Raw genomic sequence first — 69,219 nt, 5'->3', positions numbered from 1 at the left:
GGATGAGTGTTTCTGTTTACGTTTTCTTCATTTACTTGCATGGTAAGTATATTTTGTGTGTGCAAGATTTGATGCCCAGTTTAACTTTGAAATGTAGTTAATTGAGGATTAGTGGACTAGAATTACTGACTCCAGTGATAATGACACTCATTCATGGTTTGAGGTCTAATTAGCTTTTGTTTCATACATACGTTAACAACAAGCAGCCACTGCTCGAGAATGGGCTAGAAGGTCCAGTGGTATCGACAATAAATCCACCGATGCATTACGTGCTCCCCTTTTCACGCAGCTCACATGGCAGACCGTCCACCGTGAAAATCAAACATGGCACTCAATCCCATCATTATCATGCCACGCTACGCTCCCCTCTAACTGCTTTGAAAAAACAACAACCCAAAAAAACCCCATCTGCCCAGGTAGTAGGTAAAAGGAATAGCAAAAGCGCAGCGGTAGATTTTTTAAAAGGCGAGTGAGAGGCACAACATGATAATCCTGTGCTCCTAATGCACCCCGGTGGTCTTGCTGCGGTTGATCCCGTGCGATTGGACTACACGCTGCTTCACTCAAATCGACCTCAAGTGACAGAACCGTGCCCCCTTCCAAACGGTCTTATTTTGTCCGGTAATAAGGAAAGCAGAGCACATCAGGCCTGTCAGGTCGCTTTGACCCGACCAAGGCGGCTGTCAATCACACTGTGAGCCAATCAGTCTTGGAATTGGAGCACGTCAGGGAGAAAAAAAGTGCGACCTGTCTCCGACCGAGCTGATGTGATGACTGCCTGTCGGAAAAAAGAAAATAATAAACTACCGCTATCATCGGACCTTTGTTCACTGTCGTACAAGTGTAAACATACATCGACCCCTTTTAAAATTATGCTGTGAAAAAAAGCTACATTTGGTATTCTTAATGACGATGCTGTGATACAATTTGTGAAACTGTAGTCTTCGCTTTGATAAGTGACAATGAAATGCTAGCTAGCGTCACAATGTCCGACTGTTCTATATTTGTAGTACCTCCATCAAGGAAATGTAGTTTAAATGTTTTAGTCTCGAGAATTGGAGCACAATTAAAATCCACTTGTCATATTCTGGTGCAAATCACATCGGGCGATTATGTCTCTCTGTTAACAAGCGGCAGCTGCTGATTAGTGACTCTTTGGGTTTTCATCCATATTTATTTGCCTTGATAAATGAAAATCCTGTTATAGTCTAAAGAAACTAAAAATGATTTTAAGAATTGATGAAGCTCTAGATTGTTTTGATTAATCAATTCATCAGATTTAAAAATATATATATATTAATGTAATTGTAAATTTTTATCTCTATTAAAAAACGGAATTATTTGAAATTGACAGTGCAGAAAACGTACAAACAACTTAAATATGATTCAGTTACTGGTTTGGTCTGCAAAAGAGGCAGACATTTTGCTCACTGTTTTGATCAAGTAAAAGCAGATTTTTGCAAATGCTGTATTTTATCAAACACAAAAGAGTCAATCTGCTGACCTGGCAGACTTCATGTATAGGCGAATATTTACAGGGGAGAGAGTAAAATTCTGAAGATTTAGGCAATTTTGAATTAAACAAGGTGTCTAAATGATTAATTGATTATCAAAAATAATTATTGATTAATTCGCTATCAATTAATCGTAGCACCTCGATTATATTCCCTGTAGCTCAACATGTGAGAAATTGGGCTTTGAAGTGTATTTTATGGAGTATGGCTGCTTCAACAAATAAAGCTGCTGCTTGAGAGTGGACTGGAGTGACTTTTTTACTATTTTCACTGATATTTAGGTTAGATGTCCAGAATATAATTGTGTGTGAATTAAATGTGCATGCCGCAGTTGAGGGGGCAAGTCATTACAAAACAGAACATCCCCCCAAAACCATCTGATTTCAACAGTGCTGTAATAAGTGTGTTGTAATTTTATGACCCTGGCCATATTTTGACACCAAGCATTCTTTTTTAAAATGCAGAGTGGAACCACACCCTGCAGTAGATGGTGTGCAGTGACACATTAGAGACAGGGCAGCCCCTCAAAACCGTTTGAATTTCAGATGGTTATAAAAACTGTACAACAATTCTTGATCCTTATACCTTATTTTGACCATAGATTTGTTTAAAATGTATTTTTCATTATTAATTATTTTACTTTTTTTTTTTTTTTTTTTTTTTAATACATATATTTATTTAAAGATGCTGGGGAACTGTGTCCTGATTTTTAAGGTGGGGACACTGCAGGTGGTGGCTGTCCAGGGTCACCAAACCGATTTTGACGTGGGTCCGTCCGTCCTGAGCTAGCCATAAAACTTTAATGCTCGTGTGTTGCCCTGGGCTGCCATGTATAATTAAGGCGCTCATGTGGACTCCTCCCCCGGCGCACATGCCGAGAATTAGGTGGGAAAATTACGAGAAGACCAAATGTATGTGCTTATTCCTGCCACAAATGTGACGGGACGTGTTGTTTCATGAAATTTGACCTGAGGTTAGCGGAGAATATTTTCGTATGCGCTAACTCATGGAAGTCTGTCCCAGCGTCGACCTTGACCCCGTAATGACGTTGCCATGCCGGCGCATCAATTATGAGGGTGTTTGTTGGGGTAATGTGCTGCACGCGAAGGCGAAAAGTGTGTGTGAGTGGAGTGAGGGGGGGTTTCAGGGACGGGACCTGCTGCACTATTCATGCCACCATCTGCTCCCTTTCACTCACATTTTCAGACCGGCTTTGGCACTGTGTGAGTATGTGCGGTTCAAACATACCTGAGATGTGGGCAGAAATGAGAGGGAGCAAACAGTGGCCGCAATAAGGGAGGGATCAATAAAAACAGCCGCAAAAGGGGAGGGGTCGGTTTGAAAGGGGTCATCTCATACAGCACCTCGGCCCATGAAATATAAATGTGGCTCAAATAGACGAGATTGCTCCGTTTCTACAGCCCCCAAATGTAAAAGACAATCACATTTGTATGGCCCTGGACTAATTGCAAGAATTCATCTGTGTCAAACTCATGACCCGCGGGCCAGATTCAGCCATTTGGAAATCATGCTGCATTTTTTTTAGCAACTTCTGTTGAAAACTCGACCACAATAATTATAATAATCAAATACAGGGACAATTATGTAACGTAATGGGGACAATTATTCGGGTTCTCGCACGGAACATTTTCGATAAGAGACAAGAAGTGCAGTTGCCACACGCTGTAGTCATGCACCTAGTCTGTAAACAACCACAGTGCAGCTCAGATTCTGGCTAGCAATATGTTCTTCGTAAGTGTAAGTAATTCTCTTCTTAGATGAAAATTAAACATTTAACTGTGCCCATTGGATATCTTTTTCTCACAAAAACAGCAGCATTTACTGAGGCACATAAACAGTCTCACCGATTTTTATGCTCAAAAAAACACCTGCTTGGAACATTCCACAGGTGAACAAGTTCATTGGAAATAGGTAAGTGTCATGGTTGATTATACAGTAAAATGAGCATCCCAAAAAGCTTAATAGTTCCAAGCAAGGAAGGGACAACTTTCAACAAATTTTGAATAACTTCATGACCAAATAGTCCAGCAGTTTAAGATCAATAATTTTCAACGTACACTTGCATTCAGGGATTTCATCACCTACGATCCACAATATCATCCAATGATTCCGAAAATCTGGAGAAATCTCTGCACGCAAGCGGCAAGTCTGAAAACCAATATCAAATACCCATGAACTTTGATCCTTCTCGCGGCACTGCATTAAAAATCGGCATCATTGTGGAAAGGAAATTGTCACATGTGGGCGCAGGAGAACTTCAGCAAACCACTGTCAGTTAGCAGTTTCTCACTACAGCTACAAATGCAAATGAAAGCTTCACCCAGAATCACTTCCGGCTTCTCTGAACCCGAGCTCATCTGAGATGGAATTACACAAAGTTGAAAAGTGTTCTGTGGTCTGATGAGTCCACATTCCAAATCGTTTTTGGGAATCATGGACAATGTGTTCTCTGGGCCACAGAGGAAAAGGACCATCGATACTATGAGAGCAAAGTTCGAAAGCCAACATCTGTGACGATATGGTGATGTGATTGTGCCTATGACATGGGTATCTAGCACATCTGTGAAGGCACCATTCACATTGGAAGGTATATACGAGTTTTGGAACATCATATGCTGCCATCAAAGCAATGCCTTGTTAGCAATGTCCCTGCTTATGTCAGCATGGCAATGCCAAGCAACATTCTGCACATGTTACAACAGGATGGCTTCTTAGTAAAAGAGTTTGAGTACTAGACTGGCATGCCAGCAGTCCAGAGCTGCCTGTGTGTGACGCATTATGAAGCCCAAAATATGACAACGGAGACTGCAAACTGTTGAGCAAGAATGGGAAAGGATTCCACCAACAAAGCTTTAAGAAAATAGTGTCCTAAAAGGAAAACTCATGTAACACAGCGGTGCCTCTGTCCCAGCGTTTTTGGTTTGTAGTGCAGGCATCAAATGCAAAGGGAGTTAATATGTCATGATTTGTTTTGTTTTTGCCCCCTTCTCCTGCCGGAGTGGTGGGCGTGTCCTTGGCGGCACACCTGTGCTGCATTTTCAATCAGTGAACTATTTAAGGACTGCCAGGCATACAGCACTGTTGGATTTTTTTGCCTTGCTCATGACTCAGTTGCCAAGTGATTTTTTCTAGATGTTATATGGTTTTGCCCGTTTGCTCTTGCCTTGTTTTTGCCTAGTCTCGTCTAAGTAATATTTTTGTTCCTTAGATTTACTTTCAGTTGTATTATACGTGTTTTGGGTTGTCTTGTTCTTTAGCAACAAGCCATTTCTGTTCATCTCCTATCTTGCCTTTTGAAGGTGATTTTTGTTTCTCACGTTTTTCCTGGTTGATTGAAACCAGCGTCTTAATTTGTACTTTGTCGGTCCTGCGTTATTTTTTCTGTAAATAAAACAGTTTTCTCAAATTCTTATCCTGGTCTGCGTTTGAAGAATCCACCTCTTTCCATATTATCCTTACAGAATATTTGCAAAAAAAAAAAAAGTATCAGTTTCAACGTGAAATATCTTGTCTTTGTAGTGTATTCAATTGAATATACGTTTAAATTGATTTGCAAATACTTGTTTTTAATTTACATTTTATACAATGTCCCAACTTCATTGGAATTGGGTTTTTTATGATTATTTTTTATGATTTTTTGGCTACCTCTTACACCCCTAGTAGATGACGGGCTGTTTGACGACATCATTTTATCATGAGACAAATTCCCTTTCCTCGTTGTGTCAAATGAGGTGTGACTGACTTTGAAAGATGCTCCAATGTGCATGTATGCGACTATCATCTGTACTTAGAATGCAGTGACACACACCTAGGGGACTCCACGGTGTTTTCTCAGCGGGATGCGGACTATTAAAGAGGACTTAGCTGTGCAGGGATATCATTAAAGAATAAATACATGAGGACAGGCTTCATGTTGCTCCGTGTGCTGCTCTGTTATCTGTCAGTGGGGGGAGCGAGTGAAGAAGTAGCCCACCACAAGGACAGCAAAGGTGTCGCCAGTGTTTAACGTGCTGTTCTCTATATTTACTTGGATGGGACATGAAAATAGGATTCTTTTGTTTTTCAATGTCTCTTGCCATCACATGGAACTTCGTAAGCTTCACGCGCACAAGGGCTGGATCAATGATTGAAACGTTTAGACAGGTTTCATTTAACTATATTTTAGTTAGTGTTGGTGTTGAGCTTTTAGAATTGTTTTCTTTTATGATATATATTTATGGAATAGAATTTAAATTTGCATTATTTTTTGCATTTTCTATTCCTCTTTGTTGTATTTATCTTTTCAAGAATGTGTTCTGTTCTCATTTAAAATAATTTAATATTTGTCCGCTTTCATAGTTATTTTATTGTATTTATTCTAAATTAACATTATAGTCATTACAATTCACGCTTTGTCATTTAAAAGCATTTTTGTCTTATTGCATTGATTGTATTACTTATTTACCTGTATTTTTACACTTCTCCTTTTATTTTATTTGTTCCAAAAAAGTCAAATATGTAGTCACTTTATTTAATAAAAAAAAAAACAATTTTATTTTTTTAATTCTATTTTTAAATGTATTTCATTGTGTTATATTATTTTCTGCACTGCATTTTTCTAACTGATCTTTTTAACAAAATAAATGTATAGTCTATTTTATTAAATTTGTCATTGTAAAGTGCTTTGTTACAGCCCTAGCTGTTATGAAATGCGCTATATAAATACTCAATATCTGTCAGATTTTTTTCATCCACTGAAATGATGTATGTAATTTTATTTGCAAACTATTGCATTTCCTTTCTTTTTGCTTTAACCCTTTCATGCAAAGTGGTCACTACAGTGGACAGCTATTTGAAAGTTGCTTTCGCATATATTAATCTAAAACATATATTTATATTTTAAATAACATTAAATCATAATTAATGCATGAAAGGGTTAAATGTATTTTTAAAAATTTAGATTGATTAATATAGGCGAAAGCAACTTTTAAATAGCTGTCCACTGTAGTGACCACTGCATGAAAGGGATATAGATGAAGCTGATTGTGCTTGTCTATGTGTGTAAATGTGTTGTCGCAGTGAACATGCTTTTGTGGTAAGCTGAGCGAAACAAAAGCCTGACAAACCACATCCTACATCATAATGGGACTTTGTTTTTTATTATATATTTTGTGTAAACTTTTAGGCCTTACTTCAATAAGGGACAAACAGCGGTGTTCTGTTTTTTTTCTTCTTTTTCTTCTTGCAGATACAAGCCAGTGGTCAAAAATCAGATGTAACTCTTGAATTTATTTTTTCATAGCAGATGAATCTTTTCTGACATTCAAATGCTGATGGAAAGAATTTACAGAGAAACTACTGTACGTGACAGTCCCTGGTACAACACTGCCCCCCTGTGACTGGTTGAGTAACTTCTTTGAGGGCAGCACGGTAACGCTGTCAGCTTCCCAACGGTGTGTGTGTATTAGTAGTGGTGTGGACTGTGTGTAAAGATAAGCCCGAAAGAGTTTGGTCTGAAAGGCAAAACAATTTTGAGAAACTAGAAGAGAGATTGCGTCTCTGTCTTACTTTCTGTATTTTTTTTGTTTGCCACAAGTCTGAATTACTGTGTACGGTTTTATAATGAGTCATCAAAGTTCACCACCCACATGCAGTTAAGACAACTAAAAACTTAATTTAGTATCATCTATCTGTTATATGTGGTTCACATTTAGTAGCAATCTCACAATATGTTAGACAAGCTGGTCTTTGAAGGACCCTTGGAAATTGTCACGGTATCAAAGTATCTTCTTGTAGGGGCAGATCCGGCCCATATGTCAAGTGTATTTGTATAACACTTAATCACTAAAGAGTCTCAAAATGCTTCACAAAGCCAAGGAAAAACTGAAGACTCCATTTGGGGGGAAAAAAAGAAGAAACCAACACACGAAGGGATCCTCCAACCAGGGTTGAACATTCTACAATGGCAACACATACTCTGATGCTATATAAAGTTAATCAAAACAGCATGAGAATCCGCTTAACAAGATGAAGCGCCGCATGTAGACTCCTTCCAGGAAGTGGTTCTGTTGTTCATTGTCCGTTCAAGTTAAATTGGAGTTTTCAAGGATTTAAGGAATTCTCCTTTCCTACGATACAATCCCTGAAATCCCAGGTTAGCCCAGTAAATTGCAAGATTTGTCAAAATAGCATAATATAAAAATTAATATGATAAAAGGGAATGCTTATTCAAGGCTTCATTGTGTGCCAAGATGCAAGTCGTCAAAGGTGTGGCTGTAGCAGAATGAAAATACAAGAGGCTTGAATTTCATATATTTACAAGGTAATTTGAATGTGACAAAAAGAACAGAGTGCTCAAGAATAAAGTGTTCAACATGCAGGGATGAATCGGCATGAGGCTATGATGATAGTTTTGAGTACTTCAGTTTTGAGTCTTGAATAACTACAGTTTTGAAAGCAATTAATCGTTAAAATAATTGTGATTCAAATATCAATAAAAATAAAAGTGATTATTCTTGTTCTGATAATCGTTCAGCCCTACTCTGAATACCTAGTATGTATAATGTATATACTGTACATATACAGTATAGGCCAAAAGTTTGGACACACCTTCTCATTCAATGCGTTTTCTTTAGATTCTCACTGAAGGCATCAAAAATATGAATGAACACATGTGGAGTTATGTACTTAACAAAAATGGTGAAATAACTGAAAACATGTTTTGAATCCAATCAAGATGCTTTGGGGTGAGCTGGACCGCAGAGTGAAGGCAAAGGTGCCAACAAGTGCTAAACACCTCTGGGAACTCCTTCAAGACTGTTGGAAAACCATTTCAGGGGACTACCTCTTGAAGCTGAATGAATCGAGAGAATGGCAAGAGTGTGCAAAGCAGTAATCAGAGCTAAGGGCGGCTATTTTGAGGAAACTAGAATATAAAGCAAGTTTCCAGTTAGTTCACCTTTTTTTTTGTTAAGTACATAACTCCACGTGTTCAATTCATAGTTGTGATGCCTTCAGTGAGAATCTCAATCTACAATGTAAATAGTCATGAAAATAATGAAAATGTATTGAATGAGAAATGTGTCTAATATATTTAAATACACACACACATTTTGCCAATCAACACAAAATTGGATGGCCATGTCTGTCATAATGGGACGTATAAAAAAAGTCTCAAGGGCCCATGCCTGGGGTTAGCCAGGAAACAGGCCATTTTGGCTTGAGGCATTAAAACAAACAATATCAGATCTGTTATGCCTTATAGGTGCAAAACTGAGGTAAAGGCAAATGAAGCATTAATTCATATGAAAGACAGTTTATCTACTACAATTAGAGGTATATAGTTGCTAAATATTTTGATATGCAGTTTGGTAAGCGTTCACCACGACAACATAATTCTGCCACACAGGTGTGGTGTAAACATAAGTATATACTATACTGATACTATACTGTACTGTAAAGGCACAAACTCAAGTGCAGATTATAACCAACATGTAAACAAATAAGTAGCTTTGCCACTTCCTACATATCACTTTGTACATAAAACATGATGGCAATGTCGTGAGCTGCATTTCTTAATCACTCACTCAACTTAACAGATAAACGGATAAATAAATAAAACATACATGTATAAAATGAAAGCTCACCCGATCTAGTTAGTAACATCGTACACGCCACCCGGTAGGACAAGTAAGATAATGCCTACTTATGACACCAATGCAAAAAGAGTCAAGGACCCAGGAGAAGAGTTGTCAAGAAGCAGAGCTGGGCATTCCATTTTGGGCCCATTTTGTGGATGGACGAACGGAGGATGAACCCAGTTTCCACACAAAATTGGGTGAACAAGTCTATTATTACAGGGCACATCAAGGACCCATGCCATAAATTGAACAGAAAGTCCTCCATTTTGGTTGGAAGCAGAATTTTGGAGGGAGCAAATTCCAGGGCTCGTACGCTGACAAAGTCCAAATGCATAGTGTCAAAGTTTGAGGATCATTTTAAGATTCGCCATAAAAAGGGGGATCGTTTTTTTATAGTTTCACTTAGCAACATGGAATTGGGTTGACCTGACTGCCATAACGGAATGGCCGAAAAAAAAAATATATACATCTCAAGGACTCAAGCCCAGAATTGAACAGGAAGTTGGGTATTTTGGCTGAAGCAGCAATTTTGGGGCGAACTCCACAGCTCTTATGTACTTTGACAAATTCCCACAATGGAATTCTCATACACAAGCAGCAGTCAGAAGGAGCTATCCCATGCACTTTACTTATCATTTTTTTAATCCAGCCCCTGAACCCAGTTTCACTCAACATGAAATTGGGTGGACATGTCAATCATTACATATTGCACACACACACACAAAAACAAAAATCTCAAGGACCCATACCTGAAACAAACCAGCCACGTTAGGGGCTGATTTAAGGGCTCATTATTTGACAAACATCTACTGCACGACATTAAAATTTGGTGAATAATGAAATGCAAAGGCCTATTCATCACTGCGTGTGGCACTAATTACGGTGTCTTTATCATCATTATGATTGACCCACTAAACTGAAGGGTGAAACAAGGGAGGAACATTTTCCAATATTCTTTCCCCTGATAAGTTTTTCCAATACCAGTGTTTACTATGAAGACTATTTGTCATAGGCAAGTCATATGTTCAACACTAAAAAATCATATACCCCACAAAAGAAGCTGCACTTACAGGAATAGGTGGTAATCTAACATGAAACATAATTCTGAGTTAACGAGCCGGAACAAAGTGTGTTCTTTTTTTTTTTTTTTTTTGGGTCCCTTTCCCGTATTTCATAACAGCTTCGTTCAAACGGGTGAGAAAGTTAACAGCTGCTAAACCGGCCTGACGCTTTATTTGCCAGTCTTCCCATTGGTTGCCCCGAGGGGAAGGGAAGTTCACAAATACGGGCGCATCAGCTGCGCTTGTGGGTTTTTGAAAGGTTTCCTCCAAAAAGTATGAAGTGGTGCATCGCTTGGACACTGCTCTGGGGGCTCGCCACTGCCCAGCACCATCCTCAGCTCCGGCACGGCAGGACGGCCATCGTGCATCTCTTTGAGTGGCGTTGGGCGGACATCGCGGCGGAGTGCGAGCGCTTCCTGGGGCCCAACGGTTTTGGGGGAGTTCAGGTACCCCACGCCGATTTTTGCTAGTGTGGAAATTATTTGGTTTGGTGCAGGAATATCTTTGCTGTGTTACTGCAATTTTCCTATCTATGGATAATTTCTTTATTTCTATTGTGCAATGTGGTGTTTATCATGAGTAACTGGTGAGTGGGGGCATACAACAGCGGTACCATACATTGCATGTACCATGGATTTTTTTTTTTCTCAATCTGAGGATAATTTCTAGCCATTCTGTTTATTTCTATTGGGCAAGGGTAATGGCTGCGATTATTATGAACTGGCGAGAGCAGCGTTCACATTAATCATGAAAGGTAAAATGAGCATGTGTATGTGCCTTTTCCGTGTTTATTTGTTTATTATTTGGTTTATTTCTAGTTCTCTGTATACTGTGGTGCTTTGAGATACGAGAGGCTTGACTTTAATCCATTAAAATAAGAGCAGTCGCTAAATTTGCAAAATATTGAGATATGTTACAGTTAGATGGTAGTGTGGGTGAATAGCCACCATCAGTTCACATTGGTTTCCTAGCAGTGAAAGGACATCAGTTGGTTCACCATTAAGATGGTTTGCCAACTGCCAATAGACTCCACAGAGGAAGAACAAGGAAGGACATTAGGTAAAGTCTTGTTTTGTGCTGAGGTTTTGTAGAGAGCAAATACGGCATTTTTATAAAGCACAACATTGCTCAGTACATTTTTGTTGTAAAGAAACACTGAAAAAAGAATTTGGGGATTTTCGAGGGGGGGTGCTGGAATGGAATACAGTTATATTCCATTTGTATTCATTTCAACTGGGAAAGATAATGTCAGATACATGTGTGATTGTGCAAATTAAAACAAATTAAACTTCTCAAGGCACCACTCTATTTCTATTGTGCAAGTTGTTAGTTTTAAATAACTGGCAAGAGAAGCAATGACGTTAATCGTGACAGATACAGTCACGTCCATCGATATTGGGGTATTTACACAATTCTCATCTTTTTGGCTCTAAACACCACAAAATGGTTTGGAAAGAAATCAACAAAATGTGCTTTAATTGGAGACATTCAGCTTTAATTTGAGGATATATATATCCAGATCAGGTGAACGGTGAAGGAATTCAAACAGTTTGTATATATATATATCCCTCCAACATTCTAAGGGACCAAAAGTAAATGAGACAATTTAACAACCAGAGCTGGGCATTCTACTAAAAATTTGCGGTCCGTTTATCCCTTTCCGCTTATAGCCAGGGTACCCTTCCGCCATCCGTTTAGCCGCCATTTTGTCCAGCCATAAAAAGAGAGTACCTGCCTATGATTTTAAACGGGCTTCCATTAACGTTTCCGACTACAAACTGCGACCAACAGCTCCCCCCCGCCCTCCGCTGAGCAAAGTCTCACCGTGAGCAAGCCTTACAAGCCTCACCGCAGCCGTCGTGACATAGAAGCCTCACCACGGAGGCTACGTTGACTCTTTCGATTCGAATAGAGCTCAGCGGGGGGATGTGAGCGGAAAAAGAAGCCTCCCCGATTTAAACATGCCGCTGGCCGTTGAGGCTGAAATGAGACGCCGGCACTTGAGTCTGCCATGTCACAGTGAGCCTTTCGTTTTGTATCGACCAGCAGGGGGTGCGCACGAAAGACGGAAAAAAATGGGCTTCCGACTATGCTTAGTCCGACTTTTACGTTTCCTGTTTATCGTTTATCACCTACAAAATTGGTATCCGTCATAGGCGGCTTGGCGGACCAGTCCGTCACATAGGCGATATACCCAGCTCTGAAAACAACCATAAATCAAACTTCCAATTTTGAATACTCGCCAGTCCTTTGCAATCAATTACAACCTCAAGTCTTGAACGCAAAGCCATAAACAGATGCTGGATTTCACCCTTGGTTATGCTCTGCCAGGCCTCTACTGCATTTTCTTCAAATGCTTGTGTCTGGGGCATTATCCTTCCAGTGTTGTTTTCAGCAAGTGAAATACATGTTCAATTGCAGGGGTCCCCAACGAGGGTTGCTTTGGACCGGGCTGCGGCAACACCCCCCCGAGGCCAAGTTGTCTCTGTCATGTAACGCTAATATTAAATGCACAAGCTAGCAAATAAGTAAAACAAATAGATGGGCACCACTTGCACCCCCCGCTGATGGAGAATAGTTACACGGCCGGGCCGTGAACGGTATAGACTTGTATGAACGTTGGTGACCACTGCTCAATAGGATTCAGGTCGGGTTATTGATTTGGCCATTGCATAACATTCCACTTCTTTGCCTTCAAAAACTCTTTGGTTGCTTTGACGGTATGCTTCGGGTGATTGTCCACCTGCACTGTGAGGCGTTATTCTATAAATTCTGAAGCATTGGCTGAATGTGAGCAGATATATTTCCTGAAACACTTCAGAATTCAACCTGCTGCTTTTGTCAGCAGTCACATCAATAAATACAAAGGAACTAGTTCCATTGGCAGCGCATAAATACCCACCTGACCATAGAACAGCTGAGCAGCCTATTGTTCCGTTACTCTTGGGAAAAGTGTGAGGCACCTGTACAACGCATTTGTGTGCCCACTATGCATGGGCCGCAAGTGCACAGCAAATAATTGACACCATCTACGCATTCTATACCTGATTGGTTGTTATTCCTCAATTGCTCAATGGTTTGTTAAAAATCATATTAGAGGCACAACATGGAGCCAGGGAGGGCAGATTTTTTTTCACAGATCATTTCACTAATGTACAACTGTCAAGTCATTGCGACGGTTTTAACAAATACGACAACATTTATTACTTTTCTGTCCTGTTCTCTGAACAAAAGGCCTATTAAGCATTAACAGAAAACTTTACAGCACATTTTGTGTCTGCAGGGACTTTTCGTACAGTCATCTTCACGTGTGTTTGCCTAGATCTCGCCTCCCAACGAGCACATTGTACTGAACAATCCCTGGAGGCCGTGGTGGCAGAGGTACCAGCCAGTGGGATACAACCTGTGTTCGAGGTCTGGCGATGAGCAGGAGCTACGAGACATGGTGGCGCGGTGCAACAACGTCGGGGTCAACATTTACGTGGATGCCGTCATCAACCATATGTGCGGGTCGGCCGGCGGTGAGGGCAATCACTCGTCATGCGGGACCTGGTTCAGCGCTAGCACCAAGAACTTCCCCGACGTTCCCTACAGCAGCTGGGACTTCAACGACCACAAATGCAGGACGGGCAGCGGCGAAATCGAGAACTATCGGGATGCAAATCAGGTTACTATAGTAACTCATTATTTGCAGTTCGGCATTTGCCTATTCAAATTCTATCTTGAACCTATCCCACATTATTGGATGAAAATGTATACATTTAGCTATTTTTACAGAATATATTCATTTATGCAACAGTGGTTTATGATTGTGGACATGCTAGTTGCATGGTGTTGATGCTTTGCTGATCATTCTTTGTCCGTGTTTTTACAGACCACGGAAAAGAAATCAATCCGAACGGAATAACAGTTTCCGTTTCATAGACAAATGGAAACAACTTTTGTGGAGGGTCAGTCATTTGAGTATTTTTCGCCGTTCATAACAAGACTTAGTCCCTAACCCCCGTGAACATAGGGGGCTCACTGTGTACGTAGTTGAAGAACACAAACAAAATCAAAACTTCAATTGCTAAACATATTTTAGTGCTAAAAAAACAGATGTTAAAAAAAAAAATGAAATAACATTGTCTGTCTACAAGTCCAACTAAAATTAACTGTAATAATAGCAAAAATATCCTTTGTTTTTGACTTTCGGTTCATTTCATACATACGCTTTTTCAGTTTTGGGGTTGAGTTTTACAAAAACCCGTACAGTACCTCAAGGGCCAAACGATCGATTTGTAAATCGTTGTTCATCTATCCTATCCGAACGCATTTTTTCATGGCATCTTTTGTCAATAAAGATAAAAGGAGGCATTTTGCACAGTGTTTGGCAGCAAACTCGTCGAGTGGTTAATTACTAAGACGTCTGCCTCACAGTTTTGAGGTTTGGGGTTTCTCCTGTGTGGAGTTTGCATGTTTCCCTGTGCTTGTGTGGGTTTCCTCTGTGTAGTCAGTCTGGGTTACACCCACATTTTAAAAACATGATGTCACAGTTAACTGAAGACTCTGAATTGTACTAAGGTGTGCATGCGAGTGTGAATTATTGTCTCTGCGGCCCACGTTTATCTACCTGAACACCGATGGTCAAAAGCACGTCCATAACGACTAGACTGAGATCATTTAAAAAGGATCCGTTTCTTTTCGATGGTCATTTCCCATTCAGGTGCGCGACTGTCGCCTGGTAGGCCTCCTGGACCTCGCCCTTGAGAAGAACTACGTGCGGGACAAGGTGGCCGAGTTTATGAATGGGCTGATCGACATGGGCGTAGCCGGATTCCGGGTGGATGCCTGCAAACACATGTGGCCAGGCGACCTGGCCGCTGTCTTCAGCCGTCTGCACAATCTCAGCACCGAGTGGTTCGCAGAAGGCTCCAGACCCTTCATTTTCCAGGAGGTACTCAAGACTCCACCTCAATGGCTTAATTTTAATTCATGGACTGGATTAGTGATAATTAAAATGTTTGCTCTCAAGTGGCACAAGTGGGGTACGCCTCATGGCATCCTTAATGGCGGGAAAAAGAATCCATGGAATCAGATGTCTATAGATTAGAATTAGGCCTCTTCCAAATGTAGAAAAAGTAGCAGAGGCGGTCAGTAAGTTCCCATCTGTATTTCTGGCCAACCCACTTGGTCCCAGTCCGTCCCTCGTAAGAACATAATTTTCACGTTACACGCAGGCGCCACACAAGCAGACACACAAAGTTGAGCCACATACTGTCTTTGCTATATTTATCATTGTTTACGTCCAAGTTGTCACTGCTCGGTGTTGACGCTTGTGTAGTTATTCACTGTACCTGACATCAGGGTTTCGGCACATTTCGTGTGTTCTCTCTATGTTGACACAGTCTTAACAGATATGCATCACTTGCAATTTATTTACATGGAAGCTATGATGTGTAAATCCAGTTTTAGGTCAAACAAGTAGTGAACAAACACACTGCAGAGTGTAGAACTAGAATTAATTTAGACACAACTGCGCAAACTCCCAACTGTAGAAGCAAACGCATGCTATGAGACACTTTTATGGGGTTAAAAACCTAAAGGAAAAGCTGTGGGAATGTAAGATGTGTTGATACAAACTATTTGTTCTCCGGCCCTTCAGGTTATCGACCTCGGAGGTGAGCCTATCTCATCTCGCGAGTACTCCCACCTGGGACGAGTGACCGAGTTCAAATACAGTGCAAAACTGGGAACCGTCTTCCGAAAATGGCACGGCGAGAAGTTGTGCTACACCAGGTACACCGCAGTCAGGCAGCTTGGGAATTACACTTTGTTTGAACAGTACCGGGTGGTCCATGGTTTACTATGGTACTGACATAAAATATTTTGATCTTAAGAATGGTGTAACAATTGTGACTTTTCTACTGCATTGGCATAGGTTAGTGCAGTGCTTCCCAACGTTCATTGAGCCATTGCACCTATTTTACATGAGAAAAATTTCAAGTTACACCACTGAACAAAAAATCATTCATTCATTATCCATACCGCTTATCGGGGGGCGTGCTGGAGCCTATCCCAGCTGTCTACGGGCAGTAGGCGGGGGACACCCTGAATTGGTTGCCAGCCAATCGCAGGGCACATAGAGACAAACATCCGCACTCACAATCACACCTAGGGGCAATTTAGAGAGTCCAATCAACTTACCATGCATGTTTTTGGAATGTGGGAGGAAACCGGAGTACCCGGAGGAAACCCACGCAGGCACGGGGAGAACATGCAAACTCCACACAGGGAGGCCGGAGCCGAGATCGAACCCACGACCTCTGAACTGTGAGGTGGACGTGCTAACCAGTCGACCATCACGCCCTTATGGCATAGATTGATGATCAAATACACATTATTTGTGGTGAATAAAAGAGTTTGGGACCAATTAAGTGAAATTAGATAATTTCCCATGGCACACTTGATGACCTCTCACAGAAGATAAGATAAGATAAGATAAGATAAGAATGCTTTATTGATCCCACAGTGGGGAAATTTTCATTGTTACAGCAGCAAAGATATAGGTCACACAGGGACGGCGGCATAATGTAGCCATTAATGTATAACATTGACGGCAAACATTCAGGATCAAACCTATGTAAATATACGCAGTAACATGTGCATATACACATGTATATACACAGCAACATACAGTAATGTGCCGCGGCACACTGGTTGGGAATCACTGGGTTGGTTATAGACTAGGCTTAGTAGTTAGTTCAGTTCAAGTCCAGGCTCTAGCATGTAGTATGTGTTATTGTGAGTGTGAATACAGGCAATCCTCTGTACTGCCATGCATGATTTTGAATATACGAACGCCGCGCAATGAACTAGTTTGTACAGAGGCGTAAGAATATGTCAGTAGACTCAGTTACTGCTGCAATTACTGATTTTCATTGGACTGTTTTCTATTTATGGCCTAGAAGTGTTTTTCATACAAATATTTAATGGATGACATGCTATCAAAATCATTGACATTTTTTCATGTGCAGAAACTGGGGAGAAGGGTGGGGATTCATGCCCAATGACAGTGCCGTCGTATTCATCGACAACCACGACAACCAGCGAGGCCACGGTGCAGGCGGTGCGTCCATCATCACCTTCTGGGATCCAAGGCTCTACAAGATGGCCATGGGGTACATGCTGGCCCACCCTTACGGAGTAACTAGGGTCATGTCGAGCTTCCGCTGGAACCGCCATATCGTCAATGGAAAGGTTCTCGCTCATCAACTCACTTCTCAATCAGTTTACCGGCTCACTCTTCATCCATCCACCGATGGATTCATGTTGTTCCCTGGTCATCTTGTCAGGATCAGAACGACTGGATGGGACCGCCGAGTCATAGCAACGGAAGCACCAAATCTGTTCCCATCAACCCCGATCAGACCTGCGGAGATGGATGGGTGTGTGAGCACAGATGGCGACAGATCAAGTGAGGAAATCCTGGATTTTGAGCTTCTGTTGTGTTGATTTTCCAAGATGACAGATTTTTTTTTTGTCTGTTTTTGCTGTCGATAAGCAAAACACATGGGCTCTGATGGCTTTCTCTGTCATATCCCTTCAGAAACATGGTCATTTTCCGCAACGTGGTCAACGGACAGCCTCATACCAACTGGTGGGACAACCAGAGTAACCAGGTCGCATTTGGGCGCGGTAATCGTGGTTTCATCGTCTTTAACAATGACAACTGGTGAGCATGAACGCAACTCAAATGAGTGATTTATTTGACTTAATATCCATTAGTGCATAACCCACTTGTCCACTTGTCCATCTGGTCTTCAGCAAGGGTACCTCGCATTTATTTCAGAGGCATACATCCATTATCTATACCGCTTATCCCCACAAGGGCCGCGGGGCGTGCTGGAGGCTATCCCAGCCGTCTTCGGGCATGTCATGGGGAACTTAAAACCACCAATCCCTAACACTTGAAACAGCAGCTTTTGTTTTTAACCTTTAGGGACCTGGATATAATCCTGAACACTGGCATGCCCGGCGGCACGTACTGCGACATCATCTCTGGCCAAAAGGAGGGAGACAGATGCACAGGAAAGCAGATCCACGTCAGTGATGATGGTCGCGCCCAATTCCGGATCAGCACCCGAGACGAGGACCCCTTTGTGGCAATTCATGCCGAATCCAAACTGTAATCACGAAGTTGAACAAAATGATCATGAGCTATGAACAAAAGTGCTATTAAAGGGGCTTCTTGCTGCAAGGCTCCCTTCTGCTGTCTTTTCTTATTCTGTTCTGGTGCCTACAACATTATTTCATGTTAGCAGAGGCGCTTAATGTGGTCACCGGATGGGATAGTGGGGGTCAACAAGCTGGTCGAGTGCTTTCTGTGTTGTGTTGCTGTTCTTATGTGTGTCCTCTCCGGGTATTACGGTTTCCACCCGCAGGCCTGAAATCATGTATTGACGGATATATGGCAGAGTGATTTGAAGCTTGCTATCTTCGATTTGGCAAATAGACGGCTATGGAGAGGCTTGACTGGTGAGGGCGCCAACTTTCATTTTGACCAGTCAGTGCAAAATCATCATACATACAAGCCTGGGTGAACTGTAGTGCATCTGATCAAATTGAATAAAAAATGTCTTTTATGTTGTATCCCACGGATATGGACATCAGGTCCAAGAACACTACGGCGCTGATGTTAATCTTCATCGGAAGGCAACTTTGTTACCACGGGGCACTGGAGAACGAAAGGTGTGTGATTGGATATGTTCACATACTGCATAGAGAAAATATGTCTGGTGGTGGTAGGATATCGAATCCAAATCCATAGGGAGGAGAGAACAGTTATAATTTGCCTTTCTTCTACTGTCAGATATTTCCTCGATCAGGTGAATGTCCGGGGTGAAGCCACGGCGGCCCGTCAGCGTCTTCCCTGCACTTCCCTCGACCACTGAGGACTTCCTGTCATCAATGTGTCACCGCCGAGAGCTCAGCACTGGTACCGGGGAAGCAAACGGGGCACCCCAGAGACCCCGCTGCCAGCGACCACTTTCTCTTCCCTTCTCAGTCTCTCCTTATCTTTTGCCTACAACAGTCCACATTCATTGTGCTTTGAAGTGGCAGCGTCCACAGTTCAGACAGTGAAAGAGGTGATGCTTTACCATAAGATTCATTTCATCTCAGTCGTTATGGCAACGTGATCCGAGAGCAGGAGCAAGAAATAGTTTAATTTAATTCCATTGCCTTCTGGAAATATGGATGTTGAATGTAGCTTTTTGAGGGGAAATAATCATATACTGTTGATGCTGGGTAAAGAGATACCTGGATCTTACTGGTCAGAGATGGATGTGCTGCATTTGAATGGGGTGGGTGCCATGCTAAAAAAAAAGGCTTGTTTGAATAAAGCTCATTCTGTCTCTTATTCATAATTGAAATCGTTGGTTCTTTTATCTCATATTGGACTGGGAAAAGGCCACAGTCATCTGCACCGAAGACAACAAATACCAGCACTGGATCAGGGAGGCCATCGAGACCGAGGACCATCAACGGGGACGAGGGAGCATACATGCTCTCTACCACCGGGAGCAGCATCCTGGAGGGAGCGAACTGACAGCAAAGGGCGTGACCCACCTGTCAAAAATTGACAGGGGGTTCACGCCTTCATTGAACATCAGCTGATGGAGACGAGTCACATGCCATCATGTGACACTCTGAAGAAGGTGAAAGACCGCCGCCGAAATATGTCAAATAAATGACATCCTACGAACCTGTCTGAGGTAACAGAACCAATTATTTCAATTGAAAAGAGCTTATCATTGGTTAGAAGAAGCAAATCCACGTTGAGCAAGATTCCTGAAGCCTGAACTAGATGACCAAAACAACACATGTAGAGTTCTGCCCACTGACAATAAAGAACGTGGTCCTCTCCACAAACCAGAAGTCTTGCGCGATTATTTTCAAATCTGTCATTCCTTTTTTTCTTTTTTTTTTTAATTGACCAATTTCTGAAGACATTGGGGTGAAAAACCATTGATTTTTTGCTCCTTTCTGGATGTGCCAGGCTTTAAATGGGGGTACAAAGGAGTCTAGAAATTCTTTGTAATTTCTTAAGCCAAATACATTTCTAAAGCTTTCCCATACTCAAAAACTTACCAAATATTGCAGGCATGTTCATGCTGGTGAAAGTGTACATCTGGTAGTGTCTTTGAGCACCACTGTACAAATATTGTCTCATTGGGCCCCTAAAAAAGTGAATTGAAATAAAAATTCGGTCCCCAAAGCCAATTGCATGGAATTTGGTAGACAGGTCTATCATGAGTAGACCCACACAAAAAAAGAAACACAAGAACCCATGACTGAAAAGGCAAATGATCTCTGTAATCGTAGTCTGTCGTCGCCTTGAAGCTAATATTTTAGGGCCATTTTCAGGGCTCCCTCAAAATTGTATGACATTGTATATGAAAATGTAAAAAAATGTGCACACAAGCACTTGTATCTTGGTTAATATGTATGTATTTAAGGTGTTAACAACCCACCTGCCCCCAAAAGTCATTCATTTGCGGCTCCTGGAAAGTTCCAAAATATTTGCCCCATTTTATGTTTTATCTATTGACACAAAATGGGGTGAACATCTCTATCAGAACTCCATGTATGAAAAAAAAATCCTAAATACCCATGTCCCATATTGAACAGAAAGTCAGCCATTTTCAATGAAGTAGCCAGATAAACCCTGCTTCCGACCCCAACGTTTAAATTATAATGACTGCTTATAATTTTGTTTATAATTTGTATTTTCTAGTTATAACAATATAAACCATATCTACACAAGTAGCAGTTTAATGAATAAGACAATTCAATGCTTCTTCGTAATGTTTTAAAGATAACACAGTTCAGGTTAGCATGTTGGCTTGGCCCGCAATAAGCATTTCAGTTTCTGATGTGGCCCCTTTGAAAAATCATTTAGCCACCCCTGGTTTACATGATCTAAAAAGTGCAAAGAAAGGACAACAGGACAACCAAAAATGCTAGATAATCCTGGTCTTCTAAATGATTGACCCCACCTGCCACCCGTGGTTCACCAGCACTATCTCCACGTCATGGTCCAGCAACTGTACCTCCTGATTAGCCGCAGAGATGTCAAGCATTGCTGGGTGAGCTCTTTGGCGCTGTCATCCATCGCTGATGCTTGGTGACACAGCCATCAGGCGCGTCTCCCTTTTCCTGTTTCATATTTCATACTGCGCACCACAGCTGCCCATCACCTCACTGCTGTTGTGTGTGAGTGCGTGTAGGTGCATGTGTGTTGCGGTGCGCACACATGCGTGAGTGTGTGGTTGTCTTTGTGCAGGTTTGGAGATACGATTGGTGCGGGGACCAGGTGCGAGCAATCATCATCAGCGGCATATATAGAGTTGGTGCATGCAGCCGCTATCCTGAGCATTCTCAATTAATTCCAGATTTTTGACCCTGCTTTGTTTATGAATTTTCAGATTACCTTGCACCCTGCCTGCCAACCCTGCGCTGTGAACTCTTCCTGCTACCAGACAACCCCTGGATTCACTCTCCGTATTGCACCTGGACAACTCAACCTTGCTCAACTGAACATCCAACTATGTTTGACTCAAACTCACCATCGTATTTCCCAAATTGTCTCCAGTCTTTGTAATTGGGCCCTCCACATGCCCAGATCCCTGACACTATGTCCTGTCACCCTCAGGGCTTAAAGATAGACTTAGCAGCCACTACCAATTGAGATGATGGTTGAATCAATATTGTTTCCTGAACATTGATCAAATTAAAAATCAATCGGCATTGATATTGTGTGGTTTATGGTTGAAAAGCAAACATTGACTCAACATTTGATCAAACCTGCACTTTCTGTATAATTTCTACTTTAGGTCTCAACGTAGATTCAATACTTAAACTGGACCATAATTCAACGTTGATTCACCTCTATTTTATTATCCAGCTTTTCCAGTGATTTCAGTGTATTTTGTAACATGGAGCTTGGCCAAGGCTCGCGTACTCCTGCAGCTGTTTTTATTGGACAACATCCCATATTGATTTTAGTCAATGAGTAAATGTATCATTTGTCATGTGATGATACCACCCACAGTTGTGAAACCTGCATTTGACTCTGCAGTTGTCAGTTTTGCTTTGAAGGTAACTTTTCTTTGTTTGTCATTTTCAGAGGTGGGAAGGAACTGTCTGTCCCGGACGGACGGCCTTTTTGTGGATGGTCTGACGGAGGATGAGAGCTCTTTTAAAAAGGACGGACTAAGCAAGGACGTAGGTAGGTTTTCGTCTGTCCCTCTAATCGCCCCTAACCGAGTCAAATACTGGCTGAGGTGTTGTGTTGGTTTCTTTTAGAAAGCAAGACTGCCTTCGAAGTCTGCATAACACTGGAGTGCTCTCTTCCATGTCCCTGCAGTATTATTCTCACAGGCGTAGTCTGCCCTCTAGTGGACGCTTATTTCACTGACGAGGAAAAAAAAAACATTGAAAGCTACTCTACTAGGTGGAATATGTTCGTTCTCCTCCTAAAATAACATTGCCTTATTTTGCAATCATTATTTTTATTGTGAAATAACGTCATAAAAAGTGAAAACACGCAACAAAACCCCAAAGTATTGTGTTATTACGCAATCTTAAATATTCTCGTGATGTCCCCTAGCTTGCTCCAGTCTGCATCATCACCATCATCATCATCTTCATCATCACATCACGACGGTGGCTTCTGGCAGCTTTCAAAACACTTGTAAACAATTCAATCCACTCATGATACACCAAGCCGGTAAGTAGATGTGCATATGAAATTATCCAGCTAATGAGCGTGAAATAATGTCATGCACAGACACTTTCTTTGGTGGGGGGCGAGGGGGGGGGGCGAAGGCCGGACCTACGGAATGTAAGGACAGAAGCGCTTTAAAAGGACGTGGACGGACGGGGTCAGAGGTCGATAATTTTTATGAATAAGGACAGATTGACGAGGACGGAAGGGCCCAGGTCGCGGACGGGGGCCGGCCTGGCCAAAAACGGCAAAGTGCCCAGCTCTGGTCATTATTATTATTATTATTATTATTATTATTATTATTATTATTATTATTATGGTTGAATAACTGCTCTCCGACAGCCTGAGAGATGTTTCTATTATTTTGGTGAATGTGTTTAGAAACATGAATTACTACTCTTCAAAGCGTTCCGGTCGAACATAAGCAAAAGTCATAGCTGAAGTCGGAGTCTATGCTTATTCTTTAGAAATGAATAGAGCTTTCCTCTGAAACCAAATTTTCTTTTATTTTTCCATATTTCATCATGAAACACTATATTTTTAAAATGGCAGTGGAATACTTTTCCTTAAATGCTCTATTATGAATATTTTGACAGGAAAACACTACAGTGGATTCTTCGCGAGGCTAGGGACAGAATAGAGAAAAACTATGAGCAATTGCCCCACCGCCCACCTCATAATAATGTTGTGAATTGGCTGTTTAACCTATAGACTGTGACTGTGGTGTGACTGTGGACTTCCTTCCATTCCTCATTATGTTCCTCACAGTGGAAACTGACCGCTCAAATTCATTTATTTATCCTTTTGTTTTTTGTTACTATTTTCTTCATTTTTTATTGACATTTTTACTCAACATGAATTGAAGTTTGGTGATTATTTTAGTTGATTTACTTTGTTTCTACATTTAATTGTTGTTTTATTTATGTATTATAATTTAAATGTAACATTTTATTTATTATTTAAAATGTAATTTAAAATGTTTGTCCTTTGGTTAATTGTCTTCCATTTAATTCTTATTTTTCTCCATTTGTTCATAAATATTTACATTTTCTAGAATTATATTTTCCCATAAAATCTGAATTGTTTCCATGCAAATCCTATTGAAAGATTTTTTTAATCTATTTTTTTTCTCCATTTAATTTACTTGTTTTTCCATTCAATTCTCTTTGTCTGTTTTTCCTCTTCTTTAAAGTCTGCTCCATGTTATTTTCAACTATGACATTTCCCTTCTGATGCAACCCTTTTCCCACTTGCTCCCACTTTCTCACACAAGCCTTTTGGAACACCGGTCAGTCCAAGGACAAAAGCTTCCTTTCAGGACTGCAGCTGTGGCGTCCAGGTAAAAAAAAAAAAAAAAAGAGGAAAAAAAAAGTAACTGAGCTGGCAGAGAGCAAGGGAATAACGGGAGGAGGAGAAAAGGGAAGAATCAGTAGGTCATTGAGTGGCTCCATCAAGAACCTTTCTCCCAGTTGTTTGGGCTTTCTGTTGAGCGAAGGAGGAAAGACATCCCACTGAGTGAAAATCTACTCAGTATCATCCAATGGAAAGTTTTCATCATGTTGTACAGATGTCAATTTCAATTGTGCTGCTAAGAAGGCAAAGTAGAATTTGAAGAATAACAGCAGCATCATGAGTGTAAGTTCCTGAGGGGACACACACGCACACACACGCCCCCACACACACTCTGAAAATGCTGTTCTTTGACTTGAATATGCTATGTTTTGTTTCAGTCAACAACATTATATTTGGACAAAACTAAAAGCTGATTGAAACATATTAGGAAGGAATGTAAGAGAGCACTGAGGAAAGGTTGATACAAGTGGATTGTGCGGTTTAATTCCATTCCATTCACACTGCCGGTGGCTGGAAAAGTTGTCGGTGAAAAAATCAAGTCAGCTGGAGTCAATTTTCTGACCGTCGTTCACATGAGTCAGCAGGAAATGGGAACGGCACTCTTTCGCTTTCATGCTCGTCACAACACTTCTTACGTTCCTCACTATACTGCACCTTAATCACTATATGGTCATCAAAATTTTTATTTCATGTGTGTTTGAATTTTTCTCAATTGTATTTCTACTAGGTAGTTCCAACACTGCACTTTGGCATACAATTCTTTTCATGCAATATATATATATATATATATATAGTTACCCCCAAGCTGGATGGATGGCTTCAGCAGGAACAACATCTGACATCGCCGTAGTGGGAACAGCTAAGATCCTGCGCAGAACCCTCAAGATCTCAGGACTCTGGTCCAGGACCCGAGCTTGAATGAGATACCACCCTGGTGGGCAAGGTAATGCCATCCATCCATTATCTATACCGCTTATCCTCACAAGGGTCGCGGGGCGTGCTGGAGCCTATCCCAGCTGTCTTTGAGCAGTAGGCGGGGGACACCCTGAATTGGTTGCCAGCCAATTGCAGGGCGGGCAAGGCAATGATTTTTTAAAAATAATTCGATTGATTTGTTTTCTTTATATATATATATATATATATATATATATATATATATGGTTCATATGGTTGATTCCCGTCGGCTATTTATTTATTACTTTTATAAATATTTATTAAGATGTATTATTTTTTATTTATTTATTTTTCTTTAATATGGTTTTATGATATTGTTTATTTTATTTACTTAAACTTTACTTAAATGATCAATTAAAATTGTATTCACATATATATATATATATATATATATATATATATATATATATATATATATAGATAGATAGATAGATAGATAGATAGATAGATAGATAGATAGATACCCAGTCTTTTGCAGTTCTTCAGGGTGCACGGTGCACTTGTCAGCTTTCCTCACTAGAGGGCGTTCTAAGGTTTGGCTTAGAAGATGTTCTGTCCATTCCTCCATGGTAACTTCTGAAGGTTTCTCTTCTGTAATCTGATTTATTTAGTATATTTTCATATTTTGTGTAATGTCATTCATTTACAATTGTATCTTGTTATATTTTGTGATACATTATTGGTGCGACTGGATCAAATATTAGATATTGTCACTTTGTGACAATTTTGACTGTCCTATCCTGTTTAAATACAGTACTTTCCCCAGTTCCATTGATATTATGATGTCTTGTATAATGGATTCCTTCTAATATGACGAGTATACAAACTGTTATCTTATCACCCTCCCAAAATGTATTTTGAGATGCTATGTTGCCATGAAAATGTCTTTTTGAAAAATTTAACATTCTAAATTTTGTCATGACAACTCTGTATTTTATATATGAATGCTATATTTTAATATTAAAACACTATACTTCAACATGAAATGCTCAATCCCTCATGATGAGACTGTATTTGGCATGAAAATGCTCTAATTCAACAAAATAACTAAACCATGCCACCCATCCATCGTGGGCTCTAGAATTTCACAGATTTTTCTTTGTACAGTTCATATAAATATTTTGTTCTGTTTGATTTGGTTGTAATTCCACTGTTGACCATTAGATGGTGGCATACTTTTTAGTTTGATACGAATGAAGACGGTTGAAACCAGGAGATACTGTAAATGTGTGTTTACAAACGTTTTTTTTTAAATTAGTGCCGTTAATGCTACAAAAACATGCCTAGGGAGTATTTAAATAGGGTGCTTTCACGTGTTGCGGGGGGTAGTCTGAAATGGTAACACCCACGATGGAGGGTGAATTAGTGTAATGCAATATTTTACCATAAAAATGCTATAGTTTTTCAACATGAAATGCGATGTTTCTAATATGACATTAGAGTATTTTGCCATTACAAATATATTTATTGATATAATGTTTATTGCAGTATTGTGGTATTCTTGTAAATACATCACAATAATATTGTGAGTTACTGGCAGGAAAAAAGGTAGATACAAGTCAATAAGTAAGAAGGGTTAGGCAAAATACCGATGCAGAAATTGTAATCACTTACAATTCAGTTTTGATGCACCGGGATTAAATGCTGATATTGTTGTTGGCCGAAGTCACCATTTTTGGACACTTGAGTTTTCTTTTCCTTACATCAATAATGTGACATATCGTATCACGGTGTTCTTTCTACACATCACATTATCGTGATAATGCGAGCATCATCAGTAAAATATTACAATCACATTGTGTAGTGAGTTTCTATTAAAAAAAAAAGCAAGATGCGTATCTGTTGGTACTGGGGTCTGGGCAATGTACATGTATTATGGTTTTCTTCTGATTGTATCAGGGGTATCATGACACTAGTATTGTAAAAAATGTATTACTTATGTGCCTCATTTGCAGACTTAGTATTGAACATCTGTAGTCAGTGAGTGACAGGACGTTGCCATCGCAGGACAATGAGTCCGCATTTGTCAGCCACTAACTCCTAAACAGGAACGTTCAAAGTATAGCTTAGCCTGGTAGCGTGCATGTGTGTGTGTTTGCGTCTCAATTGGTGAGCGTCGCATGGGCGTATGTGATTTTCTTCCTTCTATTTGCACCAAGGTATCAATTTGGTGAGCCGTGCACCAGTAATAAACTTCTATTCCCGTGCTGCCGGCGCTCTGGGCCTCCTCCACCGCAGGCTGTGGCGTGGACACCGGCCTGAGCTGCCCTGAGAAAAAAAAGTGTGAGCGCCCCCGAGGTTTACTACACTGCTCTGGCGCTGAGGAGCTTTCTTCTGGAGAGTTGTCACCAATAATTCAAAATAAGAATGGCTTTTTATTTTTAATCTCCTTCAAGGACAAAATGCTATAAATAATGCCCTTCAAGAGTGTATTTTGAGATTAAATCTATATTCGACCATAAAAATACTGTGTTTAGCCACAGAACACAAATTTTGGACAAAAAAATTGCTAAATTCTGACATAACTCTAAAAACAGTTGGGTTAAAAATAACACAATTTTGGGTAAAAAATGGACCAATTCACTAATTAACCCACCTTGTGTTGTTTTGTACAAAACAGTCCAACTTTTTTTTTTTTTTTTTTTTGAGAGGGGGGCGGTTTAGTACAAAACTACCCATTTTGGTGGTTGTTTTCTGCAAAAACAACCCAGAAAAATGGGTCAAATTGACCCAAGGAGTGGATCGGTACATTTTTTTACCCAAAACTGTTATTTTGAACCCAACTGTTTTAGAGTGTAATGTTCCACTTTATTTTTGATACAAAAACACTATATTTTGACAATAAATCCCCCAAATTGTCATATTTTTAATGAATACTTTAAAATAGTTTGATATTAAATGCTATAGTTTTGTATTAAAATGCTATATTTTGCTATGGGAAAAATGGTCATTAAAATGCTTTTAGCCATGAACATGTTATACTGTACATTGCGGTAATTAAGATAATGATAATGTAGTATTTTTTCCATGAAAATGCTGTATTTCAAAATTATAATGCAATATTTTTAATGCAATAAAGCCCAGTATTGTAAAATGTTTGAAGGATTTAGTGTGTTGGTATTTATATTTATATTTTGTAGCTGTATTTCAATGTTTTTTTAATTTTCATTTTAATTTTTTTTTTACATCATGGCTAGCTAGCTAGGGGACTACAGATGAAAAATTGCCTTTTGGCTAATTCTGGCTTTTTTTTTAACCATGTTTTTTCATGTGTTATGTGGAATTGCACTGTCCCCTTTCAAATAAACCTATCTATCTATCTATCTATCTATCTATCTATCTATCTATCTATCTATCTATCTATCTATCTATCTATCTATCTATCTATCTATCTATCTATCTATCTATCTATCTATCTATCTATCTATCTATCTATCTATCTATCTATCAGTAGCAAAATGTTAATACACAATGTAAAATGCCCTAGACAGGCTATAACAAAACCAGCATTGATGTTGCAGGAGTTCTATATGCTACCGTTGAACACTAGCGGTAGCAACAATGCATGTAGCAGCAGAAGAGAATGTCATCTTCTGTTTTTCAACATCAGATTTATATCATGTCTGTATGTGTTATAATACTACCTTCCTGTGGTAAAGGTGCACACGCCAGAATGAGCAGCACATGGGTCATTGAATCATCATGATCCATTATATACAAGTCTTTATCTTTTATTAAATTACATAATTACTATATGTTTGTACAATATTGAAGAGTGCTTGTGTTAGTGTTTCTGTTGTTAAAAAAACACATTACATGTTTTGGGTTTTTTAAGGCTCCTTCCATTCATTTCAATGGGAAAAGAGGATTTGAGTGTTTTGAGTTACGAATGTGGTCCCAGAAAGAATTCAATTTGTAAGTCAAGACACCACTGCCACATAGAGCAATGAACAAGAACAATGAATGTCTGTTGCCTCGCTTTTGCTGTTCTTCCAGGAAGATGTACATAGTGTGTGTCAGTGGGCGGTGAAATATATATGAAACATGGCACCTGAATCACAGAGAGCAAGAGAGGAAAAAATGGCAAGTCCTATTTGGACAGAAAATAATTCCATATGTGGGAATGCCTTCTTATTTTTCCCCCAATGAGTTTTAAATGCTTCCAGACACTCTTGCTATCGCCTTTGCGTTGCAATGTAGGTGGCTATAGGCTCAGCAGCGCAGATGCGTGGCCCTGATGCACATGCCCTGCCTCTCACACACACACACGCACACACACGCACACACACACACACGCACCCCCACACACACACACCCACACACACACACACACACTCAACTAAAGTCCCTGTAAAGTGAAATTAGTGTCTTCTAAATTTGAAACACCACACAGATGAGTGGCGTTGGCAAAAACCCTGCCAAAATGTGAATGATGAAAAATCAGCAATTATATAAGGAAGTCAACCCAAACATACTTTTTCAAGAATATGTTCAATGCAGGCCCACTAGTTGAAACACAGCATTCTATTGTGTATAGGAATAGGAGTTAAGCAGCAAAATCCACTCGTTTTTAGCCATTTCAGGGGGCGGCCATTTTGTCACTACTGTCGACTGAAAATGAAATCACAGATCCTCAGGGCTCAGATGATGACATCACAGACCCTCAGCGCTCAGATGACGACCATTCACGGCTCACCTGTTTTGTGAACCTGAGTTATGATTCGTATATATACAGGCAGTCCGCGAATTACGACGTATGTTTCGACTTTACGACACTCTCCTCCATTTTGTCCCCAGCACCATAGTGACTACGTTTACATGCAGTCAATATTCAGGTTAAGGTCAAAATTCTGATTTCGAAAACATTCTGAATATTCCGTTTACAGGAATGATAGGACAGAGTTGCTCCGGCATCTGAATAACCCACTGTGTACGGCGACACACATCGTCATGACTCAAATGGACGTAATTTCCGGTTCTTACTTTCAACTGTCAATAAAACACTTGATATTCATGTCACTCACCACATGAATGAAGCAGCCGGTTTCTTTTGCGCTACAAAAGTGTGCTTTTGTGCTGCATCTCTGAGCTTGTTTACCTCTGCTTGTGTATTTGCAGTGGTTCCGCGCTTCCGCATACAAGCACTACAAAGACCAGTCTTCCTTGCGGTTGTGCATGCATCTCCAGCCACCTCTCGACAGTAATGCTAAGTATAGAAACTTATTTTTATTTTTATTAAAACGTGTTTTTATTTTAATGTATTTTCGTTTTTTTATACCAAGAATTTTGATGTAAATTTCGACTTTAACGGTGAAATCCGACATACGCGGAAATTCAGGTTACACCGCCATTGTAGGAATGGAACTCGTTCATAAATTGAGGACTTCCTGTATATATATATATATATATATATATATATATATATATATATATATGAATTACTGTACTGTGTGTGTGCCTCTTTAGCTGCTGCGGTTCTGGTTAACAAAATAATTACAATTCAATAGCGTTAGCCAGCGGCTGATCTGCTGTGTTTGTTTACGTGGTAGGTGAATGGCTTGAGCCCGAGGCAGTTACACATTTTCTCCGTTAAGGTGTTTCATGAGAGAACTTGTTATACCTTCATACTGAAAATTCTGAATATGGATAGATTAGAACCTAGTCTTAACATGATGATATTGTCTATTTGCGGCACATCAGCTTGAAACATGTTAAGGCAACACAAAAATCAAGTCTTTTTCCACTATTTTGAAGGGATGCTCCGTACAGCTCTCAGGCCAAATTGCGTCACATTTTTTCGAATGCCAAACCACACTTCTTTCCCAACTTTGACCGAGTGTCTTTTATATTTATATTGTCATTGTTCCTGTGGTCGTGATGCGCCATTCATCGGTTTCAAACCATCACCCAATGCCGCAGCCCCCCCTCATCATCGCCGCAGCGCTTAATTGCATCTTTCGCAATGTTGCCTTTTTGTGTCATTTTTAGATGTCAACTCTTTTAGCGGAGATAACCCTTTCGTGGAGAGGAGCTGGGGAGTACGGTGTGGAAACAATGCTGCATCCAGCTGGCAACTGCAGTGCAAACTGCTGCGGCGGACCTTCCCCCATGCACACACTGGGGGAGGTGTTGATCACGGAAAAATAATGTACTACTGCCCCCGCGGCAGAGTAGTGGCTACTGCTCGACCTCATACCTTTTTCACTTGAATAACATATGTAAACTTGTAGTGGGCTCAAAGCTGAAATTCCTAACCACACTGTCCGCAGTCCACGGACCATTGTGAAAAAGTGTGTCACGGACATAATTGGTACAAGAGCATCAAATGTCATTATAATTGGTAAAAACAGTATTTATCAAACACATTTTATACCAGCTAGACTAAAATGGAAAAACTATGCTCAAAAGGACCAGTGACAAAAAACAAGAAACTGTTGAAAAGGCCATTATGACCCCTTATTCAACTAATGGTTTTGCTGTTACTGTCTTTCCATTGTTGATTTCTTAAATTTGTCCAACAGATGGCATGAGTTTTCCCTATTCAAAGCATGCAGCAATTTCACACATTTCACTGTTTTCAACAAACTGAAATGATGCAACCCAGTAGTTTCTTTGCAACTCAGTTGCTTCTTTATGCTCTTAACTGTGCTTGATGTATCACAGTTTGTGTTATCTGTTTTATATGCATCTGAAAATCCTTCCAAGCTATTTTGGTTTGCTCGCTGGGTGTGACATTAAGCCTTTTTACACAGTGACGTATTGAGCCAAGTTGTGGTGGCCCTGCCAGAATTAGACTGGCCCTGATTTAAAACAGTTATTAGAAAAAGCAAGAATATGTTGATTTCATCACATTTACTTAACTCACAAGAACTTCTCTGTAAAACTGTCTCTTTATTCAAAGCTACTTCATTACTAGCGCATAATTCGTTCTTGACCTACAGGCAGCCTAACGCATGGTTCTCTCTTTGGTGCATACCCCAAGCTCCTGAACATATTCAATCAATGCGGTCTACTCCAGGAAGCATGTCTTCAAAACAACACATGCGAAACAGGCGGGTCACGTTGCCGTCTCTCGTCAGCAAAACGGACGTTCGTTAATGATGGACTGTGAGGTCCGTCGGGACCTGACCTGGTTAGTGATAGACGGATGAAAATCAACTTTCATCTGTGCTTAGTCCGCCTTTTTTGTTTTTTACGTTTCCCGTCTATCATTTAACATCAGCAAAACGGGCGTCCATCAGTCACGGACAATGGCCCGGTCCGTCATGCAGACAGAATGCCCACCTCTGGCATCTGTACTGATGGGCCAGAATCGGTGTACTTCGGGTGGCCCAACACTTTCATGTGGTGGCCCCAGACCAGAGGGCCACTGTTAATGTCAGAACCTGGCTCATTTTGCATGAACATAGGCTGAATTTGTTAGAGGATATATGGTTTAAACATCTTTTACATTTGTAATTTCTTGTTCCTTAAACTAGACTAAATTAACATAGCTACACGCCCAAAAAATGCAGTTCACGATCAGTCATGTACTGACTGTGTTGGAGATTAGTAACATGTTTCCTATTAAGGGCTTGACAGTATCAATAGTCTCAAATCAAAGGAATCTTGGCCTTGATTCCACACATTTAGTCATTCTTGCCATCACATTCGATAGCCTTTGTTACGCTGTTTGACAAAACCCATCCGAGGAAATGTAAACTTTCCGAATCGGAAGAAGTGGTTAGCCTCAAGCAAAAATCCGATATTATATATTCCTGGTTCAGCAACATTTTCCATGCATTGATATGGTTGAAAAGCCAGTCAAAATAGGGAGGGAAAAAAACACTGGAAAACACAGAGCATTGTCTTACCAGTTTATTATGTACTTGTGCAAAAGGGACATACAGGAATCGATGCAGTATACTAGGTCCCCCTGATAAACACTAGGCAACATCATGACCACAAACGTGATTGTTTATGGTTACCTGGAACAGAACATTCCAAAATAACCTCGGATAATGAGCCAAATGCTGCTTCCCCAAAGTCTGGTCGCATGCAATGGCCTGTTCTAGTCGCAAAGACGTCTGAATCTCTTAGCATGTGTTAGGAGCGGTAATAACGAGGATGTGGACCTACAATTACAAACTGTATATTTACCTTCAAACCATCACAAGCTCTGAGACAAATTTGAAATTTACAGTCTTTGGTTAAAGAAACAGTCCCATTGGCCAGCGCTTCTGATTGTGAAGGCCCTTGGGCAGACTAGATGGACATGGCATAAGATGAAATCTGATTGGACAAAAAAAAAAAAAATCCAACATCCGCATGTACTGTAAGCAGTGCAGCCAAATGGAAAGCGACTAAATGAAGATAAAAGAGTTTGGGAATAAATTAATAAAATGTCACTGAACAAGTAAGAGTTGAGTTTGTAAAAGTAGGTCAGTGCTTTTGATACAGTTTGCTCACACACTCTTAAAACTGCTGGATCAAAAGTAACCCAAACTGGATAAAATAGGTAACCCAGTGCTGGGTTATTTATACCCAGCACATTGGGTTGAGGATTTGACCTTGCACATTGGGTCAAGATTTTGATCCAACAAGTGTTAAAAAACTATCCGTACTGATGAGTTAACACTACCATCAATTGGGTTACCAGTTTATTAATAATGTTTCTAAGAAAAACAAGCAACTTGCCCTTGTTAAGGGTCAGCACATGATATAACCTACAAAGTCGAAAGTTAGCGTTACCCATTGATCCATCTATGAATATTTTCTTCAATTTAGTTCAACTTCAGCCCACCCAAATCCAATCTTCAACCCAATTTGCTGGGTCAAAATGATTAACCAGGGGGACCAAAATGCATGGCGAGGCTGCATTCAGCCATTTTGGTCCTCACCTTTGGAATAGCCTGCCAGAGGATGTCAGGTCTGCAGAGACTGTTGATATTTTTAAGAGGAAGCTCAAGACACACCTTTTTAGTTTGGCTTTCAACAACTTTTAAATAATTTATCTTTTCTTTTGATTGAAGATAATTCTATGTTTTGCTTTGAATGTTTTAAAGCACTTTGAGTTGCATTTTTATGTATGAAAAGTGCTATATAAATAAAATGTGATTGATTGATTGATTGAACCCAGCCTTGGGTAAAAGTAACCCAGTATGCTCAAAATGCAGAGCTACTCAGCCAGTGAGTTGGGAAAACATCTCAGGATATTTGTGTTCATCTCACTGGATTAATTCAAACAAAAGGTGCTACCTTTTAAATTGTGTATTCAACTCAGATGCCAATACCTGGAAATAAAATCAGCCTTTTGTTTTGTCTAATGGTCATCTCTTTATGTGAAGGTTTTTAGCACAGCACCTGGAACTCATGTAGTTTGAGTCCGGTTGAACTATAATAAACATTGGCTTTGAACTGGGTTAGAATATTGCCGAGCACTAGGTGCGCTGCCGCTGTTGTCGTGAGCACATTCGGCGACGACGACCGCTCCTTCCACCGCCATCTTTTTGGCCGCCGTTGATTCAAGTCTTCAATTCGAGACCACATGAAACCCGAGATACTCAAGCTTTACATTATCAAAGACTTCGCCACTTAGCCCAATGTCAGGCGGAGCCTTTCATTACAGTCGGAACAAGTGAAACGACCGCCCACTTCATCTCTTAAAATGTCACTCGTGATAGCCGAGGTTGTATTTCTTTTTTTTTTATGCCTCTTTACTGACAGATGCCTCAACATTATATGGGACATTTATGACCCCTTAAAAGACATTATTGATCCCCTGGAGGATTTTTTATGTTCCCTGTACATACGAAAACAGAAGTGTATTCATATTGGGAAAACTCATTTAGGAACATTCTGTATGGTACATATTGTAGGTGTGCAGTTCCGACACGGAACATGTTGGGTAAGTGCCGGGAAGTCTAACTACCTGAATTTCTAGCCACACGCTACTCTGAAAACAAATTCTGTACTGCTCAGCTTCTGGCTAGAAGATGTTGTGGCTAGTGATATGCTTTTGTCGGATCGTGAAACTTAACTTGTTTGAAACGGTATCACGCCAACTTGAAACTTAAAAGTCATTTAAAATGCCATTTTGACATACATTCATTTTTTGGACTTCAGAGGGTCGCGACATGCAGCATTTCGGTATCAGCATACGTTGTCACTCACATACCAATAGAAAGCATGCTTCAATGACCACCATACTCAGCGTTTTTTAAATTGGTTGTTTTAAAATACATCACCAAGCAGTTTTTTCCCCCATGCCCTACTAATATTTACCATAATTTTGACTTCACTGTGTTACAGTAGTTAAAGAGAAAGTTAAGTCAAAATCTTTCATTAAATAATATGTGCTATGCTCGCCCTCTTGTCCTAACACGGCATTCTGATTAGTATTGGGATTGTGGACTATGAATTAATCAGGATTTTGCTGCTTAATCCATATTCCACAAAGACAATACTATGCCTCTTTTAGGCATAATATGCCTTGAATACAAATTTCGGTTCTCTTCGGAAACGCTCTGGAGTCATCCGGGCATATCCTGAAGTGTCTGTTCTTCTCCGTTTTTGTGAGATCATGTGTGATCACGAGAGATTACTGTCTTGGAGAACTTAATTTTGAGACTGATGCTGGGACAGAGTCTTATGTGAATGTGTGTGCTGCCGTCTGTTGGGATTATCAGAGAACATCACACACAACACGACCAAAACTGTTTAATGCCTGATTTTCTGTTTTCATTGTGTGTCTGTCATAAAATTGCTATAGATTTTTTTCTAAAAGTCCTTCTGTGGGCCTAAGCCATTTTTCTGTCTTGCATGGATATTGAATTTGACAAAGGATGACTTTACTGTATAAAACCATAGACGAGGTAGGTCCACCGCGTGCGGGTATAACAAGCAAGCCCAGACATATGTCCACTCCACCCAGTCGTTCGGAGTCCCTCTCTTTAGTCGGAGTATTCAACGCATCATCAAAATTTGACTCGACTGGAACTCTAAGCCCTTTCTGAACTTCCGTGCGCTTCAGGGCAAAGTCGTAAAATAGCATGGCGAGGAAAGTTTACAGGCGGTTTACATAAGCGTTAAATGCTTCAAGCTGGTTGACCTTTAAGTCTTAGGGCGCACTCGCACTACTCGAACTGTGCCCACTTGTCACCTAAAGTTTGCTACGTGTGGCTAGTGTAAATGCTCTGACGCGTGTGCGTGTGTGTTTGTGTGTGGGTGCAATGTACAATTAATGCAATCGCTCGGTATTCATAACAACAACCTTGCACAAGAGAAATAAATATTAGAAAATTATCCATGGACTAAAAAAAAAGAGCAAGGCATGTTCGGTCCCGCAAATGCAATATAGTAGAAATGTCATTCGTTTAATGTGATAGCTCCTCTCATCAGTCATCTATGATAACCACCACCTTGCACTATAGAAATTTCAAAAATGACAAAAACAAAAAAAGTTAAAAAGTGTACATGTCATGATTAATGGCATCGCTTCTCTTATCAGTTATTAGCGAAACCGCCACTTTGTACAATGATACCTTGAGATACGAGTGACCCAACTAATGAAATTTTCGCGATACGAGCCATCGTTCGGCCCATTTTTTTTTTGCTTTGTCTTGTGAGCAGAAATTTGTATGAGCGCTTTAGTGTTACTCAACTCACTTCACAACAAGCAGCAGTGTGGCAGATGTGAAAAATTCTCCCAAAAGAGCCTTCACGCTGTTTAATGCCACTTCCGGTTGAAGTATGCTTTCAAACTAAACATTAAACACAGAGAATTACATGCTGTGCATTAAAATACAACAACTAACTTTGCTGCTAGCTTAATGCTAACACATAATTGGAAAAGCCATAGAATAGGCTTATGAATAGCATCAGTGTAGCCTTGTTATAACACTTCAAGCAATAGATATTTGAACATAAACGGTGGAGCAAAACATATAAAAAGATAACACCACTCACAGGCATATAGTCTTTATCCTCTCTAAAGAATGACTTACTACGGCGCATGTTTTAAAAGGGTTATTCTTATTAAAAAACACATGACAAACGTTTTTGTTGATTTTTTTGGTGAGGCTTATTGGATTATTGGCATTTCCATTCATTTCATTGGGGAAAGATGTTTTGAGATACTAGTGTTTTGAGTTTAAAAGTGTGTTCACAGAACAAAGTAGACTCATATCTCAAGGCACCACTGTACAATAGCAATGTAAAAAATGACTAAAACGGTCTGCATACTGAAATAAAAAATCCACGGGACTAATGTGCCCTCCGGTGATGTATATCATTAATGATGCAATCTCCCCTTAGGAGTTTCAATAATGCAGATAGCGATAGCACATTTCAAACCATCAGAATGACTCCCCCAATAAAAAAGCGGGTCAGTCAATTTTGGGAAGGCGGGTGGAACGTTGATTAAACATGTCTTTATCTACAACCAAAATACACATGAAAACTTTATTTTCACAGCCGCTCTACAACGACGGCATAATTACACATTGTCAGCCGGGCGCATGTTGGCACCGTATGCAATGCTTGTAATCACATGCCTCACATCTACAAAGAGTTGCCCCGCATGTCAAATCATCCCGAAAATTAAAGAGCAGCCATAGAAAAAAAGAACTTTAAGAAAAAGTCTGTACATTTTTCTGGGGCGTGTGACTTCATTTTCAAAGGGAAGCACAAAAATGTACATTCATTCTTCGAACAAGATGACCCTTTGGATTAAATTTAACATTTTGGGAGTACAGTCCCATGGGAAAGGCCTATGAAACTAAAGGATGAGGAAAAACAAGACCAACTTGACCAAGGATTCCCAAACTGGCGCATGGCATCCACAGAGGTGCATATGTATGAAAAGTTCCTCTTTAGATGGAAGTTTTGACTTCACATAGTATATTTTTTGGCTCCAAAAAGGCTTTGGGAGGCAGCATTATAAAAAGTCTACACCCCCTGTTTAATTGCCAGGTTTTTGTGATACATAAAAAATGAGACCATGATAAATTATTTCAATGGGTTTTCCAGCGTTAATGTGACCTTTGACCCTTACAACACAACTGAAGAAAATTTTTTCAAGATGGAAATAAAACTGAAATAATGTGATTGCACATGTGTGCACACCCTTAACTGGGCATGTGGCTGTGTCCAGTTAACCACATTCAAATTAATATTACATGACAGTCAGCACACACCTGACACCATTTAAAGTACTTCGAATGAACCCCAAATAAAGTTCAGAGGTCCAATTAGTTTTTGCTTGACTTTTTTTGCTTTCTAGCTGACACTGACTAGTACAGGCAGTCCTCGGGATGTACGGTACTCAACCTACGTCGTTTTGACTTTGAGACGCCCTAGTTTCGTCTGATATTTTGTCTCCAGCCCGGCAGTGTATTTGTAAGAAAGAAAGCAGGATCTTCTAGCGATGCTGGTCCAGCCAAGAGGAAAGCAATTACGATGGAAATGAAGCTCGATATCATCAAAAGGTTGGAGAAAGGCGAGACGCCGATGAACATTGGACATTTATTTCGAGATTTGGGGGGTATTAATGTGTTACTTCTGATTTATGTGGAAATTCGGGTTATGTTGTCAGCGTAGGAATGGAACTCATTCGTAAACCGAGGACCGTTTTTATTTTGAACTGGTCTTAACTCCCTCCACATTGACCAACACTGCAATAAAGAGTTTGTTGGATTTACATTTTTAAAAAGTATGGACATTGGTTGCAAGCATTAAAATATTGTTTCACCAACAGGAATGTTGCACAAAGTAAGTTCATAGTCATGTCCGTGAAATGTGATTTTAAAACGTGCAACCTATGTCCATATTTTTTATGTAAATTCTCTTTTTTTTCAGTGAAGGCCCCAGTTCCAGCTGAAGAATAACAGCCCTAAAGAAGATGTAGCCATCACTGTTTTCCCACATGTGATTTGAAGTGTGTTTTTGCAAAATGTAGCCATATTTGGATGTTTTTCTGTGTAAGATAAGACTTCAATCATGCAACTTTAGCCCATAGCTCAGACAGATGAAGAAGATGGGAGATTGCTCTTAATTTGGAGGGACGTCCTTCTCGGTAATGACAATCTTATACCATATTTTCTCCACTTGATGATGACTGTCTTTATTGTGTTGCATGGAATATTTTTGGGTCTTTTCAAGCACATTTTATCGGATCTTGAACCGTTTTTCTTTAAATTTATGAAAGTATCGATTGGTAATTTTGAATCAAGGAAGTCGGAAAACATGGACGTAACTATTTTTAAGGGCAGTTTTGGCGGGGCAATGAAGACAGTTTTTTTTTATAAAACCTATTTTCATTGCTTGTTTGACTTCACACTTTCCCTAATACAACAGAGAGAATCAGTTAAAAATGTCAAAATCGTCATAAAGTGGAATTATAGGGTTTTTATTGTACTTCTCTCTTTCATTTTTCAAATACCCTCAATTTTATCGGCAAGAATTTGAATTGTTTTGGGATTCATCCCATTTTTTTTTTTTACAACTGCCCATTGTTTTCCATCCAGTGTGTATCCCTTAAGACAATAGGCTGAAGCAGCTGGCGTCCGCAGTGGCACTCGCACACACACCCGGCGGACCGCCACACGGCAAAATAGAGGTTGCTTGTGTGTCCAACAGGAGCCAAGCCTCTCTGAATGCTGCCGTGTGATTGGCTAGGAAATCTCCCCCTAGAAAAGGCAATAACAATGTCAAATTTGATGTATCTTTCATGCAATTGGCAGCGGATCCATTGACATTCTATTCTCTTGCTCCTGAAAGGGGGTCGTGTTACATTCCCGCCGATGTTATCAACACGTCAAAGCCCCGTCTTTTTTTTATATGGTGCCATAAAGTACCTGTTTGTGTCACAAAATGGTGCCATTTTGTGGAATGACTGTGTTTGCGAGCTTTAAACTACCGTGCGGTGGACGTTTAAAAAAGAAGCCCTTGATTAGGGTGAGGGAGAACATTGAGGATTTGGCTTTTATTGTATCCCCTCAGTTATGTGGCTTGTGTGAAAAAGCTTGGCTGAATCAAGTAGCACCGGGTTGCTACATGCTAACATTAGCTAGATAGAATGCCAAATAGACTAGACACTGGACACATCTCTACATCGAGAATATCCATAGATTTTTCATACATTTTCAAAAGCACTTGTCCTCTTTAGGGTTACTGGTGAGCTGGAGCGTTGCCCATCTGACTTTGGAGTGAGGGGCAGGGTACACAGTGGAGCAAATTGCAAAACCGGCAAATTGCAAGCTATCTGACAAACAATCATTCACATTTACTTATTGCAATGAGTCAAAACACAATGCCAAAGCAACAAGGAGCATCAGATGCAAGAAGTGGAACATTTGAGACTTGTCAAGTCAAACTCTAGACTCAAATCCTACACAGAATGCATTTTACTTGCTGAAGAGGAAACTTGAAGGGAGTGAACCCACAAAGGAATCCATCCCTCCATCCATTGACCAAAATAAAGAAAAGCTCTATAGAGAGTGGATGGATCATTTGCGGTTACTCCTTTTAAATCTCTTTTTTAATAGGTAAAATGCATTCGCTCTAGGGTTTAAGTTTGGAGATTGGCTTGACAAGTCTTTCATTTCTTGCACCTGGGTTACCTGGTGACCTTGTTTTTGCCATTATAGGGAGTTCTCGATTTATGAGAGGGTTCTATTCCTACAGCAGCCACCTAACCCGGTAGCCTAGTGGTTAGCATGTCTGCTTCCAAGTTCTGAGGTTCTGGGTTTGAGTTTCCAGCATGTGCATGTTCTCCCCGTGCTTGTATGACTTTTCTCCACGTACTGCGATTTCCTCCCACATCGCAAAAACATAATAGGTTTGTTCCTGGTCAGTAACATCTATCTTGCCTGAAGAAAAAGAAACAAACTAGGATTTGAAAAAGTGTTGTGTGCAAAAGGCCAAACATCTGTTAAATCTGTCAATATTTCATGAAAATTCTTTGAACGTCACTTTCTTGGATGCATTTGTAGGTGAAGCCTTGTTTCGTGGGTGTGGCCATCTCGGAAATGGGAGATGGTCTAGTGTTGCACTGATGAATCCAGAATGAATCCCCCCTTTATGTCAAATTTGAAACCAAACTTTGAGTTCAACCAGTACTCATCTGAAAGACGAGCATTTTCCCTAGCTTTTTCTGTGCTTAACATAAAAACGACAAACAGAGTTATCCCACAGTAGGTCTTGGAGTTCTGTAAGTGTTTCCAGGGTGTTCCGTTTTCGAGATTCCACTGCAGGGTTACCAGACGGCACTCATGTTTTTTCTTGCTTTCTTTCTTTTTTTTTTTTTTTTAATTATAATGCAAACCATTAACAACTTATATAAACTAGCATGGGTTAGCATTCCTCCAGGCTGTTTATAGCTTTTAAGAGCTGAAAGTAGTGTTGTTTGATTAGTGACAAGCACTCCACTTAGCGTCTGCATGCCGGCCTCTATGGCTTCCACCTGTGCTTCCATTTTGTCTTCCAGGTTTTTTTCCTGTTGTTTTTTTTTATCCACTAATTATTATCAGGCCTGAAGTCTGCAAGAGGAAGCTGGCAAGTCTGGAAAACATTTGGATTTTTGGCTACCGGGTGCTGTTTTTTTTTTTTTTCCTCCTATGAAAGCAGTGGCCCCTAAGAAAGCTGTTAAAACTCCATTTTGAAATGTCTACAATAACAAATCCGCCCCCTTTCTGCTTCATTTGCATTTCTGGTCAGCTGACTTGTCCTTCATTTTGTTTCATTTCCTGAAAAAACGTAGAAATAGTCTGGTCAGGTTCAAAGTTTGGCCCATCGTTGAAAATCAATTATGCTATGTATGCAAGGTTTCAAAGTAACCTTTCATTCTAAATGGTCCATACAATTTAAAAAGTTCAATTTGATGATCTGTGGTTATCATCACACTTTTACTTTGTACCATCACTTGTAGCCTTTTTTAATATCATCACAAAAAAGGCAACAAAAAAGCAAAATGTCAGGAATAGTGAACTCCATGTTTTCAGTCCACTAACAAAAGTTTCTCCAGTCATTCTTATGCTAGACGTTAGCAGAGCTGGGCATTCATCTATGCTTTAGTCCGTCTATGAGTTCCCACCTATATTTCAGACCCGCCCGGTCGGTCTGAGTCAGCCAAACGGCGTCGAGAACGGACTTTAGCGGTACCACGTCACACGCAGGTGCCCCTCTCCTGACACGCAGCCAAACAAATAAAAATTTAAAAATAAAACTGTCATATACCTTTCCAGTGTTGTATACAACATTTTGTTTTTATTTCACCGATCACCACCCTGTGCTTGTGTGTGTGTCTGTTGTTTTTATTTGATATTTTTCCTTTATTTGGCGGCGTGTCTGCTTGTGCGGCGCCAGCGTGTGACGTGAAAATTATGTTCTTGACGACGATTGGCTCTCGTCGATGAGGGACAGCCTGGGACCAGGCGGGTCGGCCGGAAATACTGTACCACCCAGAAGTTATAGACGTAAAGACGATGCCCAGCTCTGCGTTTTATTATTCATTATGCAAAATGTCGCAGTCAGTTCCTTTACTGATTCGATGATTATCTTCACACTTTTCATCATCAATGATCCTGTATGTCGCAGAAAGTTTTATTTCCTGTCAACACCTATCATTGCGATTTTTTGCCAATCATACCATATAACACTTTGAGTTCCATTTTTCCGTTCTATGATTATCATCACACTTTTCATCTCCAAAGTCCCCGCAGATCACAGTCAATTCCTTTTCCATTTCTGTGGTTATCATTACTCTTAAATCTTTGACTATCGAGTGTCTTAGTAATTTCCATTTCTTGTTCTGTTTATCATCACAACTTTGCCATCAATGACCCCATATATCGCAAACCTGTTCCTGTTCTATGGCTGCCATCAGACTTTTCCTCCCAGCCATCACTGACTCTTCTGTGAATTCAACATGAATTCTCACGAGATTTGCCAAACTCTCATGTTGATGATGCTTTAAACTTTGAAGTTTAATTTCATTTTTTTCACTTTTATATTTTTTTATTTTTTTTTTTACAGAATAGTTGAACACCACTTTTTCTCTTCACTTTTGGAAGGTTTTGATGTGATTCGGGAGGAGTTGCACCTGAAGCCAGTGATGCTCTGCTGAAAATGATGGAGGGGAGGGGAGGACCAAAGGGAGGTATAAGGGGCGGGGAAAAAACTTTCCAGAGTGGTGATTTGATGAACGGATGCTTTTCCTCCGTGAGTATCCTCCTCGTTGGCCTTCGTCCAACCCTTCTCAAGGAGCCTCCTGCATGTTTTTTTCATGACAGCGTTCCACCATCAGTGTGCTGCTGCGCTTGAAGAAAGGGGGAAGCCGGTCTGAAGCTTCTCGTCAGGCCGCCACAGGCATCGTCACTCCTCCCCCACATGGAGCTGTAGTAGTGCGAGCACACACACTTTTTCAGGGGGATTTATTTCAATTGAACTATTTCAATTTACCGACTAAAGTTCGTGCACCACTCGCGCGGGCGATCACCATGGAGACGCAGAGGCGGCCCGCCAGGTGGAGGACGAAAAGGTGCCTGCGGTGGTCCACGCTCACCGCCGTCGTCGTGTTAATTCTACAAACTGCATCTGTCCGAGCAGGTAAGAATCATTTTAATGCAAATTAAACTTCCAACCTTCCAAATCAGATGCTTGTTTTTTTGCGTTGTTACATTTATGGGTGAATTCTTGTCTTAATTGCTGGTTATGCGGCTCTTGCACCTTGCGTTTGCAGCTTTTGTTTAGTTGAACTCATGCGTCTTTACGCACAGTTAAACCTTCCTTAAACCCGTTTTACGATGAGTCACGTTCGACTTGCAACTGATTGAAGGTTTCGACCTGGCACACACGCACCCAAAATCCCACATTTTTAGGCGTGGTCCGCCAAGGTGAGTGATGATTTTGGACTCCTTGTGCATCAGACAAAAAAAAAAAAAACGGGTAAGGATGTCCTTTCATTCATGGTGAATGCTGTGCACTTGCTTTATTCTCATTCCTCTTGGTCATAAAACTGTTGCTTGTATTGTGGGGCTGCTCCATTTCTCCAGAGTTTTTTACACATGACTGTTACGCATGGACTAATGAAAACACATAAGTGAAATAATACAGAAAATGCTCATTTACAGTCGAAATAATCACATTTCTCATTACCCTGTAAAAAAACGGTCTAATTTCGTGATCATTGCCATAAAATGTTTTTAATTTTTTACATTGTTGAACTCTGAGGCATGGAATTCACATCCCAGCCTCTGGAAGGATATCTTTTCCATCTCTCCAATATTATCCAAGCCACCCCACCAACCCACACCAGAAAGCACCCCTCCCCAAAAGAAAGAAAGAAAAAGAAAAAAGAGGGGCGTTGATGGAAATGGAACAAAGGGGGGGTGGTTGGTGGACTATTTTGACTGGTTTAAAAACACATATGTGGGTCACATTAACGTCTAGCTTTGAAGAATATTGTTGGGGGAGCCAAAGAGGCATCCATACTGTGTGGCCTCTAGCCAGGAGTATAAAAATGCGCGCTTTGCTCGCTTTGTAATATTCATGCTTTCAAATATTGCTTTTTGGGGCTCATTTCAAAGCCAAAGACTTGGACATTTCTGAGAAGGTTGGCCTTTATTAGTCCCACAGTTGGCGAATTCTGATTTAAGTGGACAGTAAAAGAAACCAAAAATAGTACCTAACCTATCAGCAGCAAAACTAGTCAGCAGCAGTGTATTTGGAAAATATATGAACATAAAATACTATATATCCGGTCGATGACCATTGCAAACTCTGCATGACTAGATGCTATTTATCCAGAAGTGAACATGAAAAGCAGCAAAAATAGTCAGCAGCATTGTATGCGACAAAAAACGAAATGTATTACTCCTCTCTTTATCTACGAATGACAAACTGTACATCAGTGAATAGATTAGTGTTTCCAGAAGCAACAGCAAGATTAGTCAGCAGCATTATATGGGGAAATAAATGTCTAAATAGATTGTCTGGTCTGTATAAAGTAGTGTACAGCAGCAAGAAAAGCCAGCAGCATCCTGTTCCCAAAAACTATGGATGTATCAAGTTTATAAATGCCAAACTGTACATGAATAAATATGTATCATATACAGTATACATAAATCAATGTAACTAGCTGCAAGAATGTCAATTGCATTGCTTGTAGCAAAATAACCTATGCATGTTTCAAATAATTGTCTATAGATGAGTGAAAAGCTTTATGTGAATAGATGGTACAGTCAATATACAGATGTTAACAGCAGCAGAAATAGTCAGCCACATTCTATGTAACCAAAAACTACATTATTGAAAAATAGTGTATAATAGTCTATAATTAATTTTCGCAAGTCACCTACTGTATGTATCTATCAATAAATAGTCTATGTATGAATTGTGAATTGAATGTGAAGAAATGCAGATACTATAAACGCAGAAGTGGATGTGAGGAAGCAGCAATAATAGTCAGCACCAATGTATCTTTAAAAAAAAAACAATACCGGTACATTAATCAATAGTTCACATATTTATGAGCAGCTAACTGATTATGAGTGAATAGTACTTTTTCAAAAGTGAATGTTAACAGCAGCAAGAATCGTCAGCAGCAATGCATGTCTAATTTCTATACATGTATACATAAATTGTCTATTTATGAATGGGGAACTGGAGATGAAAAAAGTCAATTCTGTACTATATACATTATACAGAAGTTAATGTGAACAGCAGCAAGGATAGTCAGTAGCATTGTATGGAGCAAAAGTATGTCTCACCGGTCATTATGTATTACTGTACGGAAGATTGGATATGAATAAATAGATACTATACAGTATAATACAGAAGTCAAAAGCAGCCGCAATAGTCAGCAGGATTGGTAGTAAAAAAAAAAAGACATGTCCATGAGGGAACATATAATACTATTCAGAAGTGTATGTGAACAGCTTTAACAATAGTTTGCGAAGTTATACACTGTATATTGTGTAATCATCAAAACCCTTCCTGTCCCACCATGATTGAAATGCATGGAAGCTCACCATAATTGCATGATGTGCACACGCAAACATTTGTGGGGTCTCTTGGGGGGGCTGTTCAGGGGGGGAACTTTAATTGCTGTCATTGCTGCCAGACCTCATTAGAGTGCCTCTTGTCAAAGGGAAAGGAAAAAAGTCCCTGAGAGAAGATTCCCGTCTAATCACAGCTCAATCCCACATCAAACCGAGTAGTTGAGAATGGAAATTTTGCCTCCACGCCTGCCACTTTCCCTTGAAATGATTTTAATGAGTTATTTCTTCCTTTTGTTTCGTGTCTCTGCATGCACCTTAGGCAGGTTATCGCACTTTTTTTTCTCCTCACTTATTTCCAGGGGAGCTTGTTAACACGGCAGACATGCTGCTGCTGACACACGTTGACAAATGAGCTGCCTGAATGGCTCGCAAACACTCCATTAAAGCAGTCGCGGTTATTAGTCGATTATCTGTCGAGTTAGAGCTCGAGTGGCTGGAATGCTGGATCGGGACAGTGTGCCGTGCGGTGGAAAGAAGAAAAGCGAAGAAAGGAAAGTGGTGGGGAAAGTGGAGAGTGGGAATGGGGGTGGGTAGATGGGCGGGTGTCCTGAGCAATAGGCCACATCTGGAATATATGAGGCCTTGAGGTATGCAGTAATGCACAAAGGTATTCCCAAACTCTCAGAGAAGAAGCAGTAGCTCGGCACAGTATTCCAACAGACATATGCTCATTTCTTTTATATCAATATGTTCACTTTTTAACACACTTTTGATGGAACATTTAAAGTTCCCCTCTTGATTCATTGATATAATTTCTTTTTAAATACGATCCCCATGCATGAAGAAAAACAATCCCTGAAGGGTTTATAAATGTATTATTAAGTGTTTATTAATATGTAATACTTCGTGAAAACCAAATAAGTGCGTCAGTAGTTTAAACATACTTAATAACGTGTTGAAATTACTTAACTGGTTATTTAGTGTTTAATAACATCAATATCAATTAACTTGCAAACGGTTAGGTTCAGCATATATAACGGCTCAAATAAGGTATGTGCAAGCTCCTATCATACGTAAATCTTGTCTTACGATGTACAGTATAGCCATTTGTTATTTCTTTAGAGACCATATAGGTCATAACCACTTTATAAAGCATTTATGAACCCTGAATGAGGGCAACTAGTGTGGTAAGATTAATAATGATACACACAGAGGCGGAGCCATGGGTGGGCCTGGGTGCACACTTCAGGTTATTATTCAGTTTGTCATTTTATTTGAATATACGATGTGTCGGGACAGGAGGATTGTGCTCAGTGAGAGAAATATTCAGGCCCACCCTGATTTTCCAGGCCCACCCATTAGCCACGTTCTGGCTCCGCCCCTGGATACACAGTATAAAGCCTGGCTGCAAATGTCGTAGTAGTAGTAGCTTAATAATGATGTTATAAAAATCTTATAACTCACTAATAATCAGTTATAAATGAGTTAAATGTTTTACATTAGGCATTAGGAGTGTTTCACCAAAATATTATTTTACCGTATGACTAGTATTATAAAGTATTGAAAACATAGTTCATAAACATTTGATAAAGAATCATGTAGTTAATAACTGCTGTATAAAGTATTAATCGTACTAATAACTTATTTGTTAACCACTTTAAAAAGCATAAACACAGCAGTTAACAACCGCCATTAACGGAACCGCTGGAGCCTATCCCAGTTGTTTTGGGCAAGAGGTAGGGTACACCATGAACCGGTTAACAGCCAATCACAGGGCAAATCATTGATAAAATAGGTAATAACAACTTTTTAAATAATTAATAAACAATTTAATAACCACTTCAAAAATACTAATTACTTAATCACTTCATAAAATATTAATAAACTAGATAACACTTTCAAGCATTAACACACTATTAACACACTATTTAACCCATTATAAAGCATTAATAATCTAGTTAATAACCACTTTTTCAAACATTGATAGCCTAAGCATTAAAATTTTCAACCTTAATAAACTTGTTTAGAAGAAAGTTATAAATCATTAAAAAAAGTCATTAAAAACACTTCAAGTATTTATAAACAAGTTACTAACCACTTCATAATGCACTAATTAACGAGTTAATGAGCACTTTGTGAATCATTTAGAAAGTAGTTTAGAACCACTTAAATATTTTTTTTAAAAACTACCGGTAGTTAGTAACCACTTCGTAAAGTAATAATAAACTAGTTAATAACCACTTTAGAATTACTAAAGCCTTGCAAAGGGTGCTCAAAGAAGAGGTAGCAGAGAAAGTTGAGGCCATCCGAGTTTAGTCTTGTGTATGTTTTACTAAAGGGGGGGTGAGTGGTGCACAGGGAGTGGTGCCAGGCCCATAATGGCTTCAGCATGTGGACTTCAAGCTCCAGCAGAAGCCCCGCCACCACTCACCACCTCCCCGCACCCGTCCCAACCAAGCAGGCAGCCACCCATACAGGAACCGCACAATCAACACTTCCCTTGCTTCACGTGTCATCAGAAGAAAATAATGTCAAGCGGCGGATGTTTTAATTCTGCGTTTTTCAACATTAAAAATTTGTGAGTAATCAAAAGTCAAGGGGCGCACTTGCTTGGGGTGCGATCTTGTCCTGCTGAAAGATTTTCCCATGGAATTCCTCAGGGGGGATTTTGAGACATTGTTGGTCTTTTGCAGTAGACCCATCCTAATTCCTATTCCAGGAATCCACCATTTAAATTCTCAAATGGGGGGAAACATATACATTGTGACTTAAACAGCAAAAATAGAAAAATCACAGATTCTCCATACTCTTTGTTCGTTTTTCTGTCCGTACGTAAGCTTGACGGCTACTTCTTGATTCCTGAAGACTGCTCCGAGAACTTAGATCAGGAGTCTTCAATTCTGTTTCTCGCGTTCCACTGTCCTGCCTGTTTTCCATCTCTCCTTGCTGCAACACACCTGATTCAGAAAACGGGCAAGACAGCAGCCCTCGAGGAACAGGATTGAAGACCCCTGTCTTCGACCAGCAGGATTCATACCATTAACGATCTATAGCAGGGAGGAGCAATATCATCATGTGGCAAAAACTGAAAATAAATTACACGAACAAAAGTATTTTTTAGGTTTCCTAGTATGCTATCGTGCTGATTTCTGAAGACTGCGAACTGGACTCTCCTCTTTATATTCTGACATCGGCCTTTAGGATACAAAAGATAGCGCTGTTCCTCTAAGGTCTTAGTTGAGTCTTCATGAATATGGGCAGAAAACAGAGCATTTGAAGACTCCATGAATTTTCGACAATTTCAACAATTAAACGCTCTTCCACTAGTTGACAGAAGGTACAATTAACCTGTTTATCCACCTGTTGTCATACGTACAACACACTAATAACTTTGAGCTCAACTACGCAGGCACAAATTTCACAGTAAGTACATCGCAGGATTCTTCCTGGCTCGTCAAGAATATCAACTTCAATCAAATTTTATTTACATAGCACTTTTCATACATAGAAATGCAACTCAAGTCGCTGGAGAAATAAACTAATAGTTCTCTACTATTTGCGTTCTGAGGTACAGAAGGAAGTACGGTTCAAGTACCATTGGGAAGGATTTGTATTTTAGTGTGTTAGCTTACAGGCTCCTGCAATTTATCGACAATGACCGAATACACAACAGTAAGATAGATGAATCTCCACCATCAAAGAAAGCTGCCGTTAGTTGTTGTTTTGTCATTTTCACTCATTATTTTGAGTGGGACATGATCAAAGCAGTCTAAAAGTGGACCGTACCAATCTATCACCCAAGCACGTACGAGAACAAATGTGCCAAAATACAAGTTCTGACATTTTTTGTGTGTTTGTTATGCAGTTCAGATGCGAAGTGACCTTAAACAACACTTTCACGGCACAAACGCAATCAGTTGGCCTCATTTCCCCTCTTATCATCGCTGCAATAAGTAGTCACATGACAGGAAATGGACGCAAAATGGGGATTTGCCTGAGGAATGCAGTGTGTATTATTTAGAGAGGGGGCGAGACAAGAAGACAAGAAAAGAGTCGTTTGGCGAGTGTTAAATAGTTTGGATGGTTGCCGAAACAGCAACAAGGGAGCCTTATAAACCTGTAATATTCTAGAAATAATATAAGGCGGTTGAGTATTATTATTTCATGTTTTCACGGGACCTTGCGGCACCTCCGTTTCAGATGGGGATTTAATGGTGTGTGTGTGTGTCGGGGTCGGGGGGGGGCGTATTTTAAAGTTTTATATAAATATATTAAATGATAATGTTTTGTTTATGTGGTTCTTGACATGTATGGAATGAACTAAAAAATAAAGGAAATAGAAATTGTTTCTCTTGATAGAAAAATAAAACTTAAATACCTATTTTGTCTTTTAAAGAAGAAAACAACCCAAACATATTTTTTTCAAGAATATGTTCCCAGCAGGCCCACTATTTGAAACACGGCAGTCAGATTAATATTGCGTATGTGGAATATGAGTCAAACAGCAAAATCCGCTCGTTTTTAGCCATCTCATCTGGGGCAGCCATTTTGCCACCTTGCGTCGACTGAAATTTACATCATAGTTGCTCAGGTAATGACCAATCACGACTCAGCTTCAGAAAACATGTCAGCCCCCAGAGATGGCTAAAGCGGTTGGATTAACTCTTATTCCACAAACGCAACATTAAATAAGAATGCCTTGTTTCAACTATTGGGCTTGTATGGAACATATTCTTGAAACAAAGTGTTTGTGGAATATGAGTTAAGCAGCAAAATGCACCCGCTTTTAGCCATCTCAAGGGGCGGCCATTTTGTCACTTCTGTCGAATGAAAATTACATCACAGATGCTCAGGGCTCAGATAACAACGAATCATGGCACAGCTTCGGAAAACAGGTGAGCCGTGATTGGTTGTTACCTGTGCCCTGAGCAAGTGTGATGTCATTTTTAGTCCAGGTGAGCCGTGATTGGTTGTTACCTGAGCCCTGAGCAAGTGTGATGTCATTTTTAGTCCACAGAAGTGACAAAATGGCCACCCCTGAGATGGCTAAAAACAGGTGGATTCCTCATATTTCACAAAGGCAATATTAATCAGAGTGCTTTGTTCCAACTAGTGGGCCTGCATAGGCCCACTAGTTTTTTTTTGTCCTTGAAAAAAAAAATGTTTGGGTTGACTTCCGCTTTAAATTGTCATACGTCTTCTTGAGAAAATATCCCCACCCCAATTTTTTTTATTTTATTTTAAAATTCTTGCAATATTATGCCACTTTTCTTGAAAACATATTGTTGCTGTCTTGTGAAAAACACATTTGTCCAATTTGAATTTTTTTTTAATTTTCACTTTAATGTGATGTCTGTAACGCGGAAACACCGCTCACGTAAAAAAAAAAAAAAAAAAAAAAAACGAAAAATTTGTATTTTTCACAGGACAGCGACAATACGTAATATTATAATATATTGATCCTTGAAAAAAATAATATATTTTTTTATTGGGCAAAAGCTATTATTTATTGGAAAACCATGGTATATTCAGCCTTTTTTTATTCTGAAAATGCTCTTTATTCGTGTAATATTACAACAGTTTTCTCAATTTACTTTTTGCTTGAAAAAAATTTGCCTGTTTCCATTAAATTTTTTAAAATCAAATGTACGACTAAACATGTTGAATTAACAGCAGTGTATTTATCGATACTTCAGTTGGCATGTATTCTTCCACTGCACGGTGGCTTCCACTTCTTCTGTCTATGTACCTTCTTCTTCCACTTGTTGGACTGTGTCAGTGTCACGATTGGTCATCCTGTTGGCCGCAGTTCATACTATGGTTAGGTGGTGTCATGTCAGTCATTACATGATGCACATTTATTGTTGTCATTACTTGATCTGTGTTCTACCCAATTACATGGGCCAGGGAATGCCTACTTATCAGAATAGCCGTCAATGTTTAAATTTCTATTGAACGGAATTGAATTTGATCTTTTCTTCTGCCATCACAGCCGAGCCAGTGGACGTGCTGAAGGCTTTGGACTTCAAGAGCTCACCAGAAGGCGTCAAGAAAACTCCCGGATTCTGCACAATGCGCCGAGGCTCCAAACCCGATATTGCATACAGAGTGAACAAGAATGCTCAGATCAGCACTCCGACCAGACAACTCTTCCCAGGTAAACGTCCTATTCTTGGGAACCAGCACCTGCATTGCCCAGATATATTCCATCGAGTGCAGATGCAGAAAAATATTAAAAACAATGATGCGGATCGCTTGAATTTAATCTTTTATGTCCTAAGAACGCACAAAAACCCAACGTACTGGAAGTACGTAAAAAAAAAAAAAAAAACAGCCTTCACTTCGACAAGAGATGTCCAAACCTTTTCCATCAGGTGTTGGATCACTTTGATCTGCTTGCAGCGTTTGGTTATACAAATGCTATAAAAGTATGTAATAATTTCCAATGTAGGTCAATATATGCTTCGACTAAACCTGAAGTTTCTATAATTTTTCCATCAGACACCAAATGCAAAAAAATATTGAGATGCCACAGGTCACCTTGATATAATTCCATCTTTTGTTTATCAAAGATTGTAGAAATTCCAATTCCGGGCATGTCCAAAGCTTTTCCATCAGGTGCCGGATGCAGAGGAATTGAAGGGTGGGGTGATTCATTTTGTCCAATCTTTTTTTTTTATGAAACATATATTTAAAAAAACAACAACATATTTTCAGGATTACAAAACGCACCTGATTAAAAGGAACAACAGATAAATTGAGACATTAAAACAAATTTGTGCATACATTGGACTAATTAATAGCCGCAGGTCTCAAGATTATAATGTGGGATATTTGCAAAGGAAGAGATCACGCAGATGGAATTGTAAAAATCTTTTATTTACCTTAAACAATGGTAGATGCTCCCCCTCTCCCCAAACAATGCCGAACGCAGCTTGTTACACTGTGGCGTCCCAGAACCTTTCTCAGTCTCTCTTTTATTGTCACACGTAGCCAATTTACCGACGCAACAGTGCAGTCTTTGGAAACTAGTTTGTTACGCGTTAGGGAGATGCAGGGGATGCACGGACTAGGGGATGTTGCTCACATGGCCGTACTTGCTGGTCGGACTTGGTGTCCTGTCCTCCGTTGCGAGTAATTGTGGGAGTCCAAATAAATAACAGAGAGACAAGTGTCGCACTGCAGAGATGGCTGTATTTATGGCACTCGTTCCCTACTCCCATTAAACCATTAAGCATAACCGCGTTCCAACCACTAGAGCCGGGTGCGCTGTTACGTCTCTCTATCTTTAAAGCCGGCAGTGCGGATACGTCTGTGTCTTTTTTAAATCCAATTCTCCGTCTCTTAGCCAGTTTAATGCATCAGAATACACACGTGACGGTGTCGCGAGACCTTGGAGGTTGTCACAGACTTTTTTCGAGCCGTAGGCTAATGGCGGACGCCGTCGATCGCCGGGAGCTCTGAAATAAGTAACGGCAATGATATATAGACGACGCACTTGTGGACTTTGAAACAGTGGAACCAGTCGAACGTGATATGATATGGTTTGTAGACAATGACGAGATTGACGTCTTTGTAGCAGAATAGAGGATGTTAATTACCACTAGAAAATGTTTTCAATTAAAATAGTGCTTCTCTTGCACTGACAAATTCATAAATAAACCGCGTCACACGTCACATTAAAAGGCGCAAGTTTCAAAGAGTGGGAAAAAAGTAGCGGCTTATAGCCCGGAAAGTATGGTAATCGTTGGTCAAAATACACTCAGAAAAAAATTGCCTTCAACTGGATACCAGAGGTATCTAAACCTTTTCCACCATGTGCAAAATGCAGATAAATTGGAGGATGAGTCAAGTCAACTAACATGGGTGGAACATGGCATCAGAATTCAATAATAATTTGTAGAATTGGCCATAAGAAACAGGGTACAACGAAACATTTGTTCAATTGTATTTCAGTGGAGAACGAAAATGGCCCCTGATTTCTTTCCCAGAAGGTCTAAATGAACATCTTCCACTGTTCACTCGTCAGATAAACAAAGAGCAACACCCGCTTTGTGTTATCCAATCATGTGTGGAAAAGCGGCGACGCACTACTTTTAATTAAGTACAGTGTAAACTGCCAGCATCAATACAGTGTGCCCCCTTCTCAAGTTTAATTGCTGCCAGCCTGCACTTTGCTAAAATTGGCAGACAGTCGAAGACTGGTGCGGTTCTCTTTTTTTTTCTTTTTTTTTATAAGACACAGAAGTCTGCCTTGACACGTTGTGTGTGAGCAGTGGGCAACCTGTAGAGTGTGGACCATGTGAGTAGTCATATGCGGCACCTCACTAAATCAGAAATGAACAATCCACGAAAGTCGCTGCGGTGGACGTAATGAACACTTTCTCCGGCTGCAGCCGTCTGGATGCTTTGGTTTTACATGGCAAGAGAAAGACACTTGGCCAAGGCAGGCGACATGGTTTTAGTCCTTCACACTGAGCTAACTTGACAAATGTAGTCTTTACACTAAGCTAAAGTGTAACTAAGAAGTAGGGAGAAACCCGTGGGAAAAAAAAAAAACTGCCGATGTCTCAAGGGACAATAACGTTAAACCAAACAAAGATACATGGAAAAAATATATTTCTGAATTATTAACACAACAATACGCCATACCCTTCTATCAACTGTTTTTGTTTGAGGCTTCCTGGACTTCGTACTTACTACTCTAAAATGCAATTGGATAGAAAACAATCAATTAGAATTAGCCATATTATCCGACTCCTGATAGGTTAAGAATTGTGGCACGATTCCTGTATCGCAAGCGTGAATCAGCGTATTGTACGCGTAGTAGAGAGAAGAAGCAAGCGTAAAAAACATTCTTGTGCGTGCATGCGGACGGTTTTGTACACGCGAAACACATTTTTGAACGCACAAAACATGCTTTTGTGCGCGGTATTTCACATTACATACACTCTAAACACTTTTGTAGGTGGTATTTCACATTACATACACGCGAAACACATTTTTGTATGCAGTATTTGACATTATGCTGAAGTAATTGTGGCATCAATCCAACGCCATACAGCTCTGGTTCCTATTAAGCAAATCATAATAATATAATTGCATATTGAGCTAGCCATGCTAGCTATTTCTTCCATATTGTCTAATCTAATGAAGCATCCCTCTGTGCCCTTTTCCAGGCGGAGTTTTTCCAGAAGACTTCTCCATCATGTTCACTATCAAGCCCAAATCAGGCTTGCAGTCCTTCCTCCTGTCTCTGTACAACAAGCAGGGCATCCAGCAGCTGGGCGTGGAGGTGGGCCGCTCTCCCATTTTCCTGTACGAGGACCAGCACGGCAAGCCGGCTCCCGAGGAGTACCCCTTGTTTCGCTCCATCAACCTGGCTGATGGCAAGTGAGTGACTCAGTGACCACTTTCTCCAGATGGTCTCTCCACCGTAGATGTGGATGCTAAGCTAAACTGTCATCTTAAGGGGTTTAACTTTATGCTAAATTAAACTGAGCATTTCCTGTCTTCAGTTTACTACCTTTAGTACTTTCTGCATGAAGGACATAAGAACGCAGTTAATTTAATGTGAAGACATTAAGCTAGTGCTCGGTTTATCTTAGCATGAAGGCAGGAAGTGCCAAGATTACTTTGGCATGAATGACATAAGAATAGTGTTTAGCTTTACATGAGTGTAGGAAGTTCATTTACTTAACATGAAGACAATAGTTGTGTCCAACTTCATAGGCTGGGTACTCCATGACCAATCACTGCTCACCTGTTTTCTGAAGCTGAGTCATGATTGGTTGTTACCTGAGCCCTGAGCAACTGCGATTTCATTTTCATTCAACAACAAATTGCAAATAGCCGCCCCCTGCGATGGACAAAAGTGGGTGGATTTTAATGCTTAACTCATATTAATCAGAAAACTTTAAACTAGTGGGGCTGCATAGAACATCCATCCATCCATCCATTATCTGTACCGCTTCTCCTCACAAGGGTCGCGGGGCGTGCTGGAGCCTATCCCAGCTGTCTTTGGGCAGTAGGCGGGGGACACCCTGAACTGGTTGCCAGCCAATCGCAGGGCACACAGAGACAAACAACCGCACTCACAATCACACCTAGGGGCAATTTAGAGTATCCAATCAACTTACCATGCATGTTTTTGGAATGTGGGAGGAAACCGGAGTGCCCGGAGAAAACCCACGCAGGCACGGGGAGAACATGCAAACTCCACACAGGGAGGCCGGAGCCGGGATCGAACCCACAACCTCTGAACTGTGAGGCGGACGTGCTAACCAGTCGACCACCGTGCCGCATAGAACATTTTATTGTAAAGAAAAAACTTTGGGGTTGACTTCCTCTTTAACAAACCAGGCTTACTCAAATGTGCTTTTCGCAGGCAAAAGTGCTATTGTAGTACTGACGACACTTCTGCAGCACATGCAATTTCGCCCCACATGGAAACCGCTTGAGTTTGATGATTTATTCTGTTATTGTTGTTATTATCACTCTTATTCCACAAACACAATATTAATAAATGTACTGTTTTGACTTTGACAGCATATTCTTGCTGAAAACTGTTTTGTGTTTAGTTCTCATTTAAGGTGAGGCAGGAAATGAGTTTAGCTTTGCATTAAGGATATAGGAATACAGCTATACTCAGCACTCCCTTTCTTTATGCTAAGCTAAAATAAACTCAATTTATTAGCTGTGTCCAGATTCATAAGTTGTGTCATTCAAAGGCCAAATTTCTCACACATGATGTAACTTGTGCCGTGACTTAACTGCCGCTAACACTGGCGAGTTGCTGCCTTATTATACAATTTTAATCAATGATAAAATAATTAATTAGATTTTCTTTAGCATATTATATTAGCGATTGAAAATTATTTTGGGATGGTGTTGTGTTGATGTTGGTGGCAACAGTCCAGGGATATGATTTAAATATAGACTGCAGTCAGGCCAGCCTCCAATCAAAAAGTCAAAGCCAAGTTGGCCACACAACGATAGTGCATATCATCCATTACAAGGCAGTGATGTCCATGTATTATTTGTTAAGCTTTTATACTGATACCTCTAGTACTTTTGATATATGCAATTTTATTTAATACAATGACAAAACACTGTGAAAAAAAAATCTTTCTTTCTTCGATGTGTTAGACTGCCATAGCATAAGTGACAACTAGAGTCGAAGAAGACTTACTCAATATCAGATTTTCTTTGCCTTAAGTATCAGTGGCTGCTGTTGGCAGCCTCCACGAGCACTCAATACCTAAAAATAAGGCCGGTATTGTGGTATAAGTGTTAATCCACTGGTTTTTAGCCATCTCTGGGGGTGGCCATTTTGTCTTCTGTCGACTGAAAATGACATCACAACTGCTCACAACGACAAACATGGCTCAGCTTCAGAAAGCAGGTCAGCCCAGCGATGGCTAAAAACGACCACATTTTGCTGCTTAACTTATATTCCACAAATGCAAAATTAATCAGAATGCTGTGTTTCAATTAGCGGGCCTGCTGGGAACTTATTCTGGAAAAAAATATGTTTGGGTTGACTTCCACTTTAAGGCGGAGGTCAAAAATATTATAAATATATTTGGGTTGACTTCCTCTTTAAAATACAGAAACCACCAGAAAAGGAGCTGTGTGGTGCAGATAAACGGAGAGCAAAAAAGAAAAAAAAAAGTTAATTGAGGATGCGGCCAAATGCACAAAACTGACAGATCTCTCTGTCGTGGTGAGAGCAGCCAGGCCAGGCACGACGCGTCCGAGCAGCAGCATGGCCACAGCAAATTAACAAGCACTGTCTGCCTCATAAAATCCAAACTGGGATTTTCCTTTCACCAACTTTTAATCAGAAGGCTTCACTCTTTCTTGTGTGGTTGTTTGAAGCCGATATGATAAACGCCATCGGAGGAGATAACGTTTGAAAACAGGCAACTTTTTTTGTCTGGACTTTTATTTTGAAGGAAGAATTGCACATTTCCTGTTGAATTTAGCTGGGAATTGTCAATGTCTGAAATGTAAGTCTTGGCAACTTGGTAAACAAGGCATCCAACCTTTTATTAGGGTGCATGCATTCATCCAACCATGTGGAATACTGCCCAGTTCCGCCACTGCTGGCAAGACAGAAAATACCTACAAACGACTGCCTGCATTAGCAAGTAGCTGCAATGTTTTAAACATTTTTTTCAGAATAAATAGTAGACTTAAGTAAAAGCATCCGCTGAAGAAGCGATGCACATTTATAATGTAACAGAAAGTTTTGACATCTTGAGTTTTGTTACCCTTAGTTTAAGCTAAACTTTAGGATGCAGGGGAAAACAGCTCAAGTAACCATACCTGTAAACTGTATTGAAGCTCCTGTTTCAGGTGATTTCATACATTTTCAGGGTTGGCATGTGAATAATTTTCTTTGTGTCTATCATTAGGTGGCATCGTGTGGCCATCAGCGTGGAGAAGAAGAAAGTCACCATGATTGTGGACTGTAAGAGAAAGGTGACGAAGACTCTGGCCAGGGGTGAGGAGGCTGCCATTAACACGGAAGGTATCACCGTCTTCGGCACCAGGATTCTGGACGAGCAAGTCTTCGAGGTGAGCCAATCGCCATATTGGAATCCCTGTTTGAACCCCTTGTTTCGTGCGTTCCTGCGGTGGAACATTAACATTGCAGAGGCACTTAACGCGTCAAGGCAACAAGATTGATTTGATTGTAAAGTTGGTCAGGGGAAGATGTTTTTGGCTAAATTACTGTTTTATTCCCATGTATGCTTCTGCGTTAAGATAATCTCAACACTAGCAGCCTTCATGCTACTCATGCCAAGCTAAACTCAACACTCCATCCATAACTGAACATGTCATGCTAATTTCAAGTCAACACTTCTAACCTTTATTCTAAGCTAAACACGAGACTGGATGGAATTTTGCCAGACTTGTTCTAACTTCTTCTTTAGCTACCTGCATACAAAATTCATTTCATGAGCTAAATTCAACACATTTTTAGCCTTCATGCTAACCTATACCCAGCTCTCTTTGCCTTTTATGCTACACTAGAGCCTACACTTCCTCCAAACTCAAGTCAACTCTTTCAGCCTTCACCCTAAGCTAAACACAACTCTTTTAGCCTTCACGGTAAACTGCAGTCAACACGTTTAGCTTTCATGCTAAACTAAACCCATCTCCTTTAGCCTTTATGCTAAGCTAAAGTTGTGACATTTAAATTGCACACTAAGTTAAACACAGATTGTTTAGCCTTCATGCAAGATCTTGCAGATCTTGTAGAATTCACATTAAGCTTAATGCAGCTCTTTTATCCATCAAGCTAATATATACCCAAGTCATTTATTCTTCATGCTAAGATAAACTCAAAACATTTAGCCCTCACACCAAGCTAAGCTAAATATATTTAGCTTTTATGCTCAGCACAAAGCAGATCTTTTAGAAGCTAAACACAACTCTTTTAACCTTCATGCATTGCTAAACACAACTCTTCTTTCTTTCGTGCTAAACTCAACTCAAGCTAATTCCAACTGTTTTAGTCTTCATGTTAAATCTTAAATTAAATTCTTTGAGACGTAATCCTTGGTTAAACTCACATTTTTGAGCATTTACACCAAGCTCAACTCATTTGGATTTCACATCAACTTAAACTCTCGCTAAACTATATTTAGCTGTTTTTGCCTACTTTGTACTCAGTTACACTTTGCAAAGCCAAGCAGGTTGTGACCTGAGTGGAAAATGTGACTTTCACACTCATCGCTTTGATGTGTGATCTCAGAATGCTGGCTGAAACAGCCGTGGTTAGATGTCCTGACCGCGTTGATAAGGAAATATAGCATGGTTATGTGAGGCCATAAAAGCCGTGGTTGCGAATTACTTTTATGAAGGAAAGAACGGCAGACTGGAAACCACACTGAAGATTATAATTAAGGTTGTTATGAGTTGAGGGGAGACGAATGAAAAAAAACACTTTCTCCAAGTCTTAACTATTCTTAATACGCTGGAGATTTGTTTTGTTCTTAAATCACTTCATGCTAAGTTAAATGTAACTAACTATTAGCTGTGATGTTAAGACAGATTCCGCCCTTGAAATGTAGCCATCACATCACCTCTCGCTTGTTCTAAGTATGCGGGGTTCAAGGCTGTTCTCCTCAAGACCTTCGAGCTGTCGTGGTTGGAGCGTATTGGACGGCTTTTTGATATCAGGGGACTGGGGGACAGTAAGCCTTCTGAGCTTATGGAGATGATGCTGAACCTCCTTGGCAATGAGGAACCTAATTTTCTTTTTATGAAACTGTTTCGCCGCCACATTCCATCACATATTCGGACTGCGCTTGCCAAGCCTACGATCACCGAACCCCATGCTCTAGCGGAGGAGGTGGACCATTTCTTCCTCGCTACCCAGTGTTTTGCTCCCGATGTGCTGGCCCAGACACACAGCTACACCCTCCAGACAATGGGGCGCGTGTGAGCAAGGGCCCCACTGCCACTGACAGCCATGACACCAAGGGCAAGTTCTATTTTCATGACCATTTCTGTACTAAGGCAAAGAGGTCCCCCTTGCAGTTTTGACCCTGTGGGAAACACATAAGCCTGCGCCCAATAGCAGCCATGGGCGCATGTGTGAAAAAAACGGCTGTTGTTTGTCAAGGACACCTTTTCCAGCAGGTCACTGATAGTGTAGTGGTACACACGCCTGAGTTGTGTGCGGGCAGCGTGGGATCGATTCCCGCTCAGTGATGGTGTCTGTGTGTAAACTGCGACTGGCTGGAGACCAGTTCGGGGTGTAGTCTGCCTTCGCCCGTTGATGGCTGGGATAGGCTCCAGCACCTCCCCGCGACCCTGTATAGGATAAGCGGTTTGGAAGATGACACATGACCTTTTCCAGCCTAAAATCCGTCTGTGACACCAGTGCTACGCGGAGTGTATTGCCGGCCATGGCTAGCAATTGCCGGCGGGACGCCGTTTAGTGGACACGCGAACTTTGTGCTCAATACCTTGTTTCTGCGACAAGATGACATGATTGTCTCTCCAGCTCGCTCTCTGAGGGTGACAGGTTCGAGCGCCTTCTGAACGAGTGCCCCAGTTTGACTCGGCCCACATTTTCCGCTGCGACATCGAAACATGGGGTTGAGCATTACATTACATCACTGAAGGACCGCATGTCCACGCTAAGGCCAGACGCCTCAATTCCGACAAGCTGACAGTCACCAAGTCTGAGTTTGCAAACTTGGACAGCTCGGACAGCCCATGGCCTCTCCACATCGTGCCTAAGCCGGGTGGTGGGTGGCGGCCGTGTGGTGACTACCATCGCCTTAATGACGCCACCACGCCCGACCACTACACAGCCCCCTACATCCAGGATTTCTCTGTGCACATGGCAGGAAAGCGGGTGTTGTCCAAGGTAGACCATGTGGTTATCACCCGCTCCGAGTGCATCCCTCATGTATCCTCAAAACGGCTGTGGTGACACCATTTTGGTTTGTCTTTTAGTTTGAAAAATGCGGCACTGATGTTTCAGAGGTTGATGGACACAGTGCACAGAGATATGTCCTTTGTTTTTGTATATTCTAGGTGATATACAGTACTCGTTGCCAGCACCTCGGTGGATGAGACCCTTGTACATCTAATGGACCTTGTACGAGACTCTCCGCAGACGGCCTGATTATTAACCCAGGCGAGTCCCTTTTTGGGTTGCCGTCCATCCAATTCCAAGGGCATCTTGTCACCAAGGACGGGGCCGCCCCTCTTCCGGCATGGGTAGAGGCCATTCCCTCGTCCACCCACTGCTCGTTCACTCCAGGATTTTCTTGGGATGGTGACATTATACCACTGTTTCATCCATCGGGCGGCCCACATTGTGCACCCGCTGTATGAGGCCCTTAAAGGCAAATCCCCCAACCAACTCATTGTGTGGGCTGCTACCCATCGCTAACAGCCGCGGTCGCAGTTACGACGGATGCCTCAGATCTGGCAGTTGGTGCGGAGCATGAACAGTGGGTGAATGGAGCCTGGCTGCTACTGGCCTTTTTTAGTTGCCGTCTGTCTCCCTGGGAGCGTAAATATAGCACGTTTGACAGGGAGGTCCTCCCCCTCTTTTTGGCAGTCCAGAATTTCCATTTTTTGCTGGAGGGCCGCCCCTTCACAGCGTTTGTGGACCACAAGCCGCTCACGTGCTCCATGTCCAAGGTGGCAAAGCCATGGTTCGGCCATCAGCAACGTTGTCATTCATATCAGAATACAGCACGCACATCCGGCATGTTAGTGGTAGGTCCAACGTGGTAACGTACTGCCTCTCCAGAGCAGTGATGGGGACTGATTTTGACTATGGGTGAATTCTAATTCCCAATGGAACTAAGGGTCGAGGGATGTGTTGAGGGAACGAGTTGGTTTTGGTGTTGCAACGTCCATTTTGTTATTGGTTTCCTGTTTTTTTTGTTTCCTTTGTCTTTTGTGATACACATCCTGCATCTCCTTTCTGTTGGCACCACAACTTATCTCTCAAACTCACTTTTTTTTAGCCTTTATGCTAAGCTAAATTTGTTTACCCTGCTGTCTGCTGTCTGCTGTCTGCTGCCCTGCTCTCGGCATTTTAAATGAGAAACCGTTGTTAATTGGTTCAGTAAAGGTCAAATAAAAATAAATAAGCCCTGCGATGGGCTGGCGAACAGTTCATGGTGTACCCTACCTCTCGCCCAAAGACAGCTGTCGCCCTTGACCCTGGTGAGGGTTAGTGGTTACAACAATGAATGGATGAATTAAAAAAAAAAAAAAAACTCAACTCGTTTAGCATTTCTACTAAGCTACCCGCAACACATTTGGCCTTCCAGCTAAGTTAGGCAGACTTTGAGGTGTTTTTTATCAGACGCTATTAAGACATTGAAACATATGTTAGGCTGGGTTATAATTGCTTCCTGCTTAATGGCTGATTACTAACGTCCTGTGTTGTTGTATTGTCATTATTGTAGCATATGTTCCCATAATACAGGCCATATGTTTTTTGACTTCAGGTTTTGTTGTGATTGTACTTCAGTCAGTCCCCCTTGACACCTTTGGAACGTAACCAGCTGTACTGAAAAGTTGCATATGTTTATGCTCAGAAAATACAAACGCAGCCATAGAAAATAATGCAAAGTGAATTCATCCATTCCAGCCTTAAATCATTGGGCATTGTAAAACCTTTATTCACTAGTACAGGACTTGATGGTTTAAAAAACATGTCAACATTCCCAACTGTTACATAAGTGTAAAGAGAAGATTGCCATTGTACAGTACAACTCAGTACAACTAAAATCAAGCAATTTATTCTTTAAAAAGCACTCACAGACACATACTACTGTACTGTCACCTTCAAATTCTCATAGGTTGTAAGAATTATTTTGCTCTTCATAATAAGTGAAACTCAGCTTGACTAAATAAACTCATTCAACTTCCATACTAAGCCAAACTCAGCACTTCTTGTCTTCATACTAAACTCTACTCTTTTATCTTTAACTTATAAACTCAGATCTTAAGCTTTTTTTTTTTTTTTTTTTTTTAATCTTCTTTTTTTTTCTTCCATCAAAGTTATGGTAAGCTAAACTTTTAGGCTTCATGCTCAGCTAAACTCAGACCTTCTTGTCTTCACACTAAACTCAAGTCTTTTACACTTTCATGCTAAACTCATATATTACTATACTATATTATACTATTTTACCTCTACACCAGGGGTGTCAAACTCAATTTTTGTGGCAATTTGCAGGCCCACGTCGCTGTCGCTTCAACACACCACGGACACTCAAGTGGATTTTAAATGGTTTCTTTAATGCAATACTGCAACACAGTATAGTGGGAGCAATGATGAAGCATTAAGTCGCATTCAGTCTGATAGTCATCACTCCTCGTAGCTCTGACTCGCGCTAAAAACAAATTATATCTGCTCTTATGAAACAAAATTAAATAAAATCATTATTATAAAAGTGTGATCGTATAGTGTTTTAACCAGAACATTCTATTACAAACAACAACCTTCCTGGGAATACAATTCTGCAATTATTTACGGTAAAAGAGAAAAAGAACATATTCACTTACAGAATGTCCCTGAACGTACCACATGTAGCAGAACGTGACTATATAATCTCAAATGGCGGCAGCACTGAACTGCGGCCCACGCATATACATTCAAATAAATGAAAAACACTAAATTAAAAACAAGATACAGTAAAACTGAAAAGAGATGCACATTACCTGTATGGTGGGAGCAATGATGAAATCGCATTCAGCCTGATAGTCATCTGCGCAACACATGAGCATTTGCCAATCAATTTAACATAGAAAACGTTTCATTCGACAAAACGTCACTTTAACAACAATACGGAAAGCAAGTGTACTCATAACGATTAATGGAACTATTTGAGCGCACCACAGCAGTATAAAAGTATCACATAAAAGTATATTGTGCATTTATTGGGACTATCAAAGAGATGCGACTCACCACTGTGCAGTGTGCACTCCTTGTAGCTCTGACTAACGCTACAGCGGCAGCAGGTGCCACACCATGTGCTATTGCGTCACTTCCGCCATAATTTGATAATGTTTATATTTCAATCCGTTACATATACCGTATGTATATATATATATATATATATATATATATATATATATATATATATATATATAGATAGATAGATATATATATATATATATATATATATATATAGAGAGAGAGAGAGAGAGAGAGAGAGAGAGAGAGAGAGAGAGAGAGAGAGAGAGAGAGAGAGAGAGAGAGAGAGAGAGATGCTTATTTTTCAATGAATTTTAAAGGAGGGAATGGTAACAAATGCTGGTAATATGTCATATGTTGTGTTAACAGTGAAAACAATTTCAATATGTTAACACACATGGTTTGCCTTTGCGGGCCACATAAAATGATGTTGCGGGCCAGATCTAGCCCCGGCCTTGAGTTTGACACCTGTGAATTATTATTATAACCTTTATTTAACCAGATAAAAACCCATTGCGATCAAGATCTCTTTCACAAGGGTGACCTGGCCAAGAGGTCAGCAGCACACGTCATACAACATTTACAAGAGACACATAACACATACAATTTTAAGGTGCAAAAGTATTTTACAATAACAACGTACGAACTGACACAGCAAGTTAAGATTGAAAGCACAAGCACTTTTCAATGGTCTCTTGCTGTTTGGCCCTCAGGATTGAACAAAATGCTTCAAGTGGGATCAGTTCGGTGAGTTTTAGTTCAGTCTTTAGGGCAATCCAAGCTGAAGGGGCAGCAAAGCTGAACGCTCCCTTTCCAAATTCAGTCCTTACACGAGGAACAGATAAAACAAGAGTAGTGCAGGAACGCAAGGCACAGCCGCTATTTGTCTTATGTAGAACAGTGCACAGATAAGAAAGGAGCGAGCCCAAGAGAGCCTTATAAATTAGCTCTAATATTCGTCTGAAGTTTTATTAAGTCTCAAACCCTTTTGACACTCTTGATGATATTTTTTCAATATGCTTTTTCAAGCTTGACGGCAAGTTTGTTGAAAGCTTGGTGGAGCAAGGTGGTGGCACTTCGGTTCGCAAAGTTTGCAGCGCATTTGAAACAAGTTGTTAAAGAAAAAATAAAACAGTGTTGTGTACCTTTCGGTCCCTCAGACACGATGACGTGCCCCATATTGTTTTTATTTCACGATCACCACGCTGTCCATGTGTGGTTGTGACTGTTGTTTTTATTTGATATTTTTTACTTTATTTGGCGGCGTGTCTGCTTGTGTGGCGCCTGCGTGTGACATGAAAATTATGTTCTCGATGCTGAATGGCTGTCTTCGAGAAGGGACGGATCGGGACCACGTGGGTCGGCCGGAAATACTGCCCTGACAGTATAGATGGATAGACAATGCCCAGCTCTGGGTGCAATGCATCGCATACAAACCAATAGTGTCGGAATGGTATATGATTATACTTCTCATCCAACCACGATCGAAAACACTTGATTTACCCTTGTGCGATTTACCCGGATTGGTGTTTTAAACAATGATAAACAGGAATTAACACAAACCAAAATGATCATGAGGCTTTTTTTGTGTGTAAAGAGTACAAAGTACAGATATTTGCGTAAAGTGCTAACCTTAACTCAGCACTTCTAATCTTCATGGTAAAATAAACTAAATACTTTTTGCCTTCATGCTGAAATAATCTCAACTATTTTAATCTTTGCACCAACCTCAGATAGTTTATTTTAGCCTTCACACCAACAATGATGTCTTTTAGCTTTCACGCAAACCTAAACTCAGCTCTTTTACCTTCAGGCTAAACTAAATTGAACACGTCCAGTCTTCATGTCTCAAGTGAGCATACCTTCACGCTTAACTAAACTCTTCCAGCCATGTCAAACTCAACTCAGCACTTTCTTCTTTTACGCTAAGCTAAACTCAACTATTTTAGCCTAGTACTGGGTGGCAGATGCATGAGTCTTGAAAGAGCGAGGAGAAGCTGGAGTAATGATCAGCATGTGCTCACATTCCACAGCTGGCAGACACATATCCTCACCCAGCAGGTTTATCAATTATACAGCCTCTGTGCTCCCACATTTTTATATTTAATACAGATGGTGCTGAGTCAGTTGTGTGTGAGCTCCGCTAATTGTACCATTTGGGGTTGGAGTAGCACAAAGACAAGTTGAGTTTAATATGAAAGAAGGAAATGCTTCGTTTTGCCAAGAACTAAATAAAAACTGTTTAATTTGGTGATTGTGAAGGTGAATAAAGGTGATCGTGAAGGCCAAACGTGTTTAGGTTAGCATGAAAGGTAAAGGAGTTGAGTTTAATAGGAAGACAAGAAGTGTTGTCTTTATAGTGTAGCATGAGTGGTGGAGCGGTAGCACAGTTGACCTTAGCATAAAAGTACAGAACTTGGCTTAGCTTGAATGTACAAGAACCATTAGCAGATGCCTTGCACTGACTACAATTCAGGTGTAGTTTAGCATTACGGTTACACATCGCGAGGTTCCATTGTACATAATGTGATGCTATCCCACCCGTCCCGTTCACATAAAAGCAACATTGCTCTCATCTCAGTAGAATTTTTCAGCCTTAGCCCAATGCTACTAAAAGTCGTGGTTGGGCTGGGAATCTGGAGACTGTTAGGCACACTTCCCTCAGCTAATTGTTGTCCTTGTGCGCTTTTTTATTTTTTTTTTTCAAATTCCATCTGCGTGTGTTGTTCCACTCCCACAGCTCTGCTTGTGTAAGTGCAATAAGACAATAAGAAATAAAGCTAGCGAGTTGCTCATACAGCGGAGGAGTAAGCAGCTGGATGGTGTATCACGTCCTGAGCTGGACACTTGTGGGCCAAGATTGGTGTCAGGGGCAGTCCAGTGATGTCATCAGGGTAAGAGAGAGAGAAAGAGAAAAAAAAGAGAGTCTCCCGGTGTAAAACGAAGTTAAGCGCTGTTGATATTGCAATGCTTTTTCTTTGTTCTAGGTATAATTTTACCATTTATACATGTGTAAAATCAAATGAACCGTCATTTTTGAGACAATGAAACAATAAAACACCACAAGTGTCACATCTTGAAATGACACTCTTTTAGCCTCACTCTTGTTGCATTTAAAAAAATTATTTTGTTTACCTACGAATAACATGTTCATAGTCGCATATGCTTTATGACCAAAACTTTGCTAAGCTTGTTTACGTTACCCCAAAAGCCACTCTATCTGGAGGAAAAATACAGTGCATTGGGGCGGCATGACTCAGTGGTAGAGTGGCCATCTCCTCATTTAGAGGTTGTGGATTCGATCCCCGGCACTTTTGACTATCCTATATAATAGTATCAGTGTTTTTGAGCTAGATGCTCAAGTCCCAGTTGCTCCCATTGCTGCGTCATCAGTTGGTGAATGAGAAGTTACTGCGAAGCGCTTTGAGTCCCTTGTAGGTGGAAAAGTATTATACAAGTGAAAGACCATTTTCACTTTGTTTGGCACTTAGTCATGTAATGAGACACAGCGGTTTTCAGCTGGCTTCCGGAACAATCCATACGAAGGATTTTTTTTTCCATCAACAATTTTGCATGCAGCTAAAATGGCTCATTTTAACTTAAGTTAAAGGCGGAACGGAATGTGTTGTGTGTTGGTTTGCAAGTAGGCTGTAATCATTTGAATTTATCTTAAAGCCAAATGTGTCATCTTTAGCTTAGTATGAATGCACAACGTTAATTTAGGCTAAACATTTGATTGTAACTTAGTTTGTATGATAAATGTGTTGAGAAGAGCATGTTGCGAAGTGTTCATCGTCGTTGAATCTTGTGAGTGTCCCTGTAGCGCCGACATTTCAACGTAAACATCCCACCACGCAGAATCAATAAACTGAGAATGGAGGATGGGGAGCGGATATCAACAAGTTCATGTGCACTAATAATAACAAAGACAAGACAAACAGACAAATAATCACTATGCTGCTTGGCTTGTTGTTGTATCTTAGTGCACACTGCATCCTTCGTGACAACACTGTTTCAAAGTATGACAGAATGTGCAACTTGAGTGTCACACAAGTGTAAAAATAAGCAAACCATTGTTAATAGAACAACTTTAATGCAATATATTATGAACTTACCCTTAACTTTCGTGATAGAAATCCGTATTGTACTGAGCAGCAAGAAAGCAGAAATTTGTGTACCACATTGGCACTACATTCGATGGTTGTCATAACACTACTTAGCCATCAAAGCTAAAGAAAAAGCAAACCTGCGGAGTTAATCCATGCTTACTGAGCAGACATTTTGCAGTTGCCAAATGTTGCCCTTCAAAAGTGTACACAAATATAGTTATAATTTATTTTGACATATTTGTGACTATTAACCTTTTTTGTTGTTATTTTTCTTTTATTTGCTGATTGGCTCACGGGGTCCCACTGCATTTATAGTGAGGCATATTGGCTCAGGTTTAAGTTACCAATATGCTTCCTTGTCTGTTAAAATGA

General features: G+C 40.4%; 2 protein-coding genes across 5 annotated transcripts in view; both read left to right on the top strand.

The window, feature by feature from the left end:
* Nucleotides 1-10,371: 10,371 nt before the first annotated feature.
* Nucleotides 10,372-19,622, top strand: LOC147140806 (alpha-amylase-like). Of its 3 annotated transcripts, XM_086042846.1 has the most exons (10): nt 10,372-10,661; nt 13,538-13,882; nt 14,921-15,151; nt 15,860-15,993; nt 17,232-17,454; nt 17,550-17,671; nt 17,804-17,929; nt 18,197-18,382; nt 18,868-18,945; nt 19,067-19,622. In XM_086042846.1, the coding sequence occupies exons 1-10, from the start codon at nt 10,491-10,493 to the stop codon at nt 19,146-19,148; spliced, it is 1,698 nt and encodes a 565-aa protein (XP_085898972.1). In that variant the 5' UTR covers nt 10,372-10,490; the 3' UTR covers nt 19,149-19,622. The 3 variants fall into 3 exon arrangements, with proteins under 3 accessions (XP_085898972.1, XP_085898973.1, XP_085898974.1); XM_086042847.1 differs by lacking the exons at nt 18,868-18,945; nt 19,067-19,622 and adding an exon at nt 18,639-18,672 and having other exon boundaries at nt 10,374-10,661; XM_086042848.1 differs by lacking the exons at nt 18,868-18,945; nt 19,067-19,622 and having other exon boundaries at nt 10,374-10,661; nt 18,197-18,454.
* Nucleotides 19,623-43,602: 23,980 nt separating this feature from the next.
* LOC147140805 (collagen alpha-1(XI) chain-like) overlaps nt 43,603-69,219 on the top strand; it is a 79,838-nt gene continuing 54,221 nt past the window's right edge. For both annotated transcript variants that reach the window (XM_086042954.1, XM_086042952.1), the window contains exons 1-4: nt 43,603-43,876; nt 52,262-52,426; nt 55,449-55,662; nt 58,689-58,851. In XM_086042954.1, the coding sequence (XP_085899080.1) occupies nt 43,768-43,876; nt 52,262-52,426; nt 55,449-55,662; nt 58,689-58,851 (651 nt within the window). In that variant the 5' untranslated portion in view covers nt 43,603-43,767. The remainder of the gene's footprint in view (nt 43,877-52,261; nt 52,427-55,448; nt 55,663-58,688; nt 58,852-69,219) is intronic.

The sequence above is a fragment of the Filicampus tigris genome, chromosome 10 (genome assembly GCF_054856515.1).
Source record: "Filicampus tigris isolate MCC_2025a chromosome 10, RoL_Ftig_1.0, whole genome shotgun sequence".
In the NCBI taxonomy this organism is placed as follows: Eukaryota; Metazoa; Chordata; class Actinopteri; order Syngnathiformes; family Syngnathidae; genus Filicampus; species Filicampus tigris.
This window is presented reverse-complemented; position numbering and strand designations above follow the sequence as displayed.

What these genes read in the sequence shown, in the direction of transcription:
- LOC147140806 (XM_086042846.1), top strand. Translation starts at nt 10,491, where the DNA reads ATGAAGTGGTGCATCGCTTGGACACTGCTCTGGGGGCTCGCCACTGCC. An exon ending in CACAGATGGCGACAGATCAA is followed by an intron (nt 17,672 to 17,803) that starts GTGAGGAAATCC and finishes ATATCCCTTCAG; the next exon opens with AAACATGGTCATTTTCCGCA. An exon ending in ATTCATGCCGAATCCAAACT is followed by an intron (nt 18,383 to 18,867) that starts GTAATCACGAAG and finishes TATGGACATCAG; the next exon opens with GTCCAAGAACACTACGGCGC.